Consider the following 70,642-nt stretch of genomic DNA (forward strand, 5'->3'; position numbering starts at 1 on the left):
GCTAGCTTGTGGCCCCTGAGCACCCCACCGTGAGATAACATCCCGTCCCCTCGTTCCCAAAAGTTGACCAGCCCATCAGACTATCAGAGGATCCACAGTACACCACCGCACCGGACGAGCATATGGCCAATGCCGTGACGGCGCACTCCTACCCCAGTAGCGTCTACGCAAGAGAGTGTCACGTGGCCTTCCTGCTCGCCTCTCTCAGCCGTACGACTTGATGCTTCCGTCGGCTGAGCCAGTGAAGACCAGGTTGTCCGAGCCGGCCACTACGAAGTTGACGGCGTCATCGTGGACTTTGATGGACTCGATGCACTTGGAATCGGAGGGCCTCCACACCTTCAAGGTCCTGTCCCAAGACGAACTACTGTATTGAAGTTGGATGGAAAAGAAAAAAGAGAAAGGAATCCGTCATTTTCCCCCGTGAGATAAACCATAAAAAAAAAAAAGATAAAAAAAAAAAAGATTAAAAAGATAAAAAAAGAAGAAGAAGAAGATAGATTTTAAAGATAGGTATGGGAACCCACGGAGAGGAAAAATAACTGTTTTTCTCTTTAGAGCTTCTCCTTTGTGAGCATGATTTTTTCAGTGGTGTTTTCTCTTTGGTTTTCTTGGATTGGTCCAGTGGGGTTTAATTTTTCTCCTAACCTCTAGAGTTGTGAAGCTTTTGTTCCATCCGGTTAGATCCGGTGGTGGCTGATTTTCCCTATGCTTTTTGAACTATGGTGGCTTGTTTTTTTTTTTGTTTTTGTTATTTCTTTCGTTTTGGCAGGAAGTTTCATCTCAAGGTGTCTTCTTTGGAGGAGTGGCGTGTGATTGTGTTGTTGGCGGAGAGTTTTTTGGCCCGTTTCTTCACTTTTTTCTTTGATTTTGAAAGCCAGATCTACACTTCTCTGCCGTTTTCAAACTACCACGCGCCCCCAGCCATGTTCCCCGGTGTCTTCCATCCCTGCCACTGCAATCTCCGTTCGTGACGGTTGTCGGTGATCTGCGCGTGGCGCCCACGCGCCTGGAAGCTCTTTGCTTTGTGGTGCGCGTGAGAGCCATGCTCCGCTTTTTCTGGCCGTGCTCGGCGGCTTCAGGTTTTACGATGTCGGTTCTCTACCTGGGTGGCCCCGGTGACGGCATGTGTCCTTCAAGCGCCGCCGTCCGGCATGTCGGCTCCTCCCCCACTGGCGGCAGTTTTGTTTTGGGTGTTTTTTGCCTATGTGTTTTGGGTGTTTCTCCAGTCTCAGCTTGCTTGTGGTTTTGGTTCAAATTTTATGGGATTATTTGTTGCCAAAGTGCTAGATTTGTCCTCTTTCTTTAGGAAATGAACGTTATTATCAGAGAGGCTTAAGTGTTCTTCTTGTAAAGTTTGTATTACTGTTTAACAGCTGTTTTACTAAGCCAGATCCTTCTGGCTTAGAGAGTTAAGGGGTCCTGTCCCTTACTTTCAAGTTGTAAGCCTATGAGCTGTTTGCAGTATTAATGATAGCGCACACTATTTTGTTCAAAAAAAAAAAAAAGGTATGAGAACATGCAACCTACATGTACGTCGCGTTGCGCTATTTACGGAACTAAGTAAAATTTATTTTACCTTTTGTTTATATAATTCAATTGAATATGTTTTTAATATTTTGTTTAGCTATTTTAATTTAAAGTTGTAAATAGTTAATTTATTGGGAGTGCTCGGATATAAATTTAAAATTAGTTTTAATTTATTTTTTGGGTTAAATATCTATTTGCCCCATGTGGTTTAAAAACTTTATTTTTTGTTCTTCAGTTTTCATTTTTTTCATATGTGATACCTATGTGAAAAGACGGAGATGACATCTTCGTCGATTTTTCCATCTAAAACTGACAGATTTTCATGTTAGTAACACGTGGCACTATTGAAATTGTGACACGTGGTCATTGGCGGACCTACATAGGGGCCAATGGCCACATGTCCAAAATATATATATATATATATATATATATATATATATATATATATATATATATATATATATATATATATATATATATATATATATATATATATATATATATTATTTAAATTTAAAAAAAAAAAAAAAATTTAGGGATAGCTTTTGGGCCACATGGGTGTGGTTCAGCTACTCCCAAATCGGCCTGTGACCCATGAGAAGACCAAAACACTTTTTTTTTATTCACTTGGGCCCTGGGGTGCCCAAACCGGTTTGGGGTGGCTGACCACCCCCATAGGCCAAAGTGAAAAAAGACAAAAAAAAAGAAAAGGTTTTGGCCCATTGGGTGGTTCGGCCACCCCCAAAACTGGCATTGGGGGTGGCTCCTTGGCCAACTACTCCTACATTTATTTTTTTAAAAAGTATGAAAATATACTAAAAAAAATTGGGCCACATGTCGCAATTTTAATGGTACTACGTGTCACTGACGTGAAAATTTGTAAGTTTTGGACAGAAAAATTGATGGAGGTATTATTTCCGTCTTTTCGCATAGCATATATAGCACATATGAAAAAAATAAAAATTAAGGGAGCAAAAAATAAAAATTTTAAATCATATGGGGCAAAAAAAAGGATTTAATCCTTATTTCTTTTTTGTGAAAGGAACAAAATTTGTTTCGTAAATTGTAATGTTTCTGTAACCAAATCAAAGTCTTTTTCTTTACATGCGAAATGGTTGCCAAACATAGCCTTATTTAGGCCCTTAAAAGTTAAAACTACAAGTGCCTCTTTTTAAACTTCTTCCAAAGCCCTAACGCAAAACATTTCAGTTAAGACGGTGATTTGTGATTTGTGATTTGTGATTGAAAGGTAACAATGGAAGGAGGTGTAAGAGAAAGCACGGTGGTACCGGACTCGGTAATGGAGTCGGTGAACCAAACCTTGGCCGGCGTAGTGGAAATGGAGGCCCACTTGCTCCACTACTTGTCCCTCTCCGACCCAGATGTCCTCTCCGAAATGCCGCCTCTCCAGCGGGCTCAGGCTATGCTCTTGCTCGCGAGAGCCACCTCAACGCTCTTCACATGTACCGAGTCCTCGGTCACTGTCCCAGTACTGTTTTTTGTATTAATATGCAATTGGTGGTTCTGAATGTTGGTTTTGTTTGGTTTAATTGTTGGGTTTTTTGTTCTTCTACAGTGAGGCTGAGGTGTACTGGAGTTCACCCAGATGAGCATCCAGTCAAATCCGAGCTTGTAGGTTTGCTCATACTGTGAATTTTGTGTTTGATTTTTTGATTTTTAGCATGTGGGTGTCTATATTTTGAGGTATATGTTAATGGGTATTTTTATGTTTGTATTTGGTGTTTGGGTGTGATTATTATGGTTCTTTCTGTCTTTGGATGTTAATTAATGAGTAATTCTCAATCCATGTGTGTTTGTGTTTTTTTTTTTTTTTTTTTTTTTTTTTTGTAATTTCTGTTGGTCTATACATGTGGGACAAAATAAGCTCATTATCTGAAATTACATGCTTTGCCTTTTGGATTTGATTAAATCTGAGTATTTCTGTACTGCAGGAAAGGTTAAGCTTGTATCAGGACAAACTAGAAAAGTTCATAGACTTGAGTAAAGGTACATTTTCCTATTTGAATTTTGCCATGCGCTTTTAATTTTTCATCTTAAAATGTCATATTGAATGATGCTGCAATCATACTTTTAATCTTAATCGCAAATTTCAGTGGATATGTTTTTAGACGAAAGTGATTTGATGTGGCTGCGTCATTTAAGATGCATAGCATACTATCATACGTTTTGGATTTGAATTTGTTTCAAAATCTCATTTTCTACAAACATTATTCTTCTGTTGGTGGTAGATCTTTGTCCTATAACTGATTGCATGATTTTAAATTTGTTCTTCCAGCGCCGCTTCGACCTTCTGCTACATTGAATTATCAGGCAGCAACACGTTTTATTGAGCATTCATTACCTGACCTTACCCCAGGTAGATGCTCCTTTACTAATTGTCCTGTTCACGAATCTTTTACCATTTTAAGCTCTTTCCATTGAGGAGTTGCTCATTTTGTGCAGGCCAGAAGCAGAGTTTGAGAAATATTAGTAGAGGAGAGGGGCCAAAGATTAAGTATCTAGAGAGTAGTGTCCAAAAGAAGAGGAAGTATCAATCATCTGAAAAACAATCTGTTCAAACTGCTACCAAGGAATTTCTTGAAAAGGCAGCCCGTGAACTTCTTGGTGATAAAGTTGGTTTTAAGGGGCCTCTACAGGCTGAGGCTTTAGATGAAGATGATGTCCCTGCAACCTGAATTTCATGATTTATCCAGGTAGTTTTTTAGCTTGGTGCTTAATTTTGGAACTTTTATGTTCCCTGCTTCACCAAAAAAGGAATAATCTAACCGCCCATGTTGTTGACTATAATTGGAGTATATCTGTTATTATTATTGCTACCAATGTGATACATGTTCATTCATTATATAACATATTAGAAAGATTAATGGACAAACTCATCAGATAACATGCAGGTAAAAACTGAAAAAGAAAAGGAAGCATACAATTATCTTGACTTGTCACTGTGATGCTGTTGGTTGAAATCATTATATAAGCTTCAGCCATGATTGGCCTGGTGCTACTGATTGATTCATGTTTTGTTGGCCTTGGCAATATTGATGGACGTTCAAGTTGAAGTTATTTATTCGAATTGTCATTGTACTTCCGTAGTTGCTTTAAGGATGTTATTTGATGAATTTATGGTGCTAATATTGTTCAAAAGTGATCTATATGATATCAGTGCATTTGAACATGATTCAACTTTTGTAGTTATCATTTTGAGGAAATATAAGTTCTTGTTTGAATTAATTTAGCTAAATATGGGGAAATGTTGAGAAGATAAGTGCTTATTGGACCTCCATGAATTTTTAAAGTCACTATTGCCAGTAAATTAGAGTCCTTTAGCATTAACACGAGTATTGCTTTGGCATCATAATATGACTTTTTTCTTGGTCCATAGGAGGCATTTGTCTTCTGGGCTTTTTAATTTTCTTTTTTTATGGTGCCAAGCATAAATATGCATCTTATTCCAAATAGAGAAGTCATGAAAAGCAATTTGATCTCTCTACATGGGAGGCTTCATTTAATTATCCACTCTTTTGTGCTTTGAAATACATGTAAAACTCATGTAATCTAGCATGTGATCTTGTACCTCGCTTGTGCAAAACTATCATGCACACTGAAAAAAATGTTCAGTGAGGGTGATGAATTGTTTGCATATAAGTTTGATGGAAAAATAAAATGTAGTTTCAGAAAGATGAGAAATGCTTGTTACAAAATAACACTTTATTCATAAAAAAAGAAGAAGATGAGAAATGCTAGATATTATAATTCTATTCAACATTCATCCAACATTGCAACATGGCACTCCCAACCAACCATTGTATCTTTTATTATTATTATTATTTAACAAGGAATATCCAAGGGTTAGTTGAGAGTGCCATGTCAAGATTGTTGAATGAATGTTAGATAGAATCATAGTATGTAGCATTTCTCCAGAATGTTTACATTTGTTGCTTAAAGTAGTTGAGGATGATGAATTGTTAAATGGTTAGGATACAATTTTTACTTGTGGTTAATAGTGAATATCGCAACATCTTCAACCCCTTGAAGAGGTACATTTTTAAGATTTAACACGTTCCTCTTCTTTTTTTTTTTTTTTTTTTTTTTTTTTTTTAAAAGGGCAAATCAGAGAAAAAAACAAGTGAATTTTTGGAGTAATTATACTGATACCTTATCAGAGAAATTTCCCTAACAGTATGCATGTATATACTTCATATAAGTGTGACATGTGATTCTCTATTATAGGATGCATGCTGATTGTATGCTAGCTACTGATGAATAAAGCTTTATTGATTTGGTGTGATTGCCCCAATAAGATAAGTTGTGAAGGTTGATCTTAAATAGAATATTTGGTGGACATTGCTTCCTGCTTTAGGAAGATGTGTTTCCAAATTGTTACTTATGGAGTTATGGTTTTTGGTAGAGTGAAGCCCATTTTATCTCATTTATCAGTAATTACATATGTTAATTTGCATGCCATATATACTCATTATTCAAGCTGATGGATTGGAGTGCAATGCCCTCATAAAGCTTTTTGAGTGACAAATTGATTTTCTGATTTGATGTGCTTCATACATTCATAATATATCAGGCATCAGCCATATCCTAAAAGTGTATAGGATGCGTATTAAATGGCCTTGGGCGTTGGCTCAAGCGATAACATCAAGCAATAACGAAACCTGCACGACATCCATTGCAATATATATAAAATAGTATTTGATTTTGCACTTTATATCGAAACCATGGTTTGATGATAGTTAACTCAACTCAACTTAATCTTTAATTGGGTTCCATAGATCCTTTTATGCCGTTTTCTCTATCTAGGGTCATATGTCCCTTGTTACCTTTCTAACTCGGATATTTTTTCCTTTTAACTTTTTCCCTGTCATATTTGGCATCCCTTTTACTTTTTTGGCTCCTTCCACATTAATATAATTTTTCTTCCGCCCATATCTATAAAACACGGGGTTGATGCATGGCCCTCGTATCTAAGAAAATTGACTATAGCGTTAGTAGTTTTGCATGCTTGATGAGGCAAGGCTTTGTAGGTGTTAGTACAGTTCAAAGTTTGAAGAGATCTATGTAAACATTTTAAGAACTTGAATCTTATCTAGGATTACCATTGTTTGATTACGAGAATTTGTTTGATGATTTATAGCACTACATTTGGAAGCAATTCTAATTCTTAATTTTTGGAAACCAGAACATCCTTGCTGGCCAATTACGACATTGATTCAAGTTATGGAAACATAAAAGCATTAACTTTGTTTTCAAGGATGATTTGTATGATAAGTCTGTCCTGATTTTTTTCCTTTGAAACTCTGTGCTTGCTGTAGTATTGTTTTAAGAGTATTTGGCGGACTAAGGTCCCTTTGAGAGTGGCCTTGTTTGTTTGTGCCTTTTTCAGTCGTTTTGGGCTATCTTGGGTGATGCCTAGTAAAAGTAGGCGACTTGTTTGTTTGTTGGTGGACTGGTGGTATCACTCAAGGTACTCGTGTGTGCAAGATGATGCCTTCTCGCCTCTTGTGATGTCTTTGAAAGGAAATAAATGACATAAGTTTCGAGGACTGTGAGAGGACGTTGGCAGAACTCGAGTCTTCTTTTTTTTACTCTTTATATTTGCACAGCTGTGTCTGTAGCTCTCTTGGTGCTTCGTTTTCATGATTCTTTTATTCTTTTTTTTTTTCCTTCTAGCCAAGTGTTTCTCCTATATACTCCATGTGTACCTAAGTAGCGTTTTTCACTTTTAATGATATTTCGATTACTTATAGAAAAAAATATTGTTTTAATAATTGGATTTCCGTTCTATTGACAATCTCTTTTTGATTGTATCTTCACAGGATTGCTTGGACCAGATCACCCTTGTTTGTAATTGTCTTCCTTATTTCAATTTATAGTTGCGCGTTGTCTTCTTTACGAAGGATGCACTAGCACTCTCCTAGATCTTTCATGGGAGAAGTTGGAGGGCTTCCAAGGCATAGAGAATCAGAGATATCCGGTCTCGTTCTTCATCACCATACCTATATTTGAAGCTCTTTTTTTTTTGTTTCCTTCCTAATTTACCTATATTTGAACTTGTTTCCTCTACTGTGATGATTGATGAAAAATTATTTGGGCCATTGTGTTCTCCAGCGGTATATATCCGGGTAGCTTTCTTTTCATCAGCTCTGTACTATCACCATGTATTTGTAATCTTTGATAATATATATTCTTGGTCATGACAATGGTGTTGCATTTGCAATGGGAATGTGATCTAGGGTTTTGATTTTTCATTTTCATGTGATCTAGGGTTTTGAAGAAAAATATGTCAATTTAATCAACCCAAACCCTATCTATGACACACAAAATAACTTATTTGGCTATGGTATGAGTGGCTGTATTGGCATTCCGCTTAACATTGTCAATGTTCCAAGATCTCAACTGGCTCAAGCTTTCACGATATATCTTAATTTACTCCAATTGTTGCTTGTTACTTTAACCGCATTCACAATTTGTAAGGCGTCTCCTTTCAATATAATATCAATATAGCCAATTTTCTTGCACAACTCCATAGCATAAAAAGCTACCAAAGCTTCAGCAACAAGAAGTTCAACCATAATGTTCTTTGTGGTACTGCGTGCAGCTAAAACGACACCCTCATGATTACAAACAACAATTTCAATTTCAATCCGCCCATTCTTTTTATCTACAGCTGCATCCCAATTAACTTTATACGCCAGTTATCGGATATTAACATCAAGTAATAGTTGATTTATAGTTTTTGCCAACCTCTTTTGACATTGGTGTTATATCTATTGAATTTGAAATATCAATCAAGTGAACGTATGTTCTCAAATGTTGGTATGTAAAGTGAAAATAGATAAAAGATTAATAGAAATTTTTTAGTTATGGGGGCAAAAATAGTCTTATGTGACATGTAATAAACTGAAAATTGGACCAAAATGGATGCAAAGTTGGTTCTTTATTAGCCACTTCACACCAATCTTAATTAAATTAAAAAATTCTTCTCCAACTTCCATGCGAACCTCTTTATTGCTCATTAATATATATATATATATATATATCAATTCAAGTCAATTTATATAAGTGAGTGAAATGGATAGGGTTTATTTTATGATTTATATTTTGTTTTGTTATATCTACATGGCAACATTATTTAAAATTTTTAAATTATTTGTCAACATATAAACGTGAAATATAATCTAAATCATAAAATGATTTTCTCAATTTCCTGATCCAATGTTCTAAACATGTGAACACGTTTCAAATTCAATTGTTTTTTTTGCTTGAATCAAACGTCTGAATTGAGCAAAACAAATAACAATTCAATTTTTGGCCAATTAAATAGAGTTTTTCCCGATCAATAAATTTTTTATCACACAACCCAAGTTTTTATTTTTTATTTTAAACAAAACTATCATGAATGGGAATTAGAAAAAAGAAGAAGAAGATATTCTCCTTGTTCTTAATATTTCTTCATTCACTTTCCATGAAAGAGTTGTTGTGTTGTGAGTACCGGGGTTTGTTTTTCTAGTCCTCGCCCGACCCTCCAACCATCTCTCTTTCTTTTTGTCTATCAAGATGTCTCCGACAGCTGCTTTAACCTCACAAGCTTCCAACTGGCATCGCCCCCTCGGTGACTCCAAAAAACCAATCTCCTTTTGTAAGTTCTCTTTCTATATTTGGGTTTGGAGCTGGATGTGATTGTATTTACTTATATATTCTGTTTACTTTTTGTATGAATCAGTCAAAGAATGGCAATGCCTTTAGCTGCTGGAAAATTGCTTACTTTCTTTAAGTACTTTGAGCCCTTGACCTCCTCTGTTTTTTTTTTCCCCGCATAGGTCTCAAGAGAGCTCATTTCTTTGAACCCACATCGAATTTCACTAAGACAAGATACATGTGGTTCAAAGCTTTAGGATTTTACTTTTTAGGAGCCTTAATTAATGGGGGGTGATTGCTGATGGTCAAGAGCCTTTATTTTTTTAAGTCTTGGAATGGCAGTAGGATCTTGAAGTTCAGAACATGGATATGATGGGTGCTTGTCTTAGAGAATGGATTTTGCAGTTAAGATAGAGAAATTATACGTTCAGGTGTTTCCATATCTTAAATCATCTTGTCGCGCCAAGTTTTTATTTTGCAATAAATTGAAACTGGGCTACAAATATGTACACAGGACAAGTTCGTCTTCACTATTCTATTTTTTTTTTTCATAGATGAGTAAGAACAAATACAAACAGACAACACAGATGCAAAACACATAAATTATAGAATCCAAAATACAAAAGACCAAAAGAAAATCCAACCTTGACAGCAATCCAGCCATAGCTCTGGAGGGGATCCTCGAAGGCAAGAGGCAACTTCGCCATTCTGGACACGTTCTTTGTCTCTTTAATAACTTGGCTGGTCCTGTGTGTGTGTCTCTGTCTAATAAAGTAAATGCATTTGCCTTTTGGGTTTCTTTTGGTTGTGGTGATATAAATGTGCTCCATAGGCTTTCGCATGTTGGTAGATGCTGCTGTAGTTCAAGACAACTTGATATGAAATTGGATCTAATCTAAGACAGTTTGATTTTGATGAGGGTTCTTGCTTATATGTTATTCTTTTCTCTTTCTTTGTTACGCTTGAGAATGTTTCTCATAGTCAGTACGTATCAATAGCACCCTTTTACTTGATGACTGTTAGTGTTGTCATTTAAAATTGAGTTTTGTATATTTTAATTTTTCTCAATCATATACATATAAATATTTGTTTTGTTGGTTATGTATGTTAATTGATATATACATAATATATATGACAAAGCTATTGACATAATTGGTTTGGATTATCCAATCTATATTTTGTACCTCTTTCTTGCATCATGAGTTGAATCTTTGTCGTCAGTGGTCATGAAAAGCGAGAATATGGTTTTGTTAGCTCCTCTAATTTTGTAAGCTAATATCACAAATGTATTATTTGTACGTGTAAACTTGTGGAGACATTTATGTGTGCTTATATTCTAATTTGAATGTGACGGGGGTTATGACTTTGAAATATGTAAATTGTTTACTCTTGCACTTAAATGACTATTGGGATCAGATCTGCCTGAAAGAAACTAAGAAATTGGACACAAAAGTTTCAGTAGGCAGTAAAATTGTTGTCAGTTTTATGTAACCACAATAGACTTTATTAAATTAATTGAAGAAGAGTAATACTAGATACTATAATTCTATCCAACATTCATCCAACAATGCTAACGTGAGACTCCCAACTAACCCTTGGATTAATTATTGTTAAATAAAAAAAGATCCAACGGTTAGTTGAGAGTGTTACGTCAGCATTCTTAGATGAATATTGGATAGAATTATAGTATCTAGCATTCTCATTGAAGAACGTAGCTACATATGAGTGCAATTGCTGTTTTTGTGCTTCTAGTTTATGGGACAATTAATGAATTGTTTGTTGACATCCATGCATATGTTTATCTTCAAACTGCAAATATATCAAATGATGGTCTGATTCTATCAACACAATGTCATAAGACAATGGAGGTTTTTATATATATAGCTCAGCGTCGTGGTAAATTCTTTTAGAATGCTCATGTTAAACTCATGTTTAATTGAACAACTGGGTTGGAGGTATTGATGAAGAAAAGACAAGATACTATTTCCTCTCCCCACAGAATATATAGATGCATATGCTTACGCAATGAAGGCAACCTTAAAAGCCGTTGGCAAGGTGTTGCATCCTTGAGGTACCTCTGACAGCACTGGTACCCTTATGCTAGATGCATATCCTTGCCTGATGTACCCTCATGCTAGACAGTGTAGACACATGCCTAAGTCAAAGACGGTCTGGGGAGCTCGCCTCAAGCTTCCGTCCAATAGTATATAACTGTGGGGTGCTAAATGTTGACAAAGCAAGTAGGGTATTTTAGGCTTCCCATTGTCTTCTTCCTTCATGATCTTCTATATTGGTTGTCTTTCTCATTGATTCTTATTTGGTCCTCTTTTTGTTTTTACTTCGTATTTTGGCAGATCATAGGAGCTGCTTACTTCTTTTTACATTTTTATATATTGATTGTATGGTTTCTGTTCCGCAAGTGTTTTCTACTTTGTGCGGGTTAGAATAAGAGCCCATGATTTAGAAATGATGTATGAATCTAGGTCGGCAAGTATGGTGAAATGGAAAGTGAACCAACTGCAAGTAATAGATAGTAGGCTACGCATGCATATAGTCATTTTATCACTTTGGTGGACTTCCTAAAGAATAATGTTTGAAAAATTGGTGAGGTACAAAGTAAAGGACAATAAAATCTGGTTTGAAAACTTATCACCAACCAGGCTTGGCGGTGAAAAATTCATTCATTGAACAGCCATATTACAAACAATTCTTCAACATTTTTTTGCATACAAATTTCCAGTGGTTCAGTATTAATAGAACTATAACGATTTCTGTGTAAATGTTCCTCTTTTGTTCCTTACCACTGAATGTGGTTTATATTCATATATATAGGAAATACAAACATAGTCCTTATAGGAGACTAACTCTACATGCGTTGCTGTCAAGGTAATAGTAACCTAATAGAACACTAAGATACTATCCTAATGAAACTCTATAGCTATGATAACTGATCAGATATACAACCGAGATATAGAATTACAGTTAAATATAAACTCTAAAATTACTTTGATAACTACAAAACTGTGATAGATATCACTTAGGATTTATCTGCTTTAACACCCTCCCGCAAGCTCAACGGGGGAGAGCGCACGTGGAGCTTGTAGCAGAAGTCTCGAAATCTGGTGGCAACAACTGGTTTGGTCAAGACATCGGCAAGCTGATCTTTACTCGGAATGAAGAGAACCTGAAGAGATTTATCTGCCACTCGATCACGAACAAAATGAAAATCAATTTCCACGTGCTTTGTTCTCGCATGAAACACTGGATTTACCGAGAGATATGTGGCTCCTATATTATCACACCACAGTTTTGGCGGAGAAAGTAGTTTAATACCAAGATCACGAAGAAGAGCTTGAATCCATAGGAGCTCGGCAGCAGTATTTGCAACAGCCTTGTATTCCGCTTCTGTACTGGACCTAGAGACAGTAGGTTGTTTTCTTGAGCTCCAAGAGACAAGATTGGTCCCAAGAAAAACACAATAAGCACCCGTGGATTTCCGATCATCTGGACATCCCGCCCAATCAGCATCAGAAAAGGCCTGAAGTTGAGACGAATTCGTCCGGGTGAGAAGTAGACCATGCGTGACAGTATGCTTGAGATACCTTAGAATGCGTTTAACAGCTTGCCAATGGACCTTTGTTGGACGATGCATAAACTGGCACACCCGGTTGACTGCAAAAGCTAAATCTGGACGTGTGAGGGAGAGATACTGAAGGGAGCCAACCGTGCTACGAAACAGGGTTGGATCATCCATTGGATCACCAACAAATGCTGAGAGTGTATGAGAAGTAGACATAGGAGAGGTAATGGGTTTGGCCTCCAACATGTTGGTCCGTTTGAGTAAATCAAGAATGTAACGACGCTGGGAGAGCAACAATCCAGATTGTAAGTGGAGAACTTCGACACCAAGAAAATAGTTGAGGTCTCCAAGTTCCTTCACAGCAAAATCCAGTTTAAGCTGTTGAAGGAGAGCATCAATAGCTGAAGGAACTGAGGATGTTATTATAATATCATCGACATATATCAAAATAAAAACAGTAGCCGAAGGAGAGTGAAGAGTAAACAAGGAGGAATCTGCCTTGGATCCAATAAAACCAAGATCAAGTAACTTGGTGCTCAGCCGAGAGAACCACGCTCTAGGGGCCTGCTTTAACCCATAAAGGGCTTTATGTAATCTGCAGATGTGATGAGGCAGAGAGGGATGTATAAAACCAGGAGGTTGTTGCATATAAACCTCTTCAGAGAGAAAGCCGTGAAGAAAAGCATTTTGGACATCAATCTGCTTCATAACCCAGCCAGCAGAGTAGGCTATAGACAGTACGGTTCTGATAGTAGTAGGCTTCACAACCGGGCTGAATGTCTCCCCAAAATCAAGACCTGCTTGTTGGTGGTATCCCTTGGCAACTAGGCGTGCTTTGTGTCTTTCAATAGTGCCATCTGCTTTCCTTTTCAACTTAAAGACCCATTTACAACCAACTACATTTGAGGCAGTAGTAGGAGGAACAAGGGACCAAGTTTTATTTTGGAGAAGGGCATTGAATTCTGTCTGCATTGCTGCTCTCCATTCTGGAATGGTATTAGCATTGGAGAAACAAGTTGGTTCGGCCAAAGAATCATCTTGGACTGTGAGTAATGCTCGGGCAATGGGATATCGGACCATCCCATCATGTAGCTTTCGTGGCTGAACAATATTATTCTGTGCCCGGGTAGTCATAGGATGAATCCGTGGAGGGGCTGGCGCAATGGACGAAGCCGCACCTGTAAGTGTCTCAGCAGGAGATATAGAAGAGCCTGCAAGTGTGTCAGTTAATGGAGAAACAGGAGAGTCTAAATGCACAATAGGATCAGCCGGAGGTAAACTAGAAGGGGAGGATACACGAGGTGGAGAGGGGACACTGACACGGGGCGGAAAAAAACAAAGAGAGAGGTGCTGGTGTGGAACTTATGGAAGGCTCAGTTGGAGAAGATTGACTGGCCGAGGGAGACGTGGCACTAGAGGGGGAGTTGGTAAAAGGAAAAATTGACTCATGGAAGACAACATCACGTGATACAAAAAACTTTTCAGTTTGAGGATGAAAACAACGATACCCCTTGTGATGAGAGCTATAACCCATGAATATACAAGCTTTTGAGCGGAAATCAAACTTGTGTGTATTATAAGGCCGCAGATTTGGAAAGCATTGACACCCAAAAACTTTTAATAAGGAGTAGTCCGGGGGCTTACCAAAGAGTTTCTGAAATGGAGAAATATTTTTCAGACTTGGAGTGGGAAGACGATTTATGAGGTAGCAAGATGTTTGACACGCCTCATCCCAAAATCGCTTAGGAACACCACTGGCAGCAAGGAGAGCGAGAGTTGTATCAATAATGTGACGATGTTTTCTCTCGGCACAACCTTGTTGCTGATGAGTGTGAGGACAAGACAATCTATGTATGATGCCAACGGATTGAAAAAACTTGTTGAGGGAACGGTATTCACCCCCCCAATCGGTTTGAACACTTTTGATTTTATTATTGAACAACCGTTCGACCATAAGTTGAAATTTAAGAAAGACATTCATAACTTCAGATTTGTGGGAGATTGGAAACAACCAAGTAAACTTGCTAAAAGCATCGATAAACGAAACATAATATCTATTTCCATTGATTGAAAGAACTGGGGAAGGACCCCAAACATCCGAATAAATTAACTCTAAAGGAGTACTGAAAACTGAATTTGAAACATAAAAAGGTTGCTGATGTCCTTTGGCAAGTTGACAGGCCGAGCAAGGAGTAGCTTTATCTGCTGAAACCGGAAGACGAAAAGTAGAAAGCACACGCTGGACGGTACGAAGAGCAGGATGTCCCAATCGCCCGTGCCAAGTGTTTGCTGAAGTTCGCACACCAAGAAGAGCATGCTTTATTGACTGAGATGAAAGGTTCGGATGTTGGAGTTGATAGAGACCATCCTTAAGAGGGCCTTGATGCAGAAGACTCTGTGTGTGGCAATCCTTAATCAAAAAATGAGTAGAATGAAACTCAAAAAATACGTTATTATCACGGGCAAATTTACTAACAGACAGTAAATTTTTGCATATATCTGGAACAAGGAGAAGATTTTGGAGTAAGAACTGAGTACGAGAAATAGATAGAGTGGCTGAACCTTTGTGAGTTATAGACAAACCTGAACCATTGCCAACACGAATCTTGTCTGCTCCAGTATACTCCTCAGAAGACACATTGAGATTATTCATCTCATTGGTGACATGATGCGTGGCTCCAGTATCGGGATACCAATTGTCATCAGAAATCAGATTCGGTGAGGAGTAAAAGGCCTGAGGATTGGTGGAGAGTTCACCCTGAAAATCTTGATCAAAACGGCGATAGCACCGTATGGCAGTGTGACCTTGTTTACCACATACCTGACAAGTGTGTCGAGGTTGAGAGGATGTGGTATTGGTGAAAGAAGAGCCACGGCCACGGCCATTGGAAGGATGTCCACGTCCTCGATTTCCACCACGATAGTTGTTTCCACGGCCACGGAAACCTCGACCACGACCATCCTGAGATCGAGAGGTAAAGTTTGCAGAAGGCTGAACACTGTCTGTAGTGGGTAGATGCTGTTCCAGCCGAAGTTCATAGGCCAATAGATGACCATAGATTTCCTCAAGAGAAAGAGGATCCACACGGGTGGTAATAGAGGTGACAAAAGGATCATATTCGGATCCCAACCCAGCAAGAATATAGGACACAGTTTCAAAGTCATTCAAAGGCTGACCAATAGCAGCCATGGTGTCACTCAAAAGTTTCATCTTCTGGAAATAATCGGTAACAGAAGAGGTACCTTTCTTGGATGTAGCAAGCTGGTAATGAACTTGCATCATCTGAGCTCGTGATTGGGAGGTGAACATCTTCTCCAAGGACATCCACAGAGCACGAGACGTAGCACACCCAACTGCGTGGGAGACTAGGGGTTCGGAAAGAGTGGAAATCAGCACACTCAGAATAAGTTGATCCCGCTGGTACCAGATGACATAGTCGGGATTCAAGATGGAAACAGGAGCACCATCAGTAGTGATGGGATTCGGAATAGTCTGCGGAGGTGAAACAGAGGATCCATTGACAAAACCATGGGCGTCTTGGCCTCGGAGATAGGCATCAACCTGAGTTTTCCAGGAGATGAAGTTGGATTTGGTGAGCTTAACGTGCAGCGACGGATTCATGTGAGGAACCGTGAGGAGAACAGGAGCAGACGGTGGTGGGTTGGAACCCTTAGTAGGCGAAGTGGGTTCAGAGGTCGACATCGCAGCAAAAGAAGAAGGAAAGAAAAAAAAAAATTAATGGAGCTATACGACGTTAGTCAATAAAATAGCTCTGATACCATAATAGAACTATAACGATTTCTGTGTAAATGTTCCTCTTTTGTTCCTTACCACTGAATGTGGTTTATATTCATATATATAGGAAATACAAACATAGTCCTTATAGGAGACTAACTCTACATGCGTTGCTGTCAAGGTAATAGTAACCTAATAGAACACTAAGATACTATCCTAATGAAACTCTATAGCTATGATAACTGATCAGATATACAACCGAGATATAGAATTACAGTTAAATATAAACTCTAAAATTACTTTGATAACTACAAAACTGTGATAGATATCACTTAGGATTTATCTGCTTTAACAAGTATTATAATAGTTTTAATTTTTACATGATGATTTAAATCAATAATGATCAACGAGTTGGGTAATTCTGCAATTGGCAATGGTTCCGTTGAAATTTGTAATGTTGTAAATGTATTGTGCCTTTCATCTCAACTTGGTTAAAAATCTAAGAGATTATGAAATAATACAACGTGCTTTTTCTTGTACAACAACTTGTTTTGTAATTGATGTTCATGCAATAAAGTTTTTCCTGATTGCTAATTTTACGATCTTTGATGAGAAATTAAACTTATTTTCCTCTGTTGTATTTAATTGAAGTTCACTTATATGCAAATCCAGCTGGCCCTTCTATTTTATCATGGCCTAGTAGGAAGACTGAAAAGACACCAAGATCTGTCCGTTTGTATGGTTTATTTGGAGGGAAAAAGGAAAATAATGAAAAGAGTGATGATGCGTCATCAAAGGTTCAGTTTATTCCTTCTTTTAGTTTGGTTTTCTTTTGGCCAAGTCTTGTGTTAACTAGAGCATGCCTTGTAAACTAATGTGTGTAACTTCTACCTCCTAATTAATGTTATAAATAATATTCTTATGTCCTTTTCTCAACTTTATGCTCATCCTTTATTGTTCACCATAACCTTATGTTACTTTGATATAGGCAGGAATACTGGGTAATATGCAAAATCTATATGAAACTGTCAAGAAAGCCCAAATGGTAGTCCAAGTTGAAGCAGTGCGTGTGCAGAAAGAGCTTGCTACGTACATTCTATTTATTCGACCCATCTTTGTCTGATCTTTGCTCTCTCTCTCTTTTTTTTTTTTTTTTTTTTTTTTTTTTTTTTTTTTTAAATTTTTTTATTAAAAAAAAAAAAGAAGACTATTTATCTTCTGCATTTTTCTTCTCTTTTGCAGGGCAGAGTTTGATGGTTATTGTGAAGGTGAGCTAATTAAGGTATGATTTTTTTTGCTTTTATTATAATTTAAAAGTCAGCCTAAATATGGTTTAGATCTGTGCAGCCAATACTTCCATTTGTATCTTCCCATTTTGGTTGTAGTCGTATCATTGGTTGATATATATAGTAAATATTATCATGGATTAGGCGCAAGTTTCGTAACATTAGCTTACTTGTTTGCATATATGTCTATTCAACTTCTTTGAGGAAGATGACATCATACTTATCAGAACCAGACTCAACCAAGGATCATATGGGAATCAAAAGTGGCAATAAGCTTATCTATTCTATACATCGTTTCATTCTATGAACAAATGTTTGGTACATTTAGACGGCACGAGAAAACAGGTTAAAATTCCAGTTGAACTAGCGGGTTTTATGTGAAACTGTTAGCTAATACAATTGGTCCTCCCTTCTTATGATATGTTTGGGATTTGTGTTCCACTGTTCTGTGTGGCGTTTGGTGAGATTCAGAATTGTTTCTGTTGCATTTGAAGTGAGGGAATTTTTTTAAGATCATTTCTATGGTTTTTTGTAGTGACATCTTTTTTACAATTTTTTAATCACTTCACAAGATTTAACTTTTTTCAATCACAAACTTTTTTGTTTATTAGCGACTCCGCTCCTGTGGAGAAGTAAATGCAAATAGTTCATTTCCATGTAATGGCTATTTTCTTCTGTGTGTAATGACTTTGTGTCTGTTTTTTGCATCTCAGTTATACATTGGGTGCATAGAAATAGCATTAAAAGAAAACTGGAGATCTCACATCTTATTAAGTAGTGGTACTAGTTGCTCCTAATATATTTGATTGTATCTGTCTCTAGGTAACTCTTTCTGGTAACCAGCAACCTTTGCGCACTGAGATAACTGAGGCTGCAATGGAATTAGGAGCCGAAGTAAGTGAAGAGTCTTCCATAGGCTTTACTTGTTTATTTGCAATTTACATAATCAGTTATGTGATTATTGTTATGCTTGTGTCATGGTTATGCAGGTTTCTTAGGGTCGGTTTGGGTTTAGAATTTCAAAAAGTGCGATTTAAAAATAGCGATTTGAAAACGTGATTTTTAAAAACCTAGTTAAACGTTTGGCAAAATCGCAGTTTAACTTTTAAAATCGCAGTTTAGCCTTTAAAACTGTAATCACATTTTTTGTCTACGAAATCACAATGTCAACGCACCCTTAAATGATAGGTTTGTCTCAGATAGAAACTGTTAGGATCATAACCTTTTGAAATGTATTTTAACAACTAAAAGATTAATTTGATAGGACGAATCTTCACTGCCTGGAACATGCACACTTATTATATTGATAAATAATATTTGGACTGTAATATGTCAATACTCATTTTATTTGTTGTTTACTAGTTTTGGGGTTAATTATAGCTATTCACCCTAATTATAGATTCATTTGCGATGTCTCTCTTAAACTCTAATTTTTTATAATTCAAGATTAATTTGCAATATCCATCCCATCCAAATTAATATCAAAATTAACATATTAGGTGGGGATTGGATGGGGATACGGATATAAGATTTGTAATTTAAGAAACATTGCAAATAACTCTATAATCAAATAACTCTCGCCTTTGATGCCTGAGATACGTGATAATCATATGATCCGGTCATTTTGTTGACTAGGTCCGTTTGCTTTTCTGCAGAAACTCTCTCTTTTGGTTACCCAAGCATACAAGGACGCATACCAGAAAAGTGTCCAGGTGAGAGACATCTCCCACTTGGTGAAAAATATTGTAATTGCAATCAGTAGTTTATTTCATTCATACTTCATGTACACTAGGGTAAGGAGTTTTATACAATTTCCTGCAAGAACATCCCATAATATCCGTGGGTTTACTTGTAGAAAAGATTAATAATTGCAGTGAGTTGGTCGCTACACTATGTATAGAGTTGGTGCATCTCACGTGTACATGATTTCACATTATTTAAAAGACTTGCTAATATTAACTTTATATATACTGTTAGATATACCAACTTTAAATCTTAATCATAAAATAGATATAGGTCATTCGAAATGGAGAGAAGATCCTATTGCGTATGAAAGTGAGTAAAAAGTGCCGGTGGGTTTGCTTTTTCTAGGATTGATTAACTTCAGTTTTCTGATCTTTTCAGGCAATGAAGGAGAGAATGAGCAATCTTGCCCAGAGTTTAGGAATGCCACAAGGCCTCGGCGAGGGATTGAAATGATTTAGAGATTTTGAGCGCTGCATTTGTTTATATTGTTACAAAAAAAGCCAAGATATTAGTAGTGACAGGTGAGTTTCAATTTTCATGGATTTTTTTCTTCTTCGATGAATAAAAGAATAATCCACTTTTGCTTGTTCAATGGCTTTTGGATTTTGAAGTCTTTTTTTTCAGGATGCTCTTTTTGATTTTTATCTATTAAAAATCATATAATTTTTTTTTTACAAAATTCGTTTTTACTTCATTTTTTTTTGAAATGAGCCTATCCCTCCTCCCCCCCCTTCTCTATATTCGGAATACTTATTTCAGAAGAGTATTCGGGAGAGGGGTTGAATACTCAATTTTTTAATTTATTATTAATATTATTATTTTTTCCAAACTGCAAAATTAAAAATTTGAAAATAAAGGGTTCAAAATCATTTTATCGACAGTGCTATATCGAAAAAACTCTCTCACTATTAATTTTGAAACCGTGTAGAAAGTGCCTTATTTTTTTCATGGATTAAAATGTTCGGATTGTTAGTCATGCTCTTTAATTTACACCATTGAACAGATGTGAGTACTCTTGAGAAGAGGCTTATAAAATAAATGAAAAATAAATGAAAATTATTGGTATATAATCTGAATCTGGATCACATAAGATATCAAAAACCCATAATTACTAAAAATAATAACACCAAAGAATCCCCCCCCAAAAATTAAGCTCACAAAAGCAGGTAATCAAACAAATCACCCATACGCGTCCATTCTCTATGAGGGTGTTTACATCAAAACAAACCCCAAAGCAAAAATCCCCAGTGCAACCATCAAACTGCTCTGCAACCTTGTAGAACTGCTAGTTGGAGCAACGGCCGGACTTTCGAACTCCACCGGAGAAGGTGCCGGAGAAATAGCCGTGTGTCTTGGAGAAAGAACCACCACAACCAACTTCTGACCCTTCTCGCAGTGTCCCTTGGCTCCGCTGATGAAGTAGAAGGCCCCAGCTCGGTCAAGCTTCACCTTAGTGTTCCCATCTTTGTGCTCTTCAATGGGGTTAGAAGTATTGCAGTTAACATAATCTTCCTTTCTCACTTGCAATACCGAGTCTTTCTCACCGTCATATTTCCACACTGAGAATGACAAAATCATGAAAATGGTATGTTAATACTTAATACCATGAAAAGGGATAATATGATAAAACACAAAATTGTTAGTGATTGATGTGATAGTGAAAAATTAGTGATTGATCCAAAGGTTAATTTTAACTGTTACGTTATTATAGTTGTATGGTCAATTTATTAAATAACATTACTCTAAAGCCACATTCAAGAAAAGTAATTCTAAATACTCATCTTTTATCTCACTACACTACTGAATTGCTATCACAGTACCTATCAACTTTTAAACTTTTTTTTTTTTTTTCAATAAAGTTTGTTTCAAAAATTAATGAGCACTGTCACATCAGTCTAGTAATACCTAACATTACTCATTCAAGAAACCATGATAAAACCAAAGTTGAGAGAATTCGGACAGTGATTGGGAGACCACTTATGGACTTCACCGGATAACTGTTTGGACAACCTAATTTTTATTTGGACAGATAAGTCTTATAAGTAGTTTTTCACAATCACCTACTCATATTGTCTCAAATTCAAGTAAATAATTGCGGACGAATGTAATCCAAAACCATATTCAAGAAATGGAAGAGAGTTAGAGGGAGATAATCCAGATGAGATTGAAGATGGAAGTGTTTTTTTTTTTTTTTTTTTTTTTTTTACCTAGAGAGTCTCCAATGCGAAAACGAGAACTTCCAGCCCATTGATTGAGGGAATCAGATTGAGAGGATGGGATTTTCCATGCATCTGTCTTGCCTCCAACCAAGATCTCTTTAGCTGCTGCTGAAGAGTAGCTAAAGAATAAGACGACCACGAAAGCCGAAATAGCTCTTGAAGAAACTGCCATTGACGCTCAGAGAACCACAAGCAGAAGAAAACAGAGCACCTGAAGTGTGTGCTTGTGGGCGTTTGAGTTCCTTTTGAGAGGTAGAGATGATTGATGCGGTGGTTCAGGTGGATGATGTATTTATAGAGGAGAACAGAGAAGAAACTAGCCGTTGGGACCTTGGGAAAGGGTTACTGTGGGCCACGTGGCTTCCTGGATTTGTCCGTTACCTTTTGATTTTTTAACGGTTAAAAAAAATGAAATTTAAAAATGAAAGATCGTAACAGTAAAAAAAGGTACCAAAGTTGTCTGAACGGTCAAAACTCAAGATAGAATGGAAAGTAAGTGTACGGTAGAGGTGTAACGGCCAAAAAAGAGTTGCAAGAATTGCTTGGGAGTTTCTGAACAAAATTTTATTTTTTAAGTTTGATAATTCTTTCAATTTAATTTATTAAACTTATAAAAGGAAAAAAGAAAAAATTAGTTTATTGAACGCATGCATGTTTCAATGCAAGTAAAAATTAGGGTTCTAAAAGCAGGAAAACGATCCTCTTTTTTAAGTTAATTTCAATTGAAAATGGAGAGAAATCATTCATGATGATGGAGATTTTATTTTGTTTTATTTATACATAATGTCACGTCATTTTAAAATTTTAAATAACGTAATAACATATTTATCATATGGTACTATGTATACAGTTAAATACAACAAAATAAAATATGACCATAAAATAGTTTTTCTCAATTTTTACTTGAAATGAAAAAGATTCTATTTCTTCAAAAAAGATGTCAACTTATTAATAAATGGGTCAATAATAATAATAATAATTATTTTCAATTGAAAAAAACTTTTTTTCCGGCCTGAAATAGACCCAAATTTATTTTCTGGAAGATTTTTGATGATGGCTCTAATCCTTGATTTTTCCCAATATGAAACCCTAAAGTTAACAGGAAATTATAAAGAACCATAACCGTGGTTTCGTAACCATTACCATATCAGCAGCACTTCTCATAAGTCACAACATAATAACTTATATTAATTTATCAATATAAAGTAATGTTGTAGTGTTATAAACAATTTTCAGCCGTTGGTTATTAAAAATTGCTTTAAAAGTTTTTACCGTTTGAAATTAAAACATGTGATCATGAGTTTTTATGAAAAAATAAATCAGCTTTAACTAGTTTTTAAGGTTTTGACCGCTGGACATTAACGAGATTTATGACGTTTGATCTTACCCCGGTTTGGCCAATATATAATTTCTTCAAGACCGTTAGTGTATATATATTTTCTTTAAATTACTACTAAATTGTTAATATGTCCTCTAAATTATCAATTGTATCAATATTTATTCCTAAACTACTAAACAATGTCAATCTCTCCTCAATGACAAAAATATCCTTCATAAAATTATAAAAATTATATAAAAAAAACATTTTTTTTGAAAAAAATAATAATAAAAAAAAGTAAATACCAAGTTTTTTTTTTTTTTTTTTTTTTTTTTTTTTTTTTTTTTTTTTTAAAGGTTTTGTTTTATATAATTTTTAATTTGGGCCATTCCCTTGGATTTTCATTTTTCTCGTTTGTTTTTCTAAGAAAAAAAAAATGTGTGTGTGTGTGTGTGTTTTTTTTTTTTTCAATATTTCAACAAAAAAAGAAGAGAGAAATGTCTAATAAATCTTTGAGTCGGAGCGCCATTTGAATTCGATCTCTCACTTTTTGAAAGTAAGTATTCAGTACTTAACTTTTTTGCGAATTTGAAACAGGTCATTCCGTCATTTTTCTATCCATTTTTCTAACCACCGTTAGTGTCACGTCAACATTTTCGTCACATCATCTTAAAATATTATTATTTTATTTAATTATTAATTTAAAAACTTAAATTATTATTTTCTTAAAAAAAAAAGTAAGAGATTTGGAGGTGGCTCCCACCCTTGGGGGGGGATGGCCTACAAGCCACCCCTACAAGCCACCCCTAGCGGCTTGCGGCCACCCCCTAGGGCCTAGGTGGCATTCGGGCCACCAGATCCATCTAGGGGTGGCCCCCTGGATTTAGGGGTGGCACTGGCCACCTCTGGGGGTAGCACTGGCCACCCCTAGCCACCCCCAAATCCCTTACTTTTTTTTTTTTTTTGGTAAAAAATAATATTTTAAGTTTTTAAATTAATACTTAAATAAAATAATAATATTTTAAAATGATGTGGTGAAAATGCTGACGTGACACTAACGGTGATTAGAAAAATGACGGAAGGACCTGTTTCAAATTCGCGAAAAAGTTAAGTACCGAATACTTACCTTTAAAAAGTAAGTGATTGAATTCAAATGGCGCTCCGACTTAAGGATTTATTAAACATTTACAAAAAAAAAAATCATTTTTTTTTAGTTTTTTTTCCCCAAATTTAGAAGGATATATTTGTCTTATTAAAACTTTTTTTTGGGTTATTTTTGTTTTTTTGTTAGCTTTAAAGGGACATTGACATTTTTTTGGTAGTTTAGGGAGAACATTGACACAATTGATAATTTGAAGAGCACGTTGATAATAAAATAGTAATTTGAGGAGTATATATATATATATATATATATATATATATAGTGCACATCAAAGAGCACTAATAACCTTTTGTTTCTTCACATACATTCGATAAATTATTCTCTGTGACCTGCTGAGCATAAATTCTTGTCGCATAGAACTAAAGGTCGATCCACTTAGTATCTTTTATTCTTTGTGTTTTCCTTACGCGACTTTTTATCAAGAAGAATCAGAAGATTAAAGGATTGTTCGTTTGACGTCTGTATTTGAAAGTGTGTTCTTAAGGGAGGTACACGCTATATTTTTATCTTGAAAGGTTGCATGTTAAGAGGCCTGTTTACACTGAGCTGAATATTTTGAGGAACACAAAATTAACTTTTAAAGATAACGCTCTTACATGATTCTATAATATGTGAGATGTTTCTTCGCTCTAATTTTAATTCATTTCATTCTATTTATCTTATTGTTAGTTTTTTAGATTAATATTATTTAGTATCAACAAGATAAAGATATTTTACACCATCAAAATAATCTTATTACAACAAGCAACAGCCGGCGTTGAGACTGAAATATAGAGGTTTTCCTCCCAACCCATATATATATATATATAATTTAGAGAAATGATATAAATATGATCGTCCATTGCTGGTCATATATATATATATATGAATGGCAACGGCGGCAGAGCACAGAGATGATGAGATCAGTGGGGAATGATCGTCCATTGCTGGTTATCGCCGCCGTGCCACTGCCACAGCCCAATAATAGTGCCATTAAGCCCAGTACCACCTCCGTATTTTTTTTCGCCGACAAAAGCATCCATATTAAGTGCAGTGTTATCAGCCATTCTTATGGCTCGGAAGCCGTCACCCAAGTTACTGCTCTGAGTCCACAGGATGGACTCGTCAAGAACATCAGTCCTAAAAGGTTTCAGCTGCACAGGATGAGTGTCTCCAATGGCGTGCTTGATGGCCTGACCAGTGGCTTTGTTTACAAGAGCAAAGCTGGGAAACCCGTAATCGTCCTTCACTCCTGCGCTGTACTTTTCTTCTTTGTACCAGTGCTGGAACTCATCGGACGGATCAGATCTGCAAAGAATGACGCGCCCATCTAGGATTGTGAGGGAGTAGTTGGGATCGGCCTTGGAGAACACCCTGAAACTCTGCCTACGCCTACGTGAGAAGTAGTGAAAATTCAGGCACATATATAATTAATTTTGTGAAATATATATATAATTAAGGAGCTCGAGTTGATAAGGAAGAAGACACAGAGAAATTATATATAGGGGAAGAAGAATGGTGGCATTGTAATTTGTGAAAGTTTGTTTTTCCCAATATTATTTAATATTTATTCCTACTAATTCCTGTTTTATTCTGATTCTGCGTAACAAATATGTCTTTAATTTATGATGCTTGTAGACGTCTTTAATTTTTTCAATCTAAATTATTAAAATGGCATTCATATTGAAGTATTTGATTCTTATTTGCATTTTTAGAATCACATGTAATTCTTGAAATGCATGTGAGAAATATATCTTTTAAGGACCAATGTCACTTTTAATGGATTTGGTTCCTTTAACCTAATCTGGACGAAAACTTTGTTCCTCGCAAATTGCTTGAATTAATGAGGGATTTTGGGGAGGAACAAAATGAAATGATGGCAAGAATCAACCACCATTCTCTAGCTTGCTTGGAAATTTTTTTAAGAAAATGAATCAGTTCCTTCTAATATATGAATTGATGGCAAGAATCATTGACCATTCTCTAGCTTGCTTGGAAATTTTTTTAAGAAAATGAATCAGTTCCTTCTAAAATATGAAAGAGTAATGTTACATATTACACCATCATTTTATTAGGTTGATGTGATAATGTCCATTTGTCATTGGATTTTTTTTTTTTTTTGGTTATGCTATTTGTTGTAATTGCATCAACACACCCAACACATAGACATGAGATGGATCCTACATATACAAGTTCGGCATAATACATAGAAAGAACAAATGAATGTAAATGGTTTGACCTTTTGTACACCAATAGATTTTTTTTTTTTTTTTTTTTTCACAGATATTTTTCCGTATTTTTTTTTGGGTACATATCCTTATCTTAGAAGGATGTAACTTGTTTATAGCAATTAAACGAAGATGCATGCAAATAATTATCACCAACTTCATCACGTTGAAAAGCTAACCAAATGATACTACTGCAAATTAGTTTCCTACTCCAATGTCCATCCGACCCCAAAAAGAATAAACATAAGGTGTTCACTACTACATCATATCATAAAAGTGACACATTTGTTCGATCATAATATTTAAATCATTATTCCATAATATTGATAAATTAATTTAATTGATGAAACACTTAAAAGTTTAGCTCGGTGGGCCAATAAGCATACAACTATTAAGGACCCAAAACTCCAAATAACCAATATTCTACAATAACTCTACATCAACAAAATGTTTAAATAAATCATTGATAAAACAATTTTAGTTACAACACGTTTACAGATAATTAAGAAAAAATAACAAAATAGGATTAGCAATACACAACATTAGTCTAAAAAACATGAAGGAAAATATTACCCTAATGACTTGCAACAAATATGTTTGTACCTGACAGATTGGCACTATAAAGGTTAGAATATGAAAATTTTGTCCTGGATGTTGAAGAACTAGAAAGCTTTCACATAGATTTTTGAAAAAAATTCTTGTAATGTTTTATCTACCTGATTAGTAGACAACAAGTTGATCAAAATGGTCGCAGTGGTTGCATTTGCCGAGAAACCTTCGTCAACCATCATCTTGATATATTTCACTACCCATGATGTCTCATTGTGTTGCAAGAAGCCTTGGATGATTGTGTTATATGTGAAATGGTTAGGTGAACAACCATTTTCCTCCATTTGCTCAAATAGCACCATCACTTCTTTTAGTAGTCCCTCTTTGCATAGCCCTTTGATCATTATTGTGTAAGTCTGAACATTAGCTTGCGAACCTTTGGTAAGAAGAGTATTAAAGAGTTCTCTTTCGGTTGTTAGCTTCCCAGCATTACACATACCATCAATCAAGATGCTGTATATCACAATATTAAGGTCTAAATTATTGTCTTCTATCTTATGAAACAATGTCATTGCCTCTTGGAAGTGTAGATTCTTAAAAAAATTCCACCGGCTGAAATTGCATTGGCCATGAATTAAAGAAGTGTAAGTAAAAATGTCTGGCTGAATTCCTCTATTTGTCATTTCAGAGAAAAAAAGTCAAAGCCTCAGTTACCAATCTATCCTTACATAAACTACCAATAATTGTGTTATACATCACTACATTAAGATTTCCTTCATCCATTTTTCTTAACAACTCAATAGCTTCATTGGTCTTACCTATTTTACACAAACAATTCATTATCGTTCCATAGGTAGCTATATCAGGTTTGTAGCTTATCTTTTCCATTTTGTTAACCAAATTCATAGCTTCAGCAATTTTACCCCGAAGATATATCCCCTTGACAAGAGGATTAAGAATTATATAGTTTGGTTGAAATCCAAGTTTCAAAATTCTAGCTAAGATAGAGAAGTCGCAATCTACCCAATTCAAATGGCAGAAGCAATTAATTAGAATGCCCAGAGTATATACATCAGGTGCAATTCCTGAAAGTTCTATTTCTTTAATCAAAGAAATCACGATTGAGTGATGCTTCATTCTTGCAATTGCAGTCAGCAATTGAGTGAAATCCACGATGGAAGGTAAAGGGTGTATGTGAAGCATTCTATCAAACAAGCCCAAGGCATCATCAAGATTCCTTAAGCTTCGAGATCTACACCAATCTCTTGCAGATTTCAAGAAATGATTGGGGCTTTCCACAATATCTCTACCACTATTGGTAGTTTTAGAAGAAGTAGCACTAAAACTACAACAATAATAAAAATTTTGACGATGGAAAGAATCCCTTGAATGACAATAATGATAGAAGAAGAAAGCAAGAGAGTTTCTAGACTTAGCAATCGTACCCATTTCCTGATGTAGTGGAAGAAAACCAGAAGCAGATCTGATTTAGTAATGGCTCTAATAAGCAGAAGAATGTAGAAATGACCGTCGTTTTCCACTTTCACAATGTGCCTGAACGTTAAGATGAGAGGGTCTGGGTTCCTATACACAATGTGAATTTTGTTTTACATCTCGAAAGGACAATTTTGCCCTTTATGGTTTCCAATGAAAAGGTGGTTTAATTTGTAAAGCTCTTTCGTATTTTTGGAGCGATGTTGTGTTTAATTTGCCGTCATTTTCCCATTTTCTTTGATTTGTTTCTTCACAACCAACTATATATCTACGAATTTGTTGTTTTCTCTTGGTCAATTATTTCTCAAGTTTTCTAATTCTCTTACATTTAACATTTCCTCAATTATTTAATTCTATTTCAAAAGCTATACATTTAACATTTCCTCAATTATTTGGTCGTTGCAGATGCTCCACCTCTAATGATCAATAGCGGCGACCCAACATGTCACAGTTATTGATCACTTAACTGTCGCCGCTAAACATTTTTTTTGCCTCTACTAAAGGAGTTTTGAATGAAAATCATAAGTTACCGCTATTGGTTTATCAATAGTGACAATAGCTAGGTTGTTGCTATTGGATAATACTATTAAAAATTCAAAAAAACAAGTATTAGCGGCGACAAAGTGTTGCCGCTAATACTACTAAAAATTCAAAAGAAATATTATTTTTTTTTTGAAAAATATATTTTTGGGTATAATTACAAATGAAAAGCTAATTCAAATAAAATATGCAACAAACAAACCTAGTAGGAAATAGGAAGCAAACAATTCTATAAAACTCCCAATCTATCCAAATTGACATGAAATATACACAAGATCTGCTAGTGTAACAATTTGCAAGGTAGTCGAAATATAGATGCAATCTAACCAATTGTCATATCATCAACCCAAACTTGTAGATGGACTAGAGAAGGAAGTTATCGATCATATGGAAAACCACATCAGCCCCATCTCAATTCAACCAATAGCTCTTCACCTATAAAAAAAAAAAGGAAAAAAAAAAACACAAAAAAATCAAGCATTTGTTAGTGACCAATACTTCCACCATATTTTACATATTATGCCTCGAGTTTTTGAATATTTCAGCAATCAAAAAAGAATGAATAAATTAAAAACAAGAAAACAAAAAAGAGTGAATAAATAAGGTACAACCTTTCTCAATCAATGACATCAAAGTTAAAATGTCCTATTAAATGATTTGTAACATCACAAGAACAGAGAGAATGTCCCACTCGTCCAAAAGGGAGGTGCTCAAAACACAAGTCAAAAGAAACGCAATTTGAAGAAAGTGATCAAACTTTTCATATTATAGAAAAGCCACTTAGAGAAAGAACTTGCTTGAATGCTGTTGTGAGCAAAATATCGCTGCCTACTTTTGTGAAAGCTAGCATCCACACGTTCCCAAGGTACCTGACTGAGACCTCTGATCATCTCCTCTACATATAGGAAAGAAGAATGCTCATAACAACCAGAAGTGAATGGAAAGAATAAATTAAAACAATAATTTTGGTTTAGAAAAGAACAAAAAAAAAAAAAAAAAAACATGACAGGCGTATGTTGTCAAAGCACAACGGTAATGAACTCAATTATGGGACACTTAGAAAGTACCTATCGCAATTAAATTGAAGGTATCATGTCTATCGGATTCTTCTCAGGTGGACCTTGTTCAAGAATCTAATAAAGATGCCATCTGCTATACTTTAAAGTTTAGAGAAATTACAATATTGAAAACATTATCGGCAATTATCAAGTGCAAGTTGGGAATTTAAATGATGTTTAATTGAATATTGATTTGATATAAAAGTTCCATGACTGCTAGTACTGTCTAGAGAACATGAGAAATGCAACATGGTCGGGAATCAAATGCAGCAATAAATAAAGGAATAGTACAGACATAAATTGTGATACTAGGCTCAAGGCTACTACTTCTTTGTAGATCTCCATATACGACATACGTAAAAGAAACTCTCGATCCACATCCTAATTAATGTTCAAAAACAAATTATGACATTTACTTAGTCCCATATCCGATCCCTATGTGGTAAAACTGTTGAGCAAAATTATAAATCCAAAGCGCTAGAAATCAAGATCATTAGTCACAGAAAAATTGCCTTCAAGTCACAAACCTATAGTATAAAATGATCTAAAAATTTCATTGCTTTCCTCGAGGCAAGATCTAAAGACTCGATGAACGAAAGTTTCAAGTGGAACAGGAAGAGTTCATTGTTTGAAGCAATGCAGTAAGAACAAGCACCAGACCAATCACCTATATCAATTGTACCAATACATGAGCCCTAAGAAATTATTAAATGGAAATTTGTCACATTTTGCTATGAGCCTTATTATTAGGGGTGTGGCAGAAGAAGTGTGGGGTGGCTTTGTGTGGAAGAAATGCGTGGAAGTGGGATTCTTGAAGGAACGTGACTGAAGCTAGCTAGGAGTGCAAGACAGTAGCGAAGTTAGTGGTTTAAGTGTGCTGCAACTCTAGAATAATAGTTAGTGGGTCCATGTTTCTATGTTAGTAAGTGGGTCAGTTATGTTAGTAGTGGGTTAGTTAATTATATGCATTTCATTAGTGGGTTAATAGCTTAATTAGTGGGTATTGTAGTATGGGTTTAGTGGGTAGTTGTTTATTTTAGCCTGTCTCTGTATTTAAATTCAACTTTGATTATTAATGGGGTAACTAGAAAATTATCCAAAGGTTCATCTCTTAGAGTATTCCTAGTAGCCTTATCAAATTTTACTCATCAAAGTAGCTATCATATACTTTTATCTTAGATTAGACCATTGCTAAGAAATTCACAGAAGATTTCATTTGCTTCTCAATTAAATTCAAGAAAGAAAGAAATAAAAGAACCACAAAATTTATGTTAGGGACAAAGAAACCTTCATGCCCATAAAATAAGAACATCATCGTGTGAGAGAGACGGGAGATAAGAGAAGAAAATGAGAGAAAAAAAAAAAGTGTGCTGATCATGTAAAAGAGAAAGGAGAAACAAAATTAGTAAGAGAGTAGGTGAGTGAATATTACTCATCAAAATTGGTGAGTATTTTCACTGACCAAAACTTTGTGAATGAAAATGAGGAATTAGCTCCTCGAATTGCCAAACTATTATCTTTTATTGTCTTTTATCATTATATCATTACAATTTACAAATCCCACCATCAAATATCCAGGCTCATATCACATTTGAAGTAATCGAAATTCCCAACCTTGCAAACAACCCATTTCCAAGGTGATTGTGTAGGCAAAAACGAATCTTGTCAAATACGTTTCGGAACACCTAATTGCAGTTTTTCTTTTCTTTTCTTTTTTTTCATTAGCATATTTCAAAATGGATCTTGCTTTAAGTACTTGTTGAATGGTTTGAACAATTCGTGCACAGAAAAAGGAATGACTCCCGGTTCTGTGGCTGAGCCTCGCGTTGTATGCGTTTTCCTACTATTTGTTTGCCCAAAAGCAAACACACATGATCATGTGACGGATCATGGTACAATCATGTGTGATCGATTGTTGTACAATCAATATGATCGATCGTTGTATGATCAATGTGATGGATCGTGGTACGATCATGTGTGATGGATCGTGGTACGATCAATGTGATCAATCGTAATATGATCTAAGTGTGATCAATCATAGTACGATCAATATGATCGATCGTGGTAGAATCTATGTGATCGATCGTGGTACGGTCTATGTGATCAATCGTAGTACGATCTAAGTGTGATCGATCATGGTACGATCAGTGTGATCGGTCGTAGTACAATCTATGTGATCAATCGTGATACGATCATGTGTGATCGATCGTGATAAAATCTAAGTGTGATCGATCGTGGTATGATTTATTATTATTTTTTTCTATTTTTTTAAATGTGTAAGGTCAATAGTGGCGACCCCAATTATTATTGCTATTGATCCATTATTAGCGGCGAGGTTCATAAGTCGCCGCTATTGATCTAGCATCAGCAGCGACTTTAGATGTCGCTGCTAATGAATATGATTTATTAGTTTTTTTTTTCTATTTTTTTTTTATTGTATGGGGTCAATAGCGGCGAGTCGGCGACGTTTATAGGTTGCTGCTATTGATCCTGCATTTGAATATGATTTTTTTTTTTTTTTTTTTTTTTTTTTTTTTTTTTTGTGTAGGGTCAATAGCAGCGACTCCAACTGTCACCGCTTGACCCATTATTAGCGGCGACATTTATAAGTCGTCGCTATTGATCTAGCATCAACGGCAACTTTAGATGTTGCCGCTAATGAATATGATTTATTATTATTATTATTGTTATTTTTATTGTGTAGGGTCAATAAAGTCACCGCTATTGACCCATTATTAGTAGCGACCCTTGTTTGTTGCTGCTAATTATCAACCATTAGTGATGACATGTGAGTGTTGCTGCTGATAGTCGATTATCGACACTGCTATGAAGGATCATTACTGGCGACAAATGGTCGCCGCTAATGATCTAGTGTACATTTGCGGCAACATTAAAGTTTGCTGGGAAAAAGTTAGCCGCTAAAGTGCAATTTTTTTTTTTTTTTTTTTGAACATTGAATAACTTCTCATTAAAAAAGAGAAGACCAATTACAGTCTAGAGACCAAATAGTCTCTATAAGAAGCAGTAGAAATAAAAAGAGACATTTCCTCAACCCAACAATTAGATAGACATTTTGAGGAAGCCTTTCTAGCTAAAACATGGGCAACTTCATTAGCTTTTCTACAATAATGAGCCCAATTACAAATAGAAAAACTAGAAGCTTTCTGTCTAATTGCTTCCATATAGTGCCCAATTCAGTCAAGAGGAACATCTGGATCACACATTCCTTTAATTACCTGCAAAGAATCACCTTCACTCACAATTTTAGCAAAGCCTATATCAAAGCAAAAAGGACAGCTATAGCTTCTGCCAATAAAGGACCAACCTGAACCTTGCATGCACTACATTTAGCACTCACAACTAAACCATCCTCATTCCTTATAACACAATCCAAACCAACAATACCAGCATTCAAGTTTAATGATGCATCCCAATTAACCTTCAAAAAACCAACATCAGGAGATTTCCAGAATTTACCTCTATTTAAACCTACAACAATAGGAGCCCTTATCAAATGTTCCTTCATATTAAACTTTCTAAAATCTTCAAAAAACTTAGAAGTTTCTTTGAACACCGTCATCGGGGAGGAAAACTGCTCCTCAAAAATCAACTTATTCCTTCTCAACCAAATACTATGAAAAACAACCACTGTTAGGCTCAACAGATCATCATTCAATCTATTAAACAAAAAAGAAAAAAGAAACAAGTTCTACCATACCAGTGAACATTGAAGGACACTTCTGAAACAAAATAGGGTCGCAACCCCACACATCTTGAGCATCAGGGCAGTTCCATAAAGCATGGATGATAGACTCCTCTTCAAAGTTACAACAAGGACATAGATCATTATCCACCACACATTTCCTTAGTAAATTTTGTTTAGAAGGTAACAAGTTTTGACAAGCTCTTCAAAGAAATATTTTTGAAGAATTATGAGCTTTAATTGCCCAAAGTTTTTTTTTTTTCTTCAGAAATCACTTCTATTAAAACTGGAGGAACATTCCCATTTTTTACTTCTCAACAAATCCAACCCCAAATGATAGACACTAACTGAAAACAAACCATTAGAAATACCATTCCAAATAATTTTGTTCGGAGGCAAGGAAGGGCACAAAGGGATGTTTTTAATAATCTTTGCTACTTAGGCAGAAAAAGAGCTATCAATTAAAGAACAATTCCATCCCTTAACAGAGACATCTATAAGATCTGACACTTTAGTATCACAAAGAAAACCCGAGTCAGAAGAGAAATTCAAAGAACCAATATTAGGTAACCATTTATCAATCCCACCAGGATTCTTAAAATACAGAGAGCCTCAGTATCAAACTCTTATTGCTGATGAACAGGTACGTACTCTCATTAACCTCTACTATTTTTGTGCTGAATAAAAACAACTCTTTCCTTATATATATATATATATATATTAATTTCTATCTTTACAGGGTTTTATCAACTTCTACGCTGCCAAGGAATTCTTGAATAAGCTACAGAAGGTAATTAAAGATGTTGTGTAATCAATCTACTATTGAATTGCTTTAGTGTCTTTAAAATACCATGTAATAGAATGATGAAAATGTCTCTATAATTAACGTAATCAAAGAAAACTGCACATATATGTCTCTATGCAATGCATCATGGGAGTCACTCGATCAACTGAATTTTACCTATTAATTATTTTGAAATATAATTTCCACATTTTGCTCGATAAAACGAAAATACACCTAATTAACTAGTTTTAAAACAAAGTAGCATGAATCATGTTCATGGAAAAAAGGTCTTCAAATGATATTCTAATATACATGAGTTTGCAGCAACCGGGTATATTGTACCGTTGTTGAAGAATTGTGGAGAGAAACTTCACTTATCTCTCTTATATATGATCCCTCATGTATATATTACAGATTTTGCAAATGTTGACATTGAATTATTAAAATTTATAATGTTGATATCTTTCATTTTTTTTTTTCATTTTTTTTAAAGGATAAATATGTATTTTTATTAATTTTTTAAGTTAACCGTTTAAATTAATACAAAATCTTAACGGTATAGGCGAAATTAAAAGGTTTTGAAAAATAGAATACATCTGTTGCAATCAACATTGTAAAACCCGTGATACATTGAAATTTCTCCAAAAAAAAAAAAGAAAAGAAAGAAAAGCATAAATTAAGTATAAGTTTCAGATGAAATATGTGGAAGATATATAGTTTGGTGCATGTGTTGAGGGTCAATTTCAGGCCACGAAAATGAAAGGTAGGTAGTAGTACTAAGACTAAAAGTGTCTTAGAGTACTCTCTCTTGGGGATTCAAATAGTGTCAATTTTGTACGAGCTGGAATTCTGATGAGAAAGAGACCAATAGTATTTCTAGTGGTTTACAGACAATGTGGTCCTGCACAGGAAATAGCTTCTTAATTCATCAATTAATTTTTTCAACCAGATCAAACATTCCCCCATGAATTGGTTTCCAAATAGTGAAACAAATGTTTAGCATTAGAGTTTGTTTTTCTAAGGGCGGAAAATCGTGCTCATGTTGAGGTATGAAAAGAAAATTATATAGGTCAATCATAACTTGACTTATTTAATTAAACGGGTCAAACTCCTCAACCTTAACCAGCTAATTTCGTATTGAATTTTTATTAGGTTTGCGAGTCTTGTAAAAAACAGTCAGCTCTTATATCGCGTGTTGGGTTCGAATTGTATTGAGGTATGTGTATAAGACTATATAAATTAACCTAATTAAAATGGTCAGACCCCTTAACTCTAATTACTAATTTTAGGCCGAATTTGTGGGTTATGTAAAAAATTACAAGCCCTATGCATCTTACTTGGTTTAATTTGGCATTTTAAGAAAAATCTTAAAGGAGTAATTCAGTTATAAGATGATATAATCAAAAGAAAAAAAAAAAAAAACACTTTTCTAATAACTAGGAATGGACATTTTTGGTCCAAAATGGAGTTTTGTTTATCATACATTCCACCAAAAGATATATATGCACTAATTGCGATTTCATCTTGGATTTTTGATTGTACAGTTCTTTCACTCGTAGTTAGACACAAACATGATAATTATATCCTCAAGTTCACCTATAGTGCTGAAACTCATTGTGAAAAATACTATTGTATAATTTGCGAAGAAGAAAGAGATTTAAATCATTAGTTTTATTATTGTGTATACTATATGTGACTTTCCTATTCATTCCCAATACATTTTAGGAAAATGTTTATCTATTAAGTTTGGTTGTACTTTCACAAATGACTATTTTTACTTGCACCTTTTCACTTTTGTTTCGAGGACTAGTCCTCCCCACCATGTGATGCTTGTGGTAAGGCTTTGGATGGCGTGCCCCTAGAATGCACTGAATGCAAATGTAATGTCCATGGCTTTTGTTCGTGTCTCAGAGAAATTAAAATAACAAAAAAAGTCGAGTGATGGTTGGAGAAAGCCAGCAACAATAGCCTTAGACTTGCCCCAAGGAGTAATGATAGGCAGGGGCCATCTTGCCGGCCCCTGCCCGGCCCTTTCCTACGTGGAAAGGGCCATTTCAGTTTTAGTTATATATATATATATATATATATATATATATATTTTTTTTAAAAAAAATTAAAAAAAAAAATTTCAAATTTCGAAATTTCATCAAAACCAGTTCTGAAACCCCATTTTCCCATTTTCTTCATTCCAGAGCTTCCCCCCAAATTTTTCCCTCCCTCTCTCCATCTACCCCAAAATCTTCCCACCGTCGACCACCACGCACTTTCCGCCACCGCCGTTCTCCACGCACGACCCGCCGCCGTCGTTCTCCATCTTCGGCCAACTCCGTCGTTCTTCCAGTTCCGGCCAATACCGTCGTTCTTCCAGTTCCGGCTGTCTTCCATCTTCGACCGTCTTCCAGTTCTGGTCGTCTTCCATCTCCGGCCGTCTTCCAGTTCCGGTGACCGTGCGAAACCAGTGCAGTACGTCTTCTTCTCTGTAACCAATTTTTTGGTCCCCAAAACCACTACAAACGGCCACCGCACCGTCGTTCTCCATCTCCGGCCAAAACCCAACCACCGTGCGATCTCCCAGTTCCAGCGACCCATTTCCGGCTCTGATACCGATCTCCCCCATTTTTGCGTTTTTTTCAGTTGTTTTCATATTTGTTTTTTTTTAGTTTCTTGCTGTGATTTGTGGTTTTTTGCTATTGGGTTTCTGGTTATAAAGTGCCTTCTTACATGTTTGTGTTATGTGGATTGTGAAACCTTGATTGTAAACCGAAAAACCCCTATCGAACATGATCTTCAGAATGGGATGTCTGATTCTTGGTCATTATTCCCTTGTTCCAAACTCTTGAAAAGCCAATACCCAAAAGCTTGAGCTTCTAGATCCTTGAACCGGGGGTGCAGATTTTTTGTTCTCGTGATTAATTTTTTTTCATGCTGGTTTTCTCACTGTCGAGGCACTAAACTCATTTACAGTTTTGTTGTAGAATTGATGCTACTAAAGGAGTAGGATATTGCATTTTGATTGATGCAATTCATGGTTCATAACGAAAAGGCTTTAGTTTGGCTTTAGAGAAGTTTAGACAACTAGGAATGAGAAAGCCCAATAGAAGTTCAGCAATACTGCTTTCCCATGCTGTATACACTCATTTGCATTTATCCTTATTTGAGTCCATATTTTTTTTGTTGAGGGCAGAGTTTAGTCAGGTTCAAATTGTGGTTGGCTTGATATAACTCGTCCTTAACCTGCCATAGTGTGTTCTTTTACGCGATTCCTGGTTATCCTATGCAAAATTTCATGGCAATACTCCTGGATCCTTGTCAATAACAGCATATATTCTTTGCTGTATTTATAAGAATGGCTAGATTTAATCAATCTAATAATAGTGGGAGCAACATGCCTAAATTGGTAAATGGATAATCTCAAAACAAATAGGTGGCCTGCTGTATTGTGAAATTTGTAGAAATTTTCCTATATAATTGCTGAATACGAGGTGTGATGTTATAGCCTTATTGTCATCAAAATTTGTCTACTTTTGTAATAGATATGTGCATCTTTCTCCTCTCTTTTTTTTCCTCAGTTTTTCTTGGTTGTAAGTTACAAATGCATCCAATGGATCTTAAATGATTTTTCAAGCATTATTTGTGAAAAATGTGGATCTTAGAATCCTTGTTTTCACTGCTTATTCTATTGTTACTGTTTATGTAGAATTCATATTTCCATTTTCCGGGGAGAATTTTAACTCTCATGAAAGATGCTTCTTTGATGTCAGGTAGAACTGGCCTTTTCCAGAAATGAAAAGCAATGAGAAGCAGGTATGTGTTTTGTAAATTGATTTATATTGAAGACCTTTGTGAATTATATACTATACAGACCTTTGTGAATTAGAGCAGATATATATATATACTTGTAAATGATAGGACTTGTAAAAGGTTAACAACAGCAAGAGCTGGTATCTTTTGCTGTTGTTAATCTCAAAATAAATGTTATGATGTGTTTGAAGTACTTAAAACTGCTGTGATATTCATGTGGCTAACTGCACCATAATTCTTTATGCAGACTTGTTTCTTGCCCTTGATAAAGATATGAATCGAACATTGAGCAAGCAGGAGCTTCAACACCAGTTTCTACATTATTTTCCTACTTTTTCTATGTAAATTTGGATTTCACTTTTTGTAGTAAATTATCTTATGGATAGTTCAGTTTTTCACGGACACTTGAGTTACTCCTCTATGTTGGCTTCTTATTTTTCCAATCTAGTTGTTAATTGTATATGTATATATCTAAAGATATATAGCAGCAATCAAAACCTAAATGATGGGGTCTTGGTCTTTTCTTTTTTCTTTTTCTTTTCCTCTTTCTTCTGCGTGACAAAGAAACAAGTGGTCTTTTTTGTTACAGAGAACATCCACGGATGATAAAATGAGAAAATGAAAGAGAACCTAGCTACAAATTGGTTAGGCTGACTACATTTTTGTTTAATTATATGCATGGATTAACAAGTGGGTCGAGTTTAGTGTATGTTAAGCAAATTGGGAGGCTAAGTCTCGCCTCTGCATCTATGCTACATATGTTATGTTCATTTTCTATTTTTTCTCTCTTGGATTTTTAGCCTATCACATATAGAAGAAAAAATTGAGAGGCTCATTTTCTATTTTTTCTCTCTTGGATTTTTAGCCTATCACATATAGAAGAAAAAATTGAGAGGCTAAGTCTCGCCTCTGGATCTATTTTTTCTTTTCATTGATTGAACAACATATGCACCTCGAAAGACTCTTGACTCACAAGAGTCTTGACTCAACAAAGCTCACAAGAGTTGCTAAGAAAATTTAAACTGTTTCTACTGCAAACCCCCACCCTACCCACTAAAAAAAAAAAAAAAAAAAAACAGAACAGGTTAATAATGTTGAACAAAAAATGACACGACCTTATTGGCTTTGAAACTCCAAGTATTTACATCAAATATACAAACCCGAAAAACTTTCAGATCATACCGAGATAGAGACTTTAAACATCAGTACTTATGAGTCACTCTTGGACTGATTTGATCAATAACAGGTCAAACCACTGCATTGTCAAGGTACCTCCGACTGCTGGCTTCAGTAGATATATTCTGAAATACCCATCTCCTTGAGAAATCTTCTCTTGAGATTTTCCAGCCCGTCCATGAGCTTGAAGAAAAATGAAATACATCATTGAAGCCTAGATAATGTACATGGAGACTTTGTCCATCACATTGATTAAGAGTGTTTGGGCACATCCATTTTCAGACAAGGATTAAAACAATATTAGTGTGTAAATCTAAAGGAATGCGGTATACATAAAGTGAAATCCAAATTTACATAGAAAAAGTTTCAAAATAGAAATTGAAACTGGTGTTGAACAAATCCACTTCTACGCAAAGCAACCAGATCAACATAGTTAAGTTATCCCTTCTCCACAATGACAAAGCCACTTCTAGGATCACTAGTTTGCCTGGAAAGAAAAAACATACAAAAATAAATAGTTGAAAAACTGAATAAATTGATGTAAAAAATTGCCATTTGGACCATAATATTACAGGCTACTCACTAAGTTAACCAAGAAGTCGATGAATAAAATTTTCCAATTGTATGTCTGAATAGAAATTAACAGGATTCAACAAAGCTCAACATTCAATATATGACCACAAAGCTGTAAGTCTGAATAGATATTCAACAAAGCTGTAAGTCAATACATTCTATTGTTGAACAAGGCTAATATATGCAAAATTAAGATACAATTCTATTGTTGAACAAGGCTAACAAGTTTGGCTGTAAAGGCTTTTTCACACAACACAGACATTGAATTCCACAGCCCTTGTTCCCTGCAATGCTTGAACTAAACTGTAGGATTATTTGACCATCTTTCATGCATATGAACTAAGAGCTTACAAGCACTCTTGATTTATTCAGGTTGTCAGTTTGGCAACCTTGTGCAATCTATGTACATGCCCTGCTCGGTTGCAGTTGTTTCAAGCATCATTTGATGTCTGCCATTAGAGAAGAGTAAAGGCCATCTAATGTTTACAGCATTATCAAGTACATGGTTTATTTCTACATGGAAACTTTATTAATTCTTCGATCAAGTACAAGGACGATTTCAACTACCACCAACAAATGAATAAATTAAGATGGAAAACAATAACACGTCGCCATACATTGAAGCCGAACAAAGATGAGCTGTTGAGTGGTAAGAAAAGTCATTGATGGGGCTGCATGCAGGATATGGTGCTTGTTTAATATTCAACCACAAACATGGGAAGTAAATGAAGAGCAGAAACTGAGCTGTATGATCATATATATGCTTCTCAGAATTCTGCATTTTCTTACAGATCGTCTGATCGTGCATGTGGTGTTTAGCAGTTAGCTTGTCAGCCATGATCTGGCCATCTATTGCTAGTAGGCAGATGTACAGAAAGCCCATTTCACCTGGGGAACCCCACTATAACACGAAACTTCAAAGGTCATATACTCCTTCCAAAGAATTCTACAAAACACCCAAAAACAACCCAAGTGAAGAATACCCCCTCTGGATGGTCGAATATCTGACCAAAAAAATGTTCTAACACCTGTTAGAGTCTTATTTTCATCTAAATCAATTCCATCATCTCAATCCAATTTCCAGTTTACAATCCAATTTCCAAAAGAATTGGTGTTAACCACAAAATGATAGCGCAAGACTCAATTTTAACAATTGGTAATTGGTTTTATGTTTACCTTCGACTTCGGGGCTCAAGCGTGTAATCACTAAAAACGAATTTCACAAAAAAAAAAAAAAAATGTTTGTCTAGTATTTTTCTTTTCAGTTTCTTATAAAAGGAGAATGCACACTAAAATCATGTGGCATAAATATGCATAGCTATAACAATTGGGCAGACATCAACAACACATCCATCACCAATACAAGAAAAAGAAAAAAGAAAATGGTACGACAGATCAACAAAGCATAGAAGAACAACACAAATCACAGCAAGGAACTAAAAAAAGCAAATCTGAAAACAACTGAAAAAACGCAAAAATGGGGGAGATCGGTACCAGAGCCGGAAATGGGGGAAATCTGGGCCGGAAATGGGTCGCTGGAACTGGGGGACCTCGTCGGCGGTCGTTCTGTCGGAGATGGAGATCGCACGGTGGTTGGGTTTTGGCCGGAGATGGAGAACGACGGTGGCCGTTTGTAGTGGTTTTGGGGACCAAAAAATTGGTTACAGAGAAGAAGACGTACTGCACTGGTTTCGCACGGCCGCCGGAACTGGAAGACGGCCGGAGATGGAAGACAGCCGGAACTGGAAGAACGACGGTATTGGCCGGAACTGGAAGAACGACGGAGTTGGCCGAAGATGGAGAACGACGGTGGCGGGTCGTGCGTGGAGAACGGGGGTGGCGGGTTGTGCTTGGTGGTCGACGGTGGGAAGAAAATGGGTAGATGGAGAGAGGGAGGGAAAAATTTGGGGGGAAGCTCTGGAATGAAGAAAATGGGAAAATGGGGTTTCAGAACTGATTTTGATGAAATTTCGAAATTTGAATTTTTTTTTTTTTTTTTTTTTAAAAATATATATAACTAAAACTGAAATGGCCCTTTCCACGTAGGAAAGGGCCGGGCAGGGGCCGGCAAGATGGCCCCTGCCTATCATTACTCCTACGTACGTGTGAGGGTTAGCTTGTAAAAAATATGTTTACTAATTTGTGGACTCTTTTCAGTCTTTTGCAAGTTTTTTATTTATTTATTAATTTTAATAATATATTAACACTTTTATAACTCAATCATAAAAATAGAACAAATTATTTTACCAAAATAATATTACATATACATTCAAAAATTTCTTTTATCTAAACCTGACCTATAAACTATTTAACGGTAGCTTGAAATAAGACATGCGCCCCCTTATTAAAGATTCTACTATTATGAACAATCTGCATGCCAGCTAGAGAGAATTTAAAATAATATGAGTGTCAGCCACTAATTGTCTAATTTTACTCCAATTACGCTCATTAGAACTCACAACCTTAATCACTTAAAGTGCATCACATTTAATGGAGATGGACCGAATTGAATGTGACTTACATAGTCTTCCCACTTTAGATCATGATTGAGCCAATCTCATTCTCTCTAAAGTTATGTTTATTTTGATGTAAAATGTTTTTTTTTTTTTTTTAAGAAATAGGTTGGCTACTTTCGGCAACTTCCGGCGAGGTCGATCTGGAGAAAGAGAAATTTAAACTCAAAAAATGGTTTACGAAATTTAAAAACGGAAATCATTTTTTAAAACTAAAGAAACATTTCTAGTCAAACTGAAAATATTTTCAATATAACTATCACTTTCGATTGTACCAAACAATAAAAAATACAAAAAATATATATCGCAAAAACAAGCGTAGCCTTTGTCTTTTTTTATTTCAATCAAGTTGAGTTGAGTCCAAGAATTTCAGGGGGTCCAATCCCATTAAAGTCAGTCATATTTTTTTTTTGAGTTAAAGTCCAGTATTGATTGTCCGTCATAAGCTCTTTTTTTAATGAGACGAAACAAGTAGAGATTAACAAGAACAAGAAAAATTAGAGGTTAACAAGAAAACAAATGCAAAATGGGACAAAAATTTCCTACAAATTGATTTATAGAAAATTTTTTATAACTAACATATAAAAATGACATGTGTCATTTCAACATCATTCTAATGATTGAAGGCATCCCACAAGTACATTTTTTAAAGAAACTCATCAATTGATGGCACATAGAATTGCTTAAACTTGATATTTTCTTATCTGATTCATCTTTCTATCAAGCATGACAGGCACAGTTGTACTACCTCCTTGCTAAAGAAACCAAGTAAAAGATACTTAGAAAATGTAACAAATTTCTCCTTGTAGAACCTAAAAATATCAGTCTGTATTAACTGAATATCATTTCTCATCTCTAACAAATCTCTCCTTTTAGAATTTAGGGTTAAATACACTTCTAGAGTTCTAGTCTTTGAGTTTTGAAAATTTTATTTTTTTAGTATTTGAGTTTCAATTCGCATTACAGAGGGTACCTCCGTTTTGGAAAAAGACCAAATTAATACTTCAGTCAAGTTTTTCATTCAAAAACTAACGGCCCGCTAGGTGTCAACATCGAAGGGTGACAAGTATTTTAGTATAAAAAAATAAAAAATATTTAAAAATTAATTAAAAAAATTGAAAAAAAGAAAAGAAGAAGAGTGGTGGCTGAGCTACCCTTTTGACTGGCCTAGGCCATGGTAGTAAAAAAACAAAACGAAACAAAAAAAAAAAGGTCAAGAACCACCCCCAATGGCTAAAACCCTTGACCAAATTTTATTTATTTATTTATTTTGTCATGTGGTGGCCGAACCACCCCATGGCCGGTCAAGAGGGTGGCTCCTCTTCTTTTTCTTTTTTCTTTTTTTAAGTTTTTTCAATTTTTTTAATTTTTAATTAATTTTTATTTTTTATTTTTTATATTAAAACACGTGTCAATTCTTAGGGGTTAACACCTGGTGGACTGTTAGTTTTTGGATGAAAAATTTGACTAAGGTACAAATTTAACCTTTTTTCAAAACGAATGTGCCATCTGTAATACAAATTGAAACTCAAGTACTAAAAAATAAAATTTCTAAAACTCAAGAACGAAGAATGTATTTAACTCTAGAATTTATTAATTACTGCATATACAAGTTCTTTCTTTATTTTTCTTTTTTAGTGGGCCATGCATTTCTATTTTTTTTTTCCACCTACAAGTTACTTGGCATAAAGTATTGAAATTCTGTCGGTGCAAATACTTTGCTTTGGACCCTTCTATTCTATAAGACTCACAAAATCTCAAAGAGGTGGCAGAATACATACCTTAACCACTTGCCACGTCAATCCTCAAAAAGACAATTTGCTTGCGTAGGAAGCAAGTGAATGCGCGCTGCTCACCTTGAGAATAAGGACTTGGCTCTGACGTGTGACACGCCAACGAATTCGTCAAGTATTTTACATAATTTGATAGCAAGGGCCGATGAGTAATTTATCATATTTTATAGAGTTCTTAGAATATTTTAATATTACAATGAATTTATTACAAATTAGGTAAACTACAAAAGCAAATTTTACATTTTTTTTAAAAAAGAAAAAGTACACATATTCTTGTCAAACTATCATCTCATTGTCAATGTCCCCCATAAACTATCAATTGTGTCAATTTTTCTCATAAACCTCTAAAACAATGTCAATGTTCCCTAATGACAAAAATACTCTTCATATTTTTTATTTTTATTTTTTTAAAAAAAACTTCAAATTATAGCAAAAACCTATAAAAATAAATATTAAAAAAATATGAAAAAATAAAATAAAAAACCAAGACAATTTATTTTTGTCTTTTAATTTTTTTCGTTTTAAAATTTTCTTTTCTAAAACTGAAAAAGAATTCTTAAAAAAATTGAAAAATCAATGCAGGCATTTTATTTTTATTTTAATCGTTTTTTTTTTTTTTTTAAACAATTAATTTTGTTTTTTGTTTTTTAATTTTTTGAAGTTTTCGTATTCTTTTTTTCAAATTTATAAGAATATTTTTGTCTTGTTAAAATTTTTTAAGGTCATTTTTTTATTTTTATTTTATGGCTTTGAGAGGAGCATCGACATTATTTTGGTAATTTAGGAGGGTAGAATAACACAATTGATAATTTGAAGGACATTGACAATTGAATGATAGTTTAAGAAAAAAATGTGTACTTTTATCTTTTCTAAAAGAAAAATCAACTAACAATTGTATTGGCCTCGGTTGAGTGAATAATAATGACTTATATTTTGTGAAACATCATTTTGCTTTTTAGAAGAAAAAATTATAAAATTATAAATTATTTTTACTTGGAATAACTTCACAAAAGAGTATCCAATTATACGCCGTTTTGAGATAAGGATACTAAACTAACAAACGTCTCAAACTGAGGTATCCAAGTTTCCAAATGTCTCACTTAAAGGTATTCTGTTAGGATTTGTTGTTAAATCCTAACAGAGTACCCAAATACCCCTCTTGTTTTTAGAAGAAAAAATAAAATAAATATATATATATATATATATATATATATATATATATATATATATATATATATATGCATGCTAGGATTTAGTGTTGGTCAGAATTTAACAAAATTTGCAAAAATAGCCATGCCTAAATCTTTGTAAAATTTTTTATTTTTTATTTTTAAAAAATAAATACATGAGTATTTTGGAAATTTTGGTCAGAATTTAAGTGTTGGTCAGACTTTTTTTAGTTTTTTTTAAAATTATAACAATTTTATGAATGGTGTTTTTGTCATTAGGGGGGATATTGACATTTTTTTTTTTTTTTTTTTGTAGTTTAAGGGGAGCATTGACAAAATTTGAAGTTTGAGGGAAACATTGACAATGAAGTGGTAGTTTGAGAGGGTTTTGTGTACTTTTCAAAAAAAAAAAAAAAAAAAAAAAAAAAAAAAACTTAAATAGTCTTAAATCTCCAATTATTCAAAAAGTTAAAGTTAAAAGAAAATGATAAATGTTTAAATTTAATTAATACTTTAATACTCCCCTTTATATATGAATTGAATAAAGACCAATATGTGAAATATTCATTTAAAATGCGAGGCGAATTACATAAACAAAAGAATTGTGAATTAAATAAGCAATCAAAATTTAACATCTTAATTAGCAAAAGTAAAGCTTAGAATTGTGAAAAGAAAGAGAATTGCTAGAACTCATTCTAGCGTTTTTTTGGTGCCTTTTGGATGACATAGATTTAATAAAAACAAAAGTTTATCTCAAAAGGTGACCAACGAAATACAATTTTTTAAGCAAAAAAATTAAATCCATGTCATCTATAAAGACTTTAGAAAGACTTCTAGCATTTCTCGAAAAGAAATAAGCAATCAAAATTAGAATATACTTTACCTTCTCACAAGATATGTTTAGGTAAGTTAGAAGTTCAAATTTATTCCTAACTGCATATACAAGTTATTTCTTTCTTTTTCTTTTTCTTCTTTCAACTGGAAAGAATTTGCTTTGCAGAAAACAGTAGGCCATGCAAATTTGTAGCTTTATTCACCTCAAAAGCACAATTTGCTTGCGTTGTAGGCAACTGAATATATGCCACTCGACTTGCTCTTATTTCAAAGGTTGGATAAGTAGAAATCTCGACTAATTTCCCTCCACAACAATACCAAAAAAAACTTCAAATTATAACAAAAACCTATAAAAATAAATATTTAAAACATACGAAAAAAAATAAAAAACCAAAACAATTTATTTTTGTCTTTCATTTTTTTTTTTTCAATTTTAAAATTTTCTTTTCTAAAACTGAAAAAAAAAAATATTTTTCTAAAAAAAATTGAAAAGCCAATGCGATCATTTTATTTTTATTTTAATCATTTTTTTAATTTTATTTTTAAAACAATTAATTTTGTTTTTTTGCTTTTAATTTTTAAGTTTTTGTATTGTTTTATTTCGAATTTATAGGAATATTTTTTTCTTACCGAACATTTTTTAAGGTTATTTTTGTCTTTTTGTTGGCTTTGAGAGGGCCATTGACATTGTTTTGGTACATTAGAGGGTAGATTAACATAATTGATAATTGAGAAAGACATTGACGATAGAGTGATAGTTTAAAAAAAATATATGTATTTTTCTCTTTTCTAAAAAAAAAAAAAAATCAACTAATAGTAAAAAGATTTACATTTACCAAACAACACGATTTCTTTCCCACTAGACTCATGTAATTGGGAATGAAGGAAGATTCTCATTAAACTATTAAAGTCAGAGCATAAAAGAACGTACATAAGACAAAATGTGGGACCCTCAAATTCACTAGACCCTAAAAAATGACAAATAATCCAACATATGACAGATAATATTCAAATCTAGAAATATACCATTAAATTTGTAAAATTAAATTTAAACGAATTGTCTTTATTGTGCATTGCTTGTTAAAGGTATTTCACATATCTCCTTAAATTATTATCTAATTATTAATGTGCTCCTCAAATTACTAATTGTGTTAATATCTCATTCTCTAAACTATCAAACAATATCAATATGCTACATAATGACAAAAATATTATTCATAAAATAATAAAAATTCTTGAAACTACATAAAAACAAGACAAAAAAAACTGAAAAATTATTTTAAGAAAAATTAAAAAATAAAATAAAAACCAAGGTCTTTTTTTAGATTTTGTTTTATATAATTTTCAGTTTGGGCCACCCTTTGGATTTTCATTTTTCTTCGTTTTTTTTTTTCTTTCAAAAAATAAATCTTTTTTTTTTTCAAATTTATAAGGATATATTTGTCTTATTGAATCTTTTTTAAGATTATTTTTGTCTTTAGGGGGACATTGTCATTTTTTTGTTAGTTGAGGGGCATTGGCTTTAGGGGGAAATTAAAAGATAGAACTTGAAAAGTGTTAAATCACCGATTATTCAAAAAGAAATAAGCAATCTAAAATTAGAATATAGTTTTACCTCCTCTTGGAAGATATGTTTAATGTAGGTTACAAGTTAGAAGCCCGAATTTATTCCTAACCTGCATATCCATACAAAGTTATTTCTTTCTTTTTTTTTATCTTTTTCTTCTTTCAACCGGAAAGAATTATTAGCTTTGCAAAAAATAGTGGGGCCCATGCAAAATTAAAGCACAATTTGCTCGCGTTGTAGGCAACTGAATATATATATATATATATATATATGCCACGTACTCCACTTGCTCGATCGCTCTTATTTCAAAGGTTGTTGGATAAGTAGAAATCTCCACCAATTATTTCCCTCCACAACAACACCAAACAGCTTGCACTACTACCTACCTTTTTTTTTGTCATTATTATTTCCTTTCACAAATCCCAATAATACTAACCACTTCTCCCTCCTTTAATTTGTGTGGGTGTACGTCTAAGAGTACTGGGATCCTTCCTTCCTAAGAGAGATGGAGATCATTGAATCGTTTCTAAGAAGGAAATATTATGACGATGCAGACGTGTGGGCAAGATGGGTGTCTGAAGATAAGAAAGCTGTTTGTACGACGTGCCAGAAACCCATATCGGGTGCCGCTTTTTGTTACGAGCCTAGATGGCTGTTCTTTCACATATCATGCCTCAATGCACCCGCCAAAGACAAAGCCCTTATGTTACACTTCAGCGACTGGCCGGGGATTGGTCATGGCATGATGTTCACAGAAGAAGTGAAAAATGAAGGCAAGGAGGACGTTGTTTGCTTGGGGTGCGAGAAGCCAGTATTTGGTCCCGGATACAAATGCTCCACCTCCTCCCAATGCAATTTGATCATCCACCAATCATGTTATGAGCCGCCTCCCCAGATACAACAACACCCCTTCCACCCAAACCACATTCTTGTACTTGCTGAGAAGCCACAGAAAAAATATTGTAATGTTTGCGGTAAAAATTGCGATGCATACCCCTTCTACTATTGCATAGAGTGCAATTTCAATCTTGATTTCATATGTGCTACCTGCCCGCGAATTATTAATATAGACGATTGCCAGCATGCAATCAACTCCTTCTCTAATCACACTCAATTCACTTGTCAAGCTTGTGGTGTGGAAGGCAAGGAGTTTGCCTCACGATGTAGCATCTGTCAACTCTTGATTCATGGTGAATGTGCTCGATTTCCACGCACCATCTGGATTACAAGTCATGATCACTCACTCTCTCTCACCTACTCTCTTCGTCAAGTCAAAGAGCACAACAATATGTTTTGTATGCTCTGCTATGAAAAGGTGAAGACAAAGTATGCAGCCTATTATTGTCGAGAATGCGATTACGTGGCCCACTTGGCCTGTGCATTTGAATATAAAAAAGGTGCGCATCTCACGTGGCTGCCTGAGAAATCCATTGATGTAGCAATTAATGCTATAGAGGAGGTTGAAGGGGCTGAGAAGATACAACATTTTAGCCATAAGCATGATTTAATTCGTAGCAATGAGGAGCACGTGAAAGATATGCTTTGTGATGGTTGTGTGGAATTAATCTCCGCCCCATTCTACAGTTGCATTCAATGCAATTTCTTTCTCCACAGTAGATGTGCTAAACTACCAAGAAAGAAGGGATTGTTCTTACTTCACCAACATGAGCTCACCCTCTTCTCACATGTATCTTACAATAATGGATTGTTCATTTGTGATGCTTGTAATCGTCTCAGCAATGGTTTTGCCTATAGATGCCGCATATGCAATTTCAAAGTTGGCCTTCAATGTTGTTCAATTTCGAAAATCCTAAAACATAAAAGTCATCAACACTCCCTTTTTCTTGCAGTTAATTCTAATAGAAGATGCCATGTTTGTAATTACACTTCTGACAGGAAACCTAGCATATTTGTATGCAGTAATTGCGATTTCGCCTTGGGTCTCGAATGTGCAACTCTTCCCCTCGTAGCTAGGCACAAATATGACGATCATCTCGTGGAGCTCACCTGCAGTGTTGAAGCTCATTGTGAAGAATACTATTGCTTAATTTGCGAAAAAGAAAGAGATCCCAAAAGCTGGTTCTATTATTGTACAGAATGCGACTTCCCTGCTCATCTCCAATGCGTTTTAGGGAAATATCCACACATTAAGTTTGGAAAGAATACTTACGCAAGTGGGCACCAACACCCATTCACTTTTGTCCCAAAGACCGAGTCCTCTCCTCCGTGTGATACTTGTGGTCAGACTTTCAATGGCATGGCCCTAGAATGCACTCAATGCAAATTGAATGTCCACCACTATGATTCATGTGTCGAAGCAATAAGGAAGAAAGCCACTTCGAAGTGATGATTGGAGGAAGCCAACAACATATAGCCTTAGACTTGCTCAAGGCACAGAAATTTCAAAGTTTATTGTTATCTACCATAAAACTCTATCTATTTTCTGAGAGTTTTGGTTATATCTTTAATTATCTAAGTTTGAGAAAATAAAATTTAGTCAAGAACTTGTCATTATGTATTGTATATTGTGCTTATGCATATGGAGTTTGTTGATGCATTATATTAATGGGAATTATGTTTCTCTTCACTGTCAATGTTGCTTCAAATAGTGTTCACACATCAATGACGATCTATTTACACCTTTGAATAAAAAAAAAATAAAAAAACTCTTGGATATATACCCAAAGACGCCCTTCTATTATAATAGAATCATGGGATTCCTTACTATTATTCAACACATGACACTTGTCCAGCTACAGCAATAAGCTACAACCACGTACACAGCAACTATATATATACCTGGCAATCCTGCCTCTTAATTTAAAGCAACACAAACACGAGCAAGCACCCATAAAAGGTAAGAGAGAGAGAGATCATGGGAGGAGAGAAGTGGAGGAAAAATGCAGAAACCCACAAAATGAGTCCGAAGGAAGTAAAAGCCACCGGAGTGGAGGGCTCCAAAAGGCCACCCAGAAACCACCCGGGCGGCAGGGGCGGAGCCAGCTTTAAGGTTTTGGAGGGGCCAAAATGAAAAAAAATAATTTGGGGGGTCAAAACTATAAATTTTTAAAAAAATAGGGGTAAAAATTAATTTTTTTTTTTTAAGATTATTTTTTTTTTGGGGGGGGGAGACCTTTGGCTTGGGGGTGGGCCAGGCTCCCCAAGCCAAAGTGTGGCTCCGCCCCTGCTGGGCGGAATACTGCACCAGAGGCGCACTTTTCCTTACAGCTATACCACCATGGCCATTGGGGGCCTCCTTATCGCTGGCGCCATCGGATACTTCACCTTATACATCAAGAAAAAACCTGAAGCCACCGCCGGAGACGTTGCCAAGGTGGCTGTGGGAGCCGCCAAACCTGAGGACACTCGGCCAAGGAAGTAGCTAGATCGAGCTGCTAGTGGCTGTCTACGTGTGACGGTGTGAGGGTTTAATTTGCTTGTAAAAATGTTTGTTAATTATGTGGACTCTGCGCAGGTTTTTCTTGGGTAAAAGGAGATGGACCAAATACGTACTTTGTTCCATACTCTGGACATCGTCTCATTATATACATATCTGCTTACAATAATACAAGAGTTTGCAACTAGCGATGGAATTGGAATTTCTTCCAATCCCAAAACTTTCTTCTTGGTCTCAACTTAAACTTATACTTGCTTCCAAATGTCTATCATATTGGGCTCTTCACTCTTGGCCCATTATAACCAAGCAAATTCAATCCAATCTTTAGTTTTGGGGATCAATTATTATATTGAATGGGGTTTCAGGGGAATGGAGGTTTAACTTAGATTGAATCCCTGTAGATAGTTTTGTGAGAATGGAGGAGGATACCATCAATTGTGTTCAATTTATGTCCATAAAGTGGCTGATGCTTTTACGAGTCAAACTCTCACAGAAGCGTACGTCTGTCACAACAATAATTAATAATTACACTTGCGTTCCTCAATAACGCGAAAATAGTTCTCTTTTGCCCATTCATCCACGGCATCCTAATTTTTGTTCATTTCTAGACTGAACCAATCCAGAGACCAACCCAATGAAATTACTCTAGCCCTAAATTCTAATCACTTTAAACATCATGTATCATGCAAAATAAGTAAACAAAATAGGTTGCCTCGGTGTAAAAAAAAAAAAAAAAATCTAGGAGAAGCTTCTTTAAAAATTAAACAAATAAAAGCTACTGTAACAGCCAAGTCATGCCCTTCCTCCTTGCAATTCAAAATTGAGTACAGTGTTAATCCCGGAAGGGAAAATGGTACCTTAATTGTAAATCTTACAAAGACAAGTCTTTTTTGCAGCCTTTTAATGAAAATGACCATCGAACAAACCTGGTCACACTTATTAGTCAATCTTCACTGACGAGTAGATGAGCCTTGTGAACAAAAAGCATGCATAAAATCCGATGGTACCGGTTAGAACAAAAAATGCATACGAGGCTATTAGCATGTATCCAAAGTAAAATATCGCGGAGACCAGCTTTGTGATTTCAAGCTTAGTGAAGAAGTAGAATGTTGCATAGAGGAAAAGGTACAGTGCAGAAGAGCCTGATGTAAGGTATGACCTCCACCACCACAGATAGTCCTCACTGCATAGTTGGAAGTAGCAGAGCACCACGGTTATTTCAGCGCAAGTCACAATGAGGATGGTGAAGACCAAGAAGAGAAAACCGAAGATGTAGTAGAACTGATTCAGCCAGATTGAGGTAAGGATGAAGAAAAGTTCGATGAAAACTGCTCCAAATGGGAGTATTCCTCCAATCAAAATCGAAAATGCCGGGTTCATATACCAGGCCTGCTCAGGAATCTGCCTCGGGATTTTATTTGTCTTCACGGGATCCTCGATTGCTGGTTTCTTGAACCCAACATAGCCACCTACAAACACAAGTGGGACTGAAATCCCAAACCATAAGAAGATCAGAGCAAACATGGTACCAAATGGCACAGCCCCAGATGATTTCTGTCCCCATATGATCTCGCATTTAAGACAAATAAAATGGCGGAGACGATCGCCGGGAACATTACTGCAGTCCTGAAAGCAATTCTCTTCCATTCTGTCCCTTTAAACATCTTGTATAAACGGGCAGAGGTGTAACCAGCAAAAAGACCCATGAAGACCCAAAGCAAGAGCATGGCCGTCATGAGACCACCCCGGTTAGAAGGGGAAAGGAAGCCTAGGATGGCAAAGATCATAGTTACCAATATCATCCCAAAAAACTGAACACCGGCCTGTTCCAACATAGACACAGAGCAGGTCTGAATTATTTAGGGTCTTGAAGACATCCCCATGTACGAGCTCTCTTGCAGTCGTTAGTTTCCCCGCATTACACATACCATCAATCAAGATGTTGTAAATCACAATATTAAGGTCTAACTTTTTGTCTTCCATCTCATGAAACAATGTCATTGCCTTTGGAAAGTGTAGATTCTTACACAGGCCATCTAACAAAATAGCATAAGTTTGGCAATTAATCAGGATGTTGGCCACAACCTTGCATCTCATAAAGTAGCTCTAATGCAATTTTAAGTCTCCCAGCTCGGCAAAACCCACCAATAAGAGTATTGTAAGTGATAACATTGAGAAAAATTCTTTTTGTGGACATTTCACGAAAAAGACTCATCGCCTCGTCAATTCTTCTCTGTTTACAATATCCATGGACCAATATGCTATAGCTAACAATAGAAGGCGAACAACCCTTTCTAACCACTCATTTTAAATGTTTTGATAGCTTCATCCATTCTATTTTGCAAACAGTAACCATCAATCAAAGAAGTGTAAGGAATTGTGTTAGGCTTTATGCCTCTCTGAATCATCACACCAAAAACTTCTTTTGCTTCTTTCAACATCTTCTCTTTACCAAATGTGTCTACCAATACGTTAAATGTACGCACATTTGACATGATTTTTCTTTTCACCATCTCATTCTATAGTTTAGTTATCTCCTTCCACCGACCGCAATTGCATAGGCCCTGAATTAAAGAATTCTAAGTGAAAATGTTTGGTTGAATTCCTCTATTTGTCATTTGAGAGAAAAAAAGTCAAAATCTCAGGTACCAATCTGTCCTTACATAAACTATCAATGATTGTGTTATACAGCATTACGAGCTCATCTATGCGAAGGAGGAGGGTCAGACCCTCATCTGACGTGGCACATTTTATATTCTTTTTTTATTGTTTGATTAAAAAAAACAAATACAAAAAAAAAAAGAAAAAAAAAAAGGAAAATTCCAGCTGAAAATATAGAGAACGCATCTGCACTTTAATTTCTTCCCCCCATTTTTAGAAAACTATCATCCCAAAATTTCAAAATACCCTCAAAACTCACCTCATGGGTTTCTCAAACCCAAACCAGAGAATACACAAGATGGGTTACTAGGCGGCAAAAACTAGACTGGCGGTGGCCGGAGCTCCTGGGTTGCGAAGTAAGGTGGGCGGCAAAGTGCGGTGGGCAGTGAATTGCGGTGGTCGTGGGTGGTGGAGATGGGGTGAGTTTTGAGGGGATTTTGAAATTTTGGGGATGAAAGTTTTCTAAAAATGGGGGGAAGAAAAGTGCAGATGTGTTTTCTATATTTTCAGCTGGAATTTTTGTTTTATTAATCAAATAATAGAAAAAATATATATATAAAAAAAAAAAAAAATGTGCCATGTAAGACGAGGGTTGGACAAGGGTTTGACCCTCGTCCTCCTTATAGACAAGCTCCAGCACTACATCAAGTTCAAGATTTCTTTCTCCATTTTCTAAACAACCCAATCGCTTTACTAGTCTTATCTATTTTACACAAACCATTCATTATCGTTCCGTAGGTAATTGTATTAGGTTTGTAGCCTAACTTCTCCATTTTGTTAACCAACTTCACAGCTTCAGTAATTTTACCCTAAAGAGAGAGCCCCTTGACAAGAGTACTAAGAAATACAGAGTCCGGTTGAAAACCCAGTTTCAAAATTTTAGTTAAGATAGAGAAGCCGAAATCCACCCTGTGACGACCCGTTTTTTTTTTTTTTTTTTTTTTTTTTTTTTTTTTTTGTACAAAAGATTTATAAAACATTAACGAGTCATCACAGTGGCACGACTACATGTCGCTTAGCCAACATACGTACACGCTCCATACCATGTACTTGATATTCAGAGTATTATCTAGAAGCGGAATAATTGTAACACAACAACCATAACGGAAAGCACATCTAAAATTAACTAGTGGTCCATACAAAAGAGCTATATCTGTCTAACAGTTTAAGGTTTACATTTACCCACTGATACAAAAGAATGGCTACACAAAAGAATATGTGACACCTACGTCACTAGGCATATACAAAATACCCCAAAAGAGTGAACTCCATAGTCCAACTCAGTACGACTGTCGCGGAGTGCTTCAATCGTAGTACCCCAAATACGCAGCTACAGGGTCTTCCTCAAAGTCAGGTGTACCTGCAGTCACAGAAACTACATCTATACGGTTGTGGGGGTTTGTGTAGCGCCCCAGATTTTTAGTAATGCAATTAATATCTTAAACTAGAATTTAAGATTAAATGAATAGACTGACGGATTTATTCAGTAGACTAATTGGCATAATGATATTAATAAATAATATTAATGTGTAATATGTACAATATATATTTGGTTTATAAATTTATTATATTTAAATATTATTTAGATAATAATATTACCGATAAAACAAACTAGACTCAAAACGGGTTTAAAATTACACTTTAATGATATTATTATTGACAAAGACCTAGTGTAAAAATATCACAGTTTAATGCAATCTGTACCGACACTCTCTCCCACCGACAGTGTTTTCATCTATTCATAAACTGATTATTTAATAAATCAGCCGTCCACCTGCTATAATCCAAAGCATTGCCGACACTTATGCTATTTAACTAATTGTCTCTCTTCAGAAAAACACGCACCTCCCATATAATTTCTATTCTTTTTATTCTTTTCTTTTCCTCTTTCTTCTTCCTTTTCTTTTCTTCTTCTTTCTTTGGTCTTCTTCTTCGCATGCCAGAAGAGTCCACAGAGAGAGAGGCAGGGAGAGTTGAGAGACAGCCGAGACCCGTGCAACCTAGAACCCAGCCGTGACCCACGGCGTGCCCCATCCCAACCCAGCGTGCGTGATCCGGCAGGAACCCGTCAACCCAGACCCGATCCAACGACCCAGCAGAACCGTGAACCCCGAACCCAGCAAACCCGAACGACCCAGTAGCTGGCCTTCCACCGTGAGACCCGATCCTTCGTGGGTCTGATTCCCGGTGGCCGGTGAGACGATTCCGGCGGTTCTGGCCGTGACCCGATGAACCAGCCTTGCTACCCGTGAGCTGAACCCATCAGACCCAAACAATCCAGTGACCCGGCAGTGTGTTTCCGGCAAATTTCTCTGTGCAATTCCTAGGTAATTTCACGTGACTTGGCTGTAATTAATTGACTCATTTCTGGTTAATTATTGATTAGATTTATAGTGGATTAGACTGTTGTTGGATTATGTTGGTTTGTGTTAATTATGAATTAGACTGATTTTAGAATGGACTAGATTATGTATTGAGTTATGAACTGATTCCATGTGTTTACTGTTTGGACCTTGCTAGCCGGTTTATGAGTTCTCTGTTGTGGGTTAATACTTGATAGGAGGACTTTATGGATTTTTAGGTTTAGATTAATATTAGATTGGGATTTGTTGTGTTAAGCTTTAATATTTAATTTTAGGTGAAATCTTAATATTCACTGTCTCAGTAATTTGATTTGGTAATTAATTATGAGTTTTAGTAATTGATAGAAAATATGTGAATGCTTTAGTGATATTTAAATTAAGTATTTATTTATGAAATCTGAACTGATAGATTGTTAGTATAGAGTTCTATTTGAATATTTCTTTGGTCAGTAAATGATTGTGTTGTGTTTGGCAGGTTGCGGTCGTGTATATTGTTGGCTAACCGAGAGTGGTTCTCCCTCTATTTTGGTGAATTGCCAACAGTGTATTTTAGTGATTCTCTAATTTTATGTATATGTGTATACGGACTTTGGTCCCTATTTGTATAGTGTATTGGACAAATGGACAGTGAAAATAATTATGATATCCCTTGTTTATTATGTTTTCTTTGTACTGTTAATTACTAATTCAAAGAGGTTGGTAATTAATTGAATACTTTGATAAATTAATGAGGATTCTATATTAAATTGGTATTTCTAAAAATGGTTCTATTAAAGGAAAGGAGTTTAGATGTTATTAAATTAATACTAAAACTAAGACACTTGTGATAAATGAAAATAAGCAATATTCCTGAATAATGATGTTAACACTTTCATGTGTATATGTATTTATAATTTTACAGATGATGACTTGAGAAACTGCAATATGACTGTAAGTATTTCTATACTTACTGAGAACGAAGCTGGTGGGCTTTTCCATGATATTGTGTTTATTGTTTTATTTAATTGGTTCATTGCATGTGGCCAATTATGCATTGCATGTTGTGTCTAAAATAATATAACGGCTGAGGAAATAGCCAACAACAAGCTGATGTAGTAGCAAGTATGGCTAGTCAGTGGATCCAAGAGGGGTTCATAGTGACCCAGGGGTCCGAAGTTCTAATATATAAGCTAATGCTGGGACCGGGAGGATTCCAGTAAAACAGGTAAAACATTAAGTGGGAGGCAACGGGCGTAAACGAACAGGGATTTAATGGCCCTGGGGAGAGTCTGAAGAAAGATGATCATAAAATACAAACTAAATGGTTACTACGATGCATACTCATACAACTCATACATTTGCATTATACGCGTGACTGTAAAGTCACATCTGCATGTTGAAGGATTTATTAAGTAAATCAGCATTCACTTTATTATTGGAAACAGTGGACTCACTTTGGTTGTTTTGTGTTTTTGTTTCTATATATATATATATATTCTGTTAATGCAGGTTAATAGACAAAGACAAGAGCTCAAGAGGTTTTATAACTAAGGACGCATAGTTTATATTTTGTTTGTAGTCTTCTGTGTTTATAGCATTTTATGTTGACAAGATTGCTAATGATTTATATGTATTCTTTTGTGTCATTATGGACACCGGTTCCCTTGTATTTGTCATAAGTATTTTCTAAATAAACGTATCGATGTATTTCAGTCAGCTCTAAATGTGTTATGTTATCAATTACTAAGGCTTTAGAAGAAATAAATATATTCCGCTGCGAGAGTTTATCTCTGATGTAGTAATGTCACGTGGAAACCGGAGGTTTCTACTTACGAATTTGCTGGTTCAAATTTGGGGCGTTACAGTTTGCCACATCCGTATAGGTGGAATTATGAGCCCACAATCTTAGCATAAATAAATATACTAAGACCTCATAGGTATACCATTCACTGAGTTTTCACAAAGAACCAACTTTTCCTTTTTTTGTCATGCGTACACTATAACAGCTACCAATTTTATAAGCTTCTGTTTTGAAAATCCCCATAGCTGATATAGCATACACTGACTAATAGAAAACATTTAAATACACTAGGCAACTAGTATTATACGTAAAGGATTCGTTATTGAACACAATGACATTTAAATCATGCAACCATCCGATACCAATATACATAAGTTCTTTTTCTATCAAGACTTTTATGCATACTAATACGTCTAGCAAAACTACAATATACTTTCATAAAAAAAACATCACACAATCCGATACCAATATACATAAGTTCTTTTTCTATCAAGACTCTTATGCATACTAATACGTCTAGCAAAACTACAATATACTTATCATAAAAACATTACACAATTTAAACAATGCTATGCATGCTCATGATAGTCTTTTTGTTCATTATGAGCCTCACGCTCTCTTCTTTATTATGAGCCTCACGCTCTCTTCATTATTATGAGCCTCACGCTCTCTTCTTTATTATGAGCCTCACGCTCTCTTCATTATTATGAGCCTCACGCTCTCTTCATTATTATGAGCCTCACGCTCTCTTCTTTATTATGAGCCTCACGCTCTCTTCTTTATTATGAGCCTCACGCTCTCTTCTTTATTATGTGTTCGTGCATTATGCTTTACAACTCAAACTCTATACTCCTATTCTTTGCAAATCATGCTTTCTTCAAATACCATGAACCAATCAACATGAAATTTCATCATTCTTCTTTGCATAATTAAATCCTAACTACAACACCCTTTCAAATACTTCAATCAATTCAAAACCTTTCATTTATGCATAATTTCATAACATCATTGATATTTCAACATAATTGAAACTATTTAAAACATCCAAAGCATACATGTTAACATATCGTTGGTTCAGTAAAAAATTATCTATAATTTGCATTTCTATAAAATACGAAAATATATCTTTTCTCAGTGAGTAGAATACTCACCTTGACTGCTTGCACACCGACACTAACAAGTCCTAAGCTCACTCCCCCAAAGTGCCACTGAATACAACATATTGCACCCATTTAGTTTCCATCCAATAATTACACTACCTCATAAATCGTTTAAGGATTATTTTACTCGGCAATTGCCTAAACTCATACTTAACCATATTCCTAGGCTTATAAACATAACCCCAATTTTTATACAAGTTACTACATTAAAACCTAACCTTATAAATATTTATTTTTACCAAACCCATGGTTAATGTGAGATTAATCATCACTATCTCCCATAATTTACCCACAAATTAACATTCTTATTTTAAATAATTAAAAGCTTCAAGTTAATCTAGTCCATCAACTTAGGGCTTTTCCAAACTTAACCCCAATAACAATATTTTAAACACAATCACATTTACTAAAAGTTAATCTCTTAAAATCCCATAAATATCAAATACCCAAAAATTAAGGCTTAAGGAAAAACTTACCCAAATTCACCAAACTCCCACCCAAAGTTTGGCTAGCCTCAAATAAGCTCCAATAAGCTCAAACACCTAAAAGATATAAAGGATTAAACTTATATTTAGGATTTTACCTAAAAATTACGAAATTATGAGTTTAGTGTTTTACCTTAAACAATCGGTACGAACGTAGATCCGAGTGCAAGGATCACGTTGTCGAAAACGGATTGAAGATCCGACCGTTGGATCTTCGTAGATCGCAATTTTCGTTAGAAAAAACTTAAAACTCTCCCTCCCTTTCTCCCTTCTGTTCTTCCGGCCACAGAGTGAATGAGGCACTGCCTCTTCTTCTGTTTCTTTCTTTTCTTTAAGTGAGGCGCACATGTGCCTCACGTTATCTTTTTTTTTTTTTTTTTTTTTTTTTTTTGGGAACCGAAGGGCCAAGCCCTTCAGTTCCGAAAGGCCATTTCACCAAATGTGGCCGTACGGCCTTTCAACTGAAAGGCCGTGCGGCCCTGCTATATATATATATATATATATATATATATATAATATTTATTTATTATTTTATTTATACATTTATTTATTTATTCAATTTGCAATTCCTAATTCTTTTAAACTTAATAATATTCTCTTACATTTTATTTTCATAGTCACAATTTACAAGTCTATAAGATTAAAATGAATTTTGTTTTATTTTACCACACGAGGTAGACTTATTTTTATTTTTCATCATAATAAACCCATTAAATATTTCTAGGGCGTTACACACTCGATTCGAATGGCAGAAGCAATTAATTAGAACACCCTGAGTATAAACATCGGGAGCAATGCCTGACATTTCTATTTCTTTAATCAGAGTAATAACAATTGAGTGATGCTTCATTCTTGCAATTGCAGTCAGCAATTGATTTAATCCACAATGAAAGGCAGAGGGTGCATAAGAAGCATACTATCAAACAGGCCTAAGGCATCATCAAGATTCGTTAAGCTGCGAGATCTGTACCGATCTCTCAGAGATTTCAAGAACTGATTGGGGCTTTCCACATCATCTCTACCACTATTGGTAGTTTGAGCAGAAGTAGCACTAAAACAGCGCTAATAATAAAACTTTCGAGCATGGAAAGAAACCCTTAAATGACAATAATGATTGAAAAAGAAAGCAAGAGAGTTTCTAGACTTAGCAGTCGTACCCATATCCTGATGTAGTGGAAGAAAACCATAAGCAGATCTGATTTAGTAATGGCTCTGACAAGCAGAGGAAGCAGATATGATGTAGAAATGGTTGTCGTCTTCCACTTTCACAATGTGCCTGAACGTTAAGATGGGAGGGTCTGGGTTACTCGCGATAAGTAGAAATCACACGATGTCGTTTCTGTCAACTTACCCGTGATTTTTCGTTCTTGTTTTACATCTTGAAAGGACAATTTTGCCCTTTATGGATTCAAATGAAAAAAAAAAAAAAAAAAAAAAAAAGGAAAAAAAGAAGAAGAAGAAGAAGCCATCGTCTCTTCTATCTATTCTGTCAGTATACTACGAATTTCTTTTCTTTCTTTTTTTCTTGGTCAATTATTTCTCAAGTTTTTTAATCCTCTTACATTTAACATTTCCTCAATTCTTTAACATGTTCCGCTAACAGACAATACAAATTATGGCAAAGAAGATACTAAACAAAATAAGTATTAACGTCTCTCTTTGGAGATTTTTTTCATATAAGACCAATAACTTTGTAATTTTTGTAGTTTATTGGGTTCAAAGAGGATATTCAAGACGGATCAAAATCTTCTAAATTTTAACAGAAATTGAGAGAATTTATTTCATGATATAGATTTTGTTTTGTTGCATATAATTGTGTGCATGATGCTACACCTTATAACAACATATATATTAGGGTTAAATACAATTTACCCCCCTGAAGTTGTCAGTCATTTTCAATTTGGCTACCAAAGTTTAAAAAATTGCAATGTACCCCTCCAAAGTTGCAAACATTTTCAATTCATGCACTCCGTTTGGTTTGACGGTCAAACCAGACGGAATTTTGACCACTCCAAAACGACGTCGTTTTACCATTTTGGTAACACCTAATAGAAAGTTGACACGTGTTCATTAAAAATAAAAAATTATAAAATTTAATAAAAATAAATAAAACAAAGATATATATATATATATATATATATATATATATATATATATATATATATATATATATATATGTATTTTTTTTTTTTTAAAAAAAGGGAAAATACTAAGGGGTGGCCTGGCCACCCCCGATACCAGGGAGTGGTTGCGCGCCACCCCCGACACCAGGGAGTGGCCGCGCGCCACCCCCGGCAACCTCTGGGGGTGGCCGCGGCCTCCCCCATGGGCTGGGGGTGGCCTTCGGGCCACCCCTAGATGGGTTCTAGGGGTGGCACGCGGCCACCCCCGGCCACCTCTAGGGGTGGTGCGCGGCCACCCCCATTGGCTGGGGGTGGCCAAGCCACCTCCAAAGGGGTGGGCAGCCACCCCTAAAGATTTTTTTTTTTTTTTTTTTTTTTTTTTTTTTTTTTTTTTTTTTAAAAAAAAAAAACAATTATTTTTAAAAATTTGTAATTTACCCCACAAAGTTTTTTAAAATTTTAATTCACCCCCTAAAAGGGTAAAACGATGTCGTCTTTTCCCTCACCAAAATGACGTCGTTTTGGAGTGATCAAAATTCCGTCTGGTTTGACGGTCAAACCAGACGGAGTGCCTGAATTGAAAATTTTTAGAACTTTAGGGGGGTACATTGCAATTTTTTAAACTTTAGTAGCCAAATTGAAAATGGCCGACAACTTCAGGGGGGTGAATTGTATTTAACCCTATATATTATTAGATCTATAAAATTTAACCTGGATCATAAAATAGATATTTTCATTTCACTTAAAATTGAAAAAATCAATTGAGATTTAAAAGATAAGGGACATTCCTATTTCCTATCATGTGTCAATCGAAGGTGATTGTCTTTCATCTCTTAATCTAATATATCTGTGAAATATCTTAGTAATAAATTATTTAGTTTTTTTTTTTTTTCAACATTCTTACTATACTTATAAAAAAGGAATTACAATAGTCTGCAAATCTCTTTGCCACCTGATAAATAATATACAGAAGAAGAAAAAAAAAATCATGTTAAGCATCCCTTTGTGGAATTTCGTTGGTGCATTATTCTAATACATGATGGACAGAGAAACAAGTTGAACAAATAGGAAAAAACTGAAAAACAAGTTTATTATGCCTTGAATTGACTGTATCATTAGAGATGTATTCCTTTCATCTGTCAATAGGCAAATTGGGTAAAACGAAGCACAAATGAATGTAAATGGGTAGTTTTTGTAATGTTTTATAATTTTTAAGTCATTAGAATTTTTTTTAAAAATTTTTTTGTTGTAAATGAGGCATAGGGTTACGTGTGAGTTTTTAAATGGCATCGACGTTGATTGGCATCAATTTTATAGGAAGCTCCTGGGCACAAAGGTGGTGCATATTTTGGTGTAATAAAAGCATATAGTCAGGGTCAGCACTACAAGCATTATCCCAAACTATATATATATATATATATATATTATAATACACTATTTAAGAGTCAGAGCTTTGAAGGATTTACATCAGCACCTTGCTCTGAATTTCAAGATCTTGTTTTTCACAGTCTCAATCGAGTGAAAATGAATCTTGTAAATTGAAAGATCTGATATTTTTGTTGCATCATATATCTATAATTTAAAAAACTTGAACCCACCTTACCTTAGTGCATAACAAACAAGAAAGTCAAAGGAAACTTTTGAGTAGGGGTGGGCGTCGATTTGGAAGACGGTTAAGTCAGTTCAGTTAAGTCAGTAAAGTCGATTCGGTTAAGTTGGTTAAGTCAACTTTGTGGTTGATGTCGATTCAGTTGCGGTTCGGTAAACGGTAGTCTAATAATTTGCTTACAAAACGTTCTGTAGGCGGTTAAGTCGGTTAAATAAACTTTGTCAGTAGAGTTGGTAAGCGGTTGATGTCAGTTCGGTAAGCGGTAATTGAATAATTTGCCCACCCCTACTTTTGACATGGTAGAAAGGAGTTGTTGGTTAAATAATTTCTTTAGAGATTCACATATAAATGCTAATTAATGGGTCAGAGATTTGATGCATGCGAAGAGAGAATGAATGGTTTGTAGTACTTTTGAACATTTGAGAACCCCAGTTAACTCATGGCAGCATAAAGGATTTCCTTTGGCCTGTTGTTGACACTGATCATATGTTAATTAATTCAAGGATCTTCAATCTAAATTTAATAAATGATTTGCATGTTGAATTGTGAGAAACCTTGCAAGTTGTTAAGTTCAATCGGCCCAAAATCTCTGCTGGTTGCTGATTTTTTCCCCCTGCCTGTTGTTGAGTTATCTTAAAAATGTTGGAGCTTCAATTCTTTAGGTGTAAACAATTCTTTGGGGCTAATTTATTGGTAAAGCTAGAGTATTACTTGATTCCTGTAGATGGAGGGCTTTGCACGGGATCAAAGTTTATCTGATAAAAGTAAGTATACGAAATAATTTTGCCTTGAAAGATTCTTCGTCATTAAAAAAAAAAAAAAAAAAATTCAAATGTAGTAGTTGCTATTGGAAAAAATTTTGGTACAGGCAAAGAGTAAATGGAAAGATTTTGTATGAAACTGACACAGGACAATCTCGTATAATATTTTTAGAAAACACCCAAATATATGCATGAGGAGATTTCGTAAATAAAGATTTTGTGTTAACTTGGTAATGCTAATTAATCTCAACTTTTTGTAAAAGATGTGGATTCGTGAAATGACACTATAGGCCTAAGAAAGGAAATTCATGCAGTGTAGTGCTATTCTAATTGCTTCTAACCACTCTCTTAAGCTTAAGCACTTTGTACACAAAAAGGGAATGGAATGAGCTGCTCCTGGGTTGATAGAGGACTGCTGTATCCAGACAGTATTTTCTTTGGGCATGTAGTACTGAATTTTCATCGTTTTTGCGATTTATCTTAAATTTAAGAAACTTTCAATTTAGTATTGGTTTTGCACATCTCTTATATAGAGATAGACAAAAGGTGTATAAAAGAATGAAACCAAATATTTTTCATATATTTTTATAATGCTTATATAACATATATACTAACTAATATATTGGTCTCATGAAATCATAATTTATTGAAACAACAAAATGCTCCTCTCTATATTTGATCAGTTAGTAATCAACAAAACTATTTTTAACACCATTAATTAATAGTCTAATTCTTATAAAATATTTTCTAATTTCAATTATTTTTCTAACAGATCAATAGATGTGCTCATGACTACCAAGAAGGAAGTGATACCTAGCTACTTCACCCACACATGCTTAATTTCCCTTTTTATTCGCTGTCAGATTCCTATGTATGATATTGGAATATTGGCCTCTTGTGATGCTTGCGGACGTCTCAATGGTGGCTTCAACTATAGATGTATATATCTCATGTGATTTCACTCTTGATCTTCAATGTTTATTTAATTTCTGAAAGCTTGAAACATGGAGGCCATAACACTCTCTTTCTTGCTGTTAATTCTAATAGAAGATGTCATATTTGTAATTGCACTTATTAATTCCAACGAGAAATTCGGTGTATATTTGTGACACGTCAACAGAATTCAAGTATTTTATATAATTTGATAACGGGGCCGATGAATAATTTATTATCTATGCATATTTCATGGAGTTCTTAGAATATTTTATTGCTACGATGAATTTATTGCAAATTAGGTAAACCACGAAAGTTAATTTTGCATATTATTTTTTTTAACAAGAAATGTACACATACTTTCTTCAAATTATCACCTATTTGCCAATGTCTTTCCCCTTAAACAACCGATTGTGTCAATTTCCCCCCTTAAACAACTAAAACAATGTCAATATTAGGCTTGGCAATTTGGGTTGGCAGGTCGGGTTCATGTCGACCCATCGGGTTGGCGGGTTGGAGTGTTAACCCAATTGTGATTTTTTTTAAAAAATAAATAAATAAAATAATTCAAAAAATGCCATAAAACGGGTTAGCAGGTCATAAACGGGTCGTAAACGTATTGGTGGGTTGGGAAAATAAATAAATAATCGGGTCGCAATCGGGTTGGCGGGTCAACCCACGCTAGACACGATTCTAATCGGGTCATAATTGGGTTGACCCAATTAGCCCAAACTCAAACCCTATATTTTCGTGTTGTGTTCAAGCCAAGTTCGCAGGTCATGTCAAAAATTGCCAACCCTAGTCAATATCCCCCAATGACAAAAATAAACTTCATAATTTTTTTTTTTAAAAAAAAAAAAAAAAGAAAGAAAAAACTTCAAATTATAAAAAAAAAAAAACAAAAACAAAAAAAACCATAAAAAAATATTAAAAACATACGAAAAAAAAAAACCAAGACAATTTATTTTTGTCTTCCATTTTTTTTTAAAAAAAAAAAATCATTTTCTAAAACTGAAAAAAAAAACTCTAAAAAAATTGAAAAACCAATGCGATCATTTTATTTTTATTTTAATCATTTTTAAATTTTTTTCTTTTTAAATTTTACTTTTAAAACAATTAATTTTGTTTTTTGCTTTTAATTTTTTAGTTTTTTAAGTTTTTATATTGTTTTTTTTTTTCTGAATTTATAAGGATATTTTTGTCTTATTGAACATTTTTAAGGTCATTTTTGTTTTTTTTTTTTGTTGGCTAGAGAGGGACATTGACATTGTTTTGATACTTTAGAGGGTAGATTAACACAATTGATACTTTGGGAAGACATTGATGATAGAGTGATATTTTAAGAAAAATATGTGTATTTTTCTCTTTTCTAAAAGAAAAATCAACTAATAGTTGTATTAGCCTCAGTTGAGTGAATAGTTGTATCAAGCTTGGCAGGCGAAAAATGGTTCGAGTGACTAGATTGCATGGGAGATGCAGAGCTAGAGGTAATGGAAGAAGATGTAGACGACGTAATGAAAGATGGAGAAAGAAAAAAAATCGGATGTTAATCCTTGAAAGGCTCTGATACCATATTCGAACAAATAAGTCTTTGGTTAAACAATCCCAAATAATCCTTTGTTGATGCTTTGTATTTATAGAAATAGTTTACGGTAGATGTAACCTAGTAAAAGTATATAGAGATTAACATTCTACAGCTAATCAAACTAACTTGATATATCTGTACATTTGAATTCTATTCTATTTTTGTAATAACAATTTAATATTTATTCTCATCTGCTATATTGAAGAGTTATCTACGTGTGACTTGGTTGATGAAGAGTCCTCATAGGTTTGTATTTCCTTTGATGAAGAGTCCTCATGAGTTAAGGTTCTAATAGTAATGACTAATGACTTATATTTTGTGAGGCATCATTTTGTTTTTCAGAAGAAAAAATTATTATAAATAAATAAAAAATAAAAAACACAAAATATTTATAAACTATTTTTACCTTTTTCTTTTTTTGAGAGGAAACAATAGCTTTTCATTAACTTTGTTCCGCATTTACAACATTCACCAAAACGTTTGGTAGGCGGTAGTCTGATAATTTGCCCACAAAACGTTCGAAAGGCGGTTAATGTCGGTTTAGTAAGCGGTAGTTGAACAATTTGCCCTCCCCTACTTTTGACATTGTAGAAAGGAGTTGTTGGTTAAATAATTTCTTTAGAGATTCATATATAAATGCTAATTAATGGGTCTGAGATTTGATGCATGCAAAGTGAGAATGAAAGGTTTGTAGTACTTTTGAACATTTGAGAACCCCAGTTAACTCATGGCAGCATAAAGGATTTCCTTTGGCCTGTTGTTGACACTGATCATATGTTAATTAATTCAAGGATCTTCAATCTAAATTTGATAAATGATTTGGATGTTGAATTGTGAGAAACCTTGCAAAGTTGTTAAGTTCAATCTAAATTTGATAAATGATTTGTGAAATGACACTATAGGTCTAAGAAAGGGAATTCAGTGTAGTGCTATTCTAATTGCTTCTAACCACTCACTCTCTTAATTAAGCTTAAGCACTTTGTACACAAAAAAGGAAGGGAATTAATGAGCTGCTGTTTTCTTTTTTCTTTATTAATAAGGGAATAGAAATTTTATTAATTTTATAAAACAGGAACATTTTATTAATTTTAATGAGCTGCTATTTTCTATTTATTGGCCTTTGAGCCAAGAAGCTTCTGGACTAGGCTTATTTTTTCTCTTTATTGTAATGATATTTTTTATTTCTTAGAAAAAAAAAAAACTAGTGAATTATGCTGCTGCTACAAAAATGATCTCAACATGGTCCTTTATCGTATTGGTCCCTCCTAAATGCTAGCCAAGCAGCAGAAAAGGTAATCTTTTCTTAGATCCACACTGAATAAATGCAGTTGGGGGTACTCTCAAAGTTCATCAAAAGTTGTGAACAAGTGAAAGTTGTGTAGGCTTTGTTTTGTAGCAAGAGAACAAATTGGATCAAGCCCAACTGCCCAAACTAGGCTACGGCAGGGCCTAATTTTCTTTTTTAAACCCTTTAAAGTATTTTAGTATTACTCTGTATACTTCACCACTCTCTTAAGCTTAAGCTTAAGCACTTTGTACACAATAATGGAATTGTTTATTAATTAATGAGAATTCACATAAGAGACAAACCAATGCATTCGGGCTGTATTTTCTTTCAGCATGAAGTACTGAATTTTTCTGAACTTTCATCGATTTTACAATTTATTTTAAATTTAAAAAACTTTCAATTTAGTACTAAATTTGCACATGTCTTATATAGAAATAGACAAAAAATGTGTAATTAGAGAATGAAAGCAAACATTTTTCATATATCTGTATAATGCTTATTATATAACATATATACCAGCTAATATATTAGTCTCATGAAGTCATAATTTGTTGAAACAACAACATTCTCTTCCCTATATTCGATCGGTTAGTAATCAACAAAACTATTTTTAACACCATTAATTAATAGTCTAATTCTTATAAAAGATTTTCTAATTTCAATTATTTTTCTAACAGATCAGTAGATGTGCTCATGACTACGAAGAAGGAAGCGATACCTAGCTACTTCACCCACACATGCTTAATTTCCCTTTTTTTCGCCGTCAAATTCCTATGTATGATATTGGAATATGTATTGGCCTCTTGTGATGCTTGCAGACGTCTCAACGGTGGCTTCAACTATAGATGTATATATCCCATGTGATTTCACTCTTGATCTTCAATGTTTACTTAATTTCTGAAAGCTTGAAACATGGAGGCCATGAACACTCTCTCTTTCTTGCTGTTAATTCTAATAGAAGATGTCATATTTTTAATTGCACTAATTAATTCCAACGAGAAACTCGGTGTGTATTTGTATGCATTAATTGTGATTTCATTTTGGGTTTTCGAATGTGCAACTCTTCCCCTCGTAGCTAGGCACAAACATAATGATCATATCCTCAAGTTCACCGCTATTGTATAATTTGCGAAGAAAAAAGATATTTAAATCATTAGTTTTATTATTGTGCAGACTATATGTGACTTCCTTACTGATCTTCAATGCATTTTAAGAAAATGTTTATCTATTAAGTTTGGTAGTACTTTCACAAATGACTATTTTTACCGGCACCTTTTTACTTTTGTTTCAAGGACTATTCCTCCCTACCATGCGATGCTTGTGGTAAGGCTTTGGATGACGTGCCCCTAGAATGTACTCAATGCAAATGTAATGTCAACGGCTTTTGTTCGTGTCTCAGAGAAATTAAAATAACAAAAAAAGTCGAGTGATGGTTGGAGAAAGCCAGCAACAATAGCCTTAGACTCACCCCAAGGCATGGAGATTTCAAAGTTTGCTAGCTATCATGGAACACACTCTCCCTCCTAAGAGGTTTGATTATATCTTTCACTATCAAAGTTTAGGAAAATAGAATTTGGCCAAGAGCTCATCAATATATTTTGTACATTGTGTTTATATATATATAGTTTATTGGTGAATGACTGAATGATATTAATGATGAAAATGATGTTTGGTTTAGCATGTTTAAGAGAAGAATAATGTTTCTTACACAACTCTCACATAATTTTTGTACAACTCTAACTACTTTTTTTTTTTTATCATCAACTATTGGATTTGTTTTCCTACAAGCTACAGGTGGACCTTAAATATTCAATGGTTGATCTTAAAATTTTTTTTGTTAAAATTGTATAAAATTGTATAAGAGTTGTGCAAGAAACATTACTCTTAAAGGAAAGGTTATCTTGATTCTCAATAATTGCTTCAAAATAGTATTCACAGGTTGAATATTTGTGTTTAAGCTAAAGTAAATTTATCTTCTTCTTTTTTCTTTTTATTTATTTAAACCCTTATGCCATGCTCATTTTTATTTGTGACAACTGTTTTTTTTTTCCCCCTATATTGTGATTAAAAAACAAAAAAATTGGACTCTTGGATATGGAGCCAATTAAAGACACCCCTTGTATTATAAAAAATTGGAATTCCTTATTATTATTCAACAATCATTACGAATATATAGTTACTTAGATTATGACCAAGTGATGAAAAAACCAAACCAACCGTTTGCTCAAAACACATATGGCAACAACTACTTTGTTCTCTCTCTCTGGGACGAACCCTCTCAGAGAAAAAAAACACAAAGAGCCCCTGTTTGTTTGAACCGTTCCGCCGGGGAGGGAGGCCTCGCCTCCCTCCTCCCGGCTGTTTTGTTCCTCTCAGTCTTTGGACTGGAGAGTTTTGTTCCCCCCGGTTGAACCGGTGGCGGTTGTCTAGCCCCTAGTTTTGTTGGCTATGGTGGCTGTGTTTGTTCTTGTTTTCTTTCTGTTTCTAGGCAGGTTGG

General features: G+C 34.8%; 7 protein-coding genes, 1 long non-coding RNA gene, 1 other non-coding gene and 1 pseudogene across 11 annotated transcripts; 4 read left to right on the forward strand and 6 right to left on the reverse strand.

Annotated features, from left to right (window-relative positions):
• The first annotated feature begins 2,701 nt into the window (after nucleotides 1-2,701).
• LOC133870860 (uncharacterized) lies at nucleotides 2,702-7,754 on the forward strand. Its single transcript, XM_062308105.1, has 6 exons — nucleotides 2,702-2,993; nucleotides 3,107-3,162; nucleotides 3,483-3,537; nucleotides 3,827-3,907; nucleotides 3,994-4,244; nucleotides 7,371-7,754. The coding sequence occupies exons 1-5, from the start codon at nucleotides 2,786-2,788 to the stop codon at nucleotides 4,224-4,226; spliced, it is 633 nt and encodes a 210-aa protein (XP_062164089.1). The 5' UTR covers nucleotides 2,702-2,785; the 3' UTR covers nucleotides 4,227-4,244; nucleotides 7,371-7,754.
• A 1,231-nt stretch (nucleotides 7,755-8,985) lies between these two features.
• On the forward strand, nucleotides 8,986-20,113 carry LOC133871385 (nucleoid-associated protein At4g30620, chloroplastic-like). Of its 3 annotated transcripts, none has more exons than XM_062308832.1 (7): nucleotides 8,986-9,193; nucleotides 17,160-17,305; nucleotides 17,497-17,597; nucleotides 17,751-17,790; nucleotides 18,617-18,688; nucleotides 19,450-19,506; nucleotides 19,959-20,113. In XM_062308832.1, exons 1-7 carry the CDS (start codon nucleotides 9,112-9,114, stop codon nucleotides 19,986-19,988), a joined length of 528 nt encoding a protein of 175 aa, XP_062164816.1. In that variant the 5' UTR covers nucleotides 8,986-9,111; the 3' UTR covers nucleotides 19,989-20,113. The 3 variants fall into 3 exon arrangements, with proteins under 3 accessions (XP_062164816.1, XP_062164814.1, XP_062164815.1); XM_062308830.1 differs by having other exon boundaries at nucleotides 8,988-9,193; nucleotides 19,919-20,113; XM_062308831.1 differs by having other exon boundaries at nucleotides 8,991-9,193; nucleotides 17,181-17,305; nucleotides 19,919-20,110.
• Nucleotides 15,806-15,945, reverse strand: LOC133872118 (small nucleolar RNA Z247). Its single transcript, XR_009900964.1, has one exon. It is a non-coding gene; the product is annotated as a small nucleolar RNA Z247 (small nucleolar RNA).
• A 639-nt stretch (nucleotides 20,114-20,752) lies between the features above and the next one.
• Nucleotides 20,753-21,943, reverse strand: LOC133872034 (early nodulin-like protein 15). The gene is made up of 2 exons (XM_062309540.1): nucleotides 21,748-21,943; nucleotides 20,753-21,099 (listed from the first exon to the last, which is right to left on the reverse strand). Exons 1-2 carry the CDS (start codon nucleotides 21,929-21,931, stop codon nucleotides 20,753-20,755), a joined length of 531 nt encoding a protein of 176 aa, XP_062165524.1. The 5' UTR covers nucleotides 21,932-21,943.
• A 2,926-nt stretch (nucleotides 21,944-24,869) lies between these two features.
• LOC133871794 (ricin B-like lectin EULS3) lies at nucleotides 24,870-25,700 on the reverse strand. The gene has a single exon (XM_062309212.1). It carries the CDS (start codon nucleotides 25,640-25,642, stop codon nucleotides 25,142-25,144), a length of 501 nt encoding a protein of 166 aa, XP_062165196.1. The 5' UTR covers nucleotides 25,643-25,700; the 3' UTR covers nucleotides 24,870-25,141.
• A 641-nt stretch (nucleotides 25,701-26,341) lies between these two features.
• On the reverse strand, nucleotides 26,342-28,444 carry LOC133870578 (putative pentatricopeptide repeat-containing protein At1g12700, mitochondrial). Its single transcript, XM_062307738.1, has 3 exons — nucleotides 27,750-28,444; nucleotides 27,163-27,508; nucleotides 26,342-26,398 (listed from the first exon to the last, which is right to left on the reverse strand). The coding sequence occupies exons 1-3, from the start codon at nucleotides 28,442-28,444 to the stop codon at nucleotides 26,342-26,344; spliced, it is 1,098 nt and encodes a 365-aa protein (XP_062163722.1).
• Nucleotides 28,445-48,505: 20,061 nt separating this feature from the next.
• On the forward strand, nucleotides 48,506-50,347 carry LOC133870579 (uncharacterized). The gene has a single exon (XM_062307739.1). It carries the CDS (start codon nucleotides 48,506-48,508, stop codon nucleotides 50,345-50,347), a length of 1,842 nt encoding a protein of 613 aa, XP_062163723.1.
• A 528-nt stretch (nucleotides 50,348-50,875) lies between these two features.
• Nucleotides 50,876-51,547, forward strand: LOC133870250 (uncharacterized). The gene is made up of 2 exons (XM_062307335.1): nucleotides 50,876-50,982; nucleotides 51,190-51,547. The coding sequence occupies exons 1-2, from the start codon at nucleotides 50,876-50,878 to the stop codon at nucleotides 51,380-51,382; spliced, it is 300 nt and encodes a 99-aa protein (XP_062163319.1). The 3' UTR covers nucleotides 51,383-51,547.
• A 631-nt stretch (nucleotides 51,548-52,178) lies between these two features.
• Nucleotides 52,179-53,398, reverse strand: LOC133870581 (transmembrane 9 superfamily member 8-like; annotated as a pseudogene).
• A 1,680-nt stretch (nucleotides 53,399-55,078) lies between these two features.
• On the reverse strand, nucleotides 55,079-60,229 carry LOC133870082 (uncharacterized). The gene is made up of 4 exons (XR_009900636.1): nucleotides 59,980-60,229; nucleotides 59,838-59,903; nucleotides 59,353-59,409; nucleotides 55,079-55,439 (listed from the first exon to the last, which is right to left on the reverse strand). It is a non-coding gene; the product is annotated as an uncharacterized LOC133870082 (long non-coding RNA).
• Nucleotides 60,230-70,642: the final 10,413 nt, after the last annotated feature.

The sequence above is a fragment of the Alnus glutinosa genome, chromosome 6, assembly GCF_958979055.1.
Source record: "Alnus glutinosa chromosome 6, dhAlnGlut1.1, whole genome shotgun sequence".
In the NCBI taxonomy this organism is placed as follows: domain Eukaryota; kingdom Viridiplantae; phylum Streptophyta; class Magnoliopsida; order Fagales; family Betulaceae; genus Alnus; species Alnus glutinosa.

What these genes read in the sequence shown, in the direction of transcription:
- LOC133870860 (XM_062308105.1), top strand. Translation starts at nt 2,786, where the DNA reads ATGGAAGGAGGTGTAAGAGAAAGCACGGTGGTACCGGACTCGGTAATG. An exon ending in ATCCAGTCAAATCCGAGCTT is followed by an intron (nt 3,163 to 3,482) that starts GTAGGTTTGCTC and finishes TCTGTACTGCAG; the next exon opens with GAAAGGTTAAGCTTGTATCA. An exon ending in ATTACCTGACCTTACCCCAG is followed by an intron (nt 3,908 to 3,993) that starts GTAGATGCTCCT and finishes CATTTTGTGCAG; the next exon opens with GCCAGAAGCAGAGTTTGAGA.
- LOC133871385 (XM_062308830.1), top strand. Translation starts at nt 9,112, where the DNA reads ATGTCTCCGACAGCTGCTTTAACCTCACAAGCTTCCAACTGGCATCGC. An exon ending in GTGCAGAAAGAGCTTGCTAC is followed by an intron (nt 17,598 to 17,750) that starts GTACATTCTATT and finishes TCTCTTTTGCAG; the next exon opens with GGCAGAGTTTGATGGTTATT. An exon ending in CAATGGAATTAGGAGCCGAA is followed by an intron (nt 18,689 to 19,449) that starts GTAAGTGAAGAG and finishes GCTTTTCTGCAG; the next exon opens with AAACTCTCTCTTTTGGTTAC.
- LOC133872034 (XM_062309540.1), bottom strand. Translation starts at nt 21,931, where the DNA reads ATGGCAGTTTCTTCAAGAGCTATTTCGGCTTTCGTGGTCGTCTTATTC. An exon ending in TCGCATTGGAGACTCTCTAG is followed by an intron (nt 21,100 to 21,747) that starts GTAAAAAAAAAA and finishes TGTCATTCTCAG; the next exon opens with TGTGGAAATATGACGGTGAG.
- LOC133871794 (XM_062309212.1), bottom strand. Translation starts at nt 25,642, where the DNA reads ATGTGCCTGAATTTTCACTACTTCTCACGTAGGCGTAGGCAGAGTTTC.
- LOC133870578 (XM_062307738.1), bottom strand. Translation starts at nt 28,444, where the DNA reads ATGGGTACGATTGCTAAGTCTAGAAACTCTCTTGCTTTCTTCTTCTAT. An exon ending in GGAAATCTTAATGTAGTGAT is followed by an intron (nt 27,509 to 27,749) that starts GTATAACACAAT and finishes TGTGATATACAG; the next exon opens with CATCTTGATTGATGGTATGT. An exon ending in ACTTGTTGTCTACTAATCAG is followed by an intron (nt 26,399 to 27,162) that starts GTAGATAAAACA and finishes TTGTATATGTAG; the next exon opens with GATCCATCTCATGTCTATGT.
- LOC133870579 (XM_062307739.1), top strand. Translation starts at nt 48,506, where the DNA reads ATGGAGATCATTGAATCGTTTCTAAGAAGGAAATATTATGACGATGCA.
- LOC133870250 (XM_062307335.1), top strand. Translation starts at nt 50,876, where the DNA reads ATGGGAGGAGAGAAGTGGAGGAAAAATGCAGAAACCCACAAAATGAGT. An exon ending in AGGCCACCCAGAAACCACCC is followed by an intron (nt 50,983 to 51,189) that starts GGGCGGCAGGGG and finishes TCCGCCCCTGCT; the next exon opens with GGGCGGAATACTGCACCAGA.